We start from the raw sequence: 72,089 nt of genomic DNA, 5'->3' as shown, positions 1-72,089 counted from the left end.
TGTATATTTTAATCGTAGCAGGCGCTCGAGCATTAGATAAAACTTCCTGACAGTTCGCAGGAATATTTAGGTGTGCAAATTCAAGGTGTTCAGGAGCCAGACTGCTAATCTCAAAGATGCCAGGTGACAGATCTGTCCATTCTGGATGGACAGAAGGTTCGGTATTGGTTGAAACTGAATGGGATCGCACTCTGAGAGGAGGAGAAGTTCCGTGAACCAGAACAGGCGAGGCCATCTGGGAGCAATGAGAATCAGGCGACAAGGTTGTTTCTTCATCTTGCAGAGAACTCTGGGAACCAAAGGAATTGGAGGAAAGGCGTAGGCATATATCTGCGACCAATTCATCGAAAACGCATTCCCGCATGAGTCTTTGTTGGAAAGCCAACTTGCAAAGGATGGGCATTTGCGGTTCTGACTGGTTGCAAACAGGTACAGATTGGGATGGCCCCACTCCCGAAAGACTCGATTTAATGTTGGTTGATGCAGCTCCCACCCGTGATTGGATACTGTTGATCTGCTGAGGGAATACGCTAGGACATTGGAGACCCCGGGAACATGAAAAGCTGAAAGGTTGATCTTGTGACGTATCGCCCAGTCCCAGATCTCTTGGGCTTGAGAGAGTAGGGCAGACTTCGTCCCTCCCTGCTTGTTTAAGTAATGCATACTTGTAGTGTTGTCTGTCAGAATTAGCTCTGAAGCTCCCAGAATGACAGTTCGAAAGGACTTCAGGGCCAAGAAAATGGCTCGCAACTCCAGAAGGTTGATATGCCACTTGCCGTTGACAGTCATCCCTTGAAGGTGTGCCCCCCATCCTTCGAGGGAAGCGTCCATGGTGATGGTGAAATTTGGCACTTCTACCAGGAATGCACATCCTTCTTTTACGTTCTTCACCTGAGTCCACCAGAAGAAGGCTTCTCGCATCCGAGGAGTGATGCGAATGACATCGTCGAACGACCCCGAAATCTGCAACCATTGGAGGTTGAGCTCTTCTTGCAAGGGCCTCAATCTGAGACAGCAGTTGGGTATCAAGGGGATGCAGGAAGAAATCATCCTTAGAAAAGACTTGAATAGTCGGACTGAAACACACCTTTTTGATTATAATAGGGGAGCTAGCTTGCAGATCTTGTGTTGCCTTTCTTTTGAGACAAAGGTCTGAGTAAGCAGTGTCCAACTTGGCTCCCAAGAAGGTCTTTCTTTGAGATGGAACCAGATGACATTTGTCGAAGTTGTTGGGGAGATCCAGAAATTGGAATAGTGACAGACATCTCTAAACATGTGCGCTTACAGTTGGGAAAGAATTTGCCTTGATAAGGCAGTCGTCCAAGTATGGGAAGATTTGAATGCCTTCCAGACGAAGGTGTGCGGCCACCGGAGCTAGGACCTTTGTAAACACACGGGGTGCTGACCATAGTCCAAAAGGAAGGACTCTGAATTGGAAGTCCCTGCCAGCCACTCTGAACCGTAAGAATTTTCTGTGTCTGGGTAGGATCGGCACATGAGAGTAAGCGTCTTGGAGGTCGAGGGTGGCCATGTGATCCCCTGCCGAAAGGAGTTGAAGGATTTCTTGAAGTTTTAACATTCGGAAGGATAATTTTTTCAGGTATTTGTTGAGGGCGCGAAGGTTGAGAATGGGGCGCCATTCTCCCGACTTTTTCATTATCAGGAAAAATCTTGAATAAAATCCTGATTCTCTTTGTAAATGAGGGACCTTTTTGATCGCTCCTCTCCAAATCATCAAATTTATTTGGGGAAAAAGCTCCTTGAGATGAGCAGGAGGTGGGCCTTTGGGAGGAGAGTTCGGAGGAATCTTTATGAATTCTAAAACATGGCTCTGGCCACTATGTCCAGAACCCACTTGTTTGATGTAATATCGGACCAGTTCAAGTAAAATTGGGATATTTTTCCTCCAACTTTTAACAGAGAGGATGGCAGAAATAATGACAGGTTGTGTATCTCATTGTTTTTTAGCAGAATACCGTCCAAGGTAAGAGGGCTTTCTTTTTGTTTGTGAGTAGGAGGTATTTCGCTGTCCGAATGACTGCTGCCAGTAGGACTGATATCTTTGATTACCCTGAGAGGATTGGTATGACCTCTGTTGGTTGTAACCTCCTCTATTGGAGAAGGATCCACGTCCTTTAGCACTCTGAAGAAAAAGTTACTTACCTTCGGTAATGCTTTTTCTGGTGGATGCAGTATCTGCCTGTGGATTCCTCACCTTGTGAATATCCCCTGCATCAGCAACATTTGGAAATTCTTTTGTAGCTCCACGCCGACGTGGACGACGTTACAGAAGCAAGGCATCGCGCGCGGCTCCGCTGACATCACTGACTCCATAATAGATCTACGTCAGCGTGATGACATCAGTTCCACCCTTTTTTCCGTGCCTTCAGGGCACACGGACGGACCGACAACAGTAGATATATATACAGTGTACACAGTACAATATAATCAAGTAAACTCACACAGTGTGAAGACTATGTAGCAAATCAAGCAGAATAACATACTTCTTTTGAAAGTAACATATAACATTAAAACATTGCATTATCGTAGGTATAGAAGAGTGGACAACGGGGATGCGGGTGGGCATGTGAGGAATCCACAGGCAGATACTGTATCCACCAGAAAAAGCATTACCAAAGGTAACTTGTTCTTCTGATGGATACATCTGCCAGTGGATTCCTCACCTTGTGAATAGATTCCCACAGCAGTCCCACTGCCGGAGGAGGGTGTCTACCCTTCTATACCAAGAAATCCTGAAGGACAGAGCGCGCAAAGTGACCATCCCTACTCACCTCGGAATCTAAGCAGTAATGCTTCACAAAGGTGTGGAGGGAAGCCCAAGTTGCCACTCTACAAATGTCCTCTACAGTAACACCTCTAGACAAAGCAGATGTAGAAGACTTTGCTCTAGTGGGAATGAGCTCTCAAACCTTCTGGAGGTTCCTTACCGGCCAGAGAGTAGCATATCTTGATACACAAGACAATCCATCTTGAAAGCGTACGCTTGTGCACCACTTTGCCTCTTCTGGCACCAACAAAACCCACAAAGAGCTGGTCATCAACTCTGAACTTTCTGGTTCTGTCAAGGTAGAAGCTCACCGCCCTCTTTGGGTCCAAGCGGTGAAGCCGCTCCTCCTCCTTGTAAGGGTGAGGGGGAGGATAGAAGGTAGGGAGGGTAATGGACTGCCCCAGATAAAAGGGAGTTCCCACCTTAGGCAGAAAAGCAGCCCTGGTCCTGAGTACCATTCTTTCAGCATGAATGGTCAAGAATGGGGGTTTTGAACTTAGAGCTTGAAGCTCACTTACCCTCCTTGCGGAGGTAATCGCAATCAGAAAGACCTTTTAAAAGATAACAAACTCAAGGGACACCTGTGCAAGGGCTCGAAAGGTGAACTGTTAGACCTGTCTGCTTCTGAGAGTCCCCTCACACTATGATTTATTTTGTTCCCCCGTGCCTCCTAAAATTTGTCCCTTTTTCTTTGTCTACCAGGACCTTTTTGTGTGTTGTCCCATGGAGCTAGATGCTCCTTGATGCCCAGTTGCTCACCAAGTTCCTGGCACCTATGTACAAGGTGCCTGACGGAACCAGTGGCATAACAAACTGGGGTTGTCAACCCTAAAATGGTGGACACCATTGTCCCCTATGAGAGTGACTCCCATTGGAGCCCCTCTGACCTCTGACCCTTTGAAGGTTTTGGCGCACTTTGTGTAACCTGCAAACCTGATAGGAATCCCCTCAGGAGTTACAAGTACACAAAATGGCTGCCTTAGGAAGCCCAGTACGGTGGCTCCTAATGACCAAAGAGATACCTTGAAAGGGCCATGTCATTGACATAGCCAGGGAAGGCTCTAGAACCTTCTGGCTCGTGCTGGCATCCTAGGGCACTGGCTATAAAAGGCCCAGTCCCTGGCGGCCATTTTGGAATGATCAAAGAACACCAGAAGAGAGGACTTGACCCCAGATTGACACCTGCCCTGTTAAACCCCTGAGGCAGCTGATAGCGCAGGCAGAAGAGCAGCAGAGGTTGCTGGCGTGGACCCTGACTGGCGTTCCAGTCAGAAGCGTGAGCAGTGACCTCTCGCCTTCAGCGCCTGGTCAGCGAGTGCCCAATTTCCCCTCAGAGACTTTGGCCATAGTTAGAGCCTCCCCGCCCCCCAGTGGTGAGATCGCGACTGCAACTCTTAAGAGTGCCCCCTTCAACTTAAGTGCCTCCTGGCGGGCGTTCAGACGTCTCCGAACCCACCGCCATTGACGCGCTGTTTGTGGATAGAAGGTGAGGTGCTGCGCTGGGGTGGGGAAAGGGTGGCCTTCATTTGGGCGAGATTACTGTCTCTGCCCTGCCCGAGTAACTTGGGAGCTGGTGTGTGGGCGGGACCCCCCCCCCCGTGAGTGAGCTCGGAGGGAGGATCGCGGAGCCCCTGGAACCGCCCTTCACCCTTGGGAGAAGTGCCATACTGACTGGAGCGCTTACCGGCACCGCCGAAGTGAGGTGGGCCGTCTCTACCCCTGAAGTTGCCGCGTTGTTGTGGAACTGTGATGCGGCCTCATTTTGAACTGTGCGCGCAGGTGTTTTGGCCCCTCCGGCAGCCCGTTCGACGGTCCCAAGACTCGTGAACTGGAGCCGCCTTCGGAAACCCCGCCTGCGCTGACAGAAGCGCACAGACCCCTCCGGCAGCAGTAGCATTGAACCGGCTGGCCGCGGAGTATAATTGCCGTAGTCATTTTATGCCTTTATCTTCCAGATATACGCGCAATGAGATGTGAGTGCAACTAAGGGATTATCACGCGTATCTTGTGTCCAGAGAGCCCGAACCCGTGGACACTTCAAAAACTGTAAGAGCGCGCATTCGGCATTGAATGACAAACGTAATGTGTTTACCCTGAAAGGGATTAATTGGTGGCAGCGATACCAGAATGACCCTGTGATATTTATGTGAAACGATCAGTATCTAACCTGCTAGGAAACTGTACTGCATCGCTGATATTTATTCCAGTCATTGCTGATATTTATTCCAGTCATTGCTGATATTTATTCCAGTCATTGCTGATATTTATTCTAATGTATTGAATCCTGATATTTATTCAGTATATTTATTTATTAGAGTCCAACTATTTATTCCTGAGAAACCAGTACACAGCTAATCAAACCCATGTAAGAAATGTGAATGTGATTACCTAAGTGAACTTCCTTCAAACCCAGAGAACTTTTACATAAACGAAACGTATTTTTCTATAACAGTGGTGTGGTGTCCTCCTTTTTGTGTGGTGTGCAGGGAGTTATTATTTGGTCATAGCCGGCTTAACACAACAGCCTTCTACCGCCTTGTCACTCAAGCCAAGCTACCCCCCTTTGTGCTGGGCTTGCCCATCGCAGGTCCAACATGAACCCATTAAGAAAATAAAGACAATATTCAAGTCCCATTAAGGCAACTAGAATGACTAGGTAGTCGAGTGGAGATGTCAAAGGAGGAATAATATAGTGACTAGGTAATCGAATGGACATTTGTCATAGGAGGAATACTGGTGAGGGTAAGAGAGAACATCAGAGATTCATAGGTCTATGTTCCTGTGAATTTAGCCATGAGGATCGATTTTACTTCCTTTTTGAAAGAAACAGTGGAGGGATTGATTCTGGTTTCCGGCGGTAGAGCATTCAAAATCCTGGGTGCCATCCCTGAGAAGGATTGTGTATATGTTTTTTTCTTGTTGAATCTTTGTGGTTTCAGGAGTAGATTTTCTGCGCTTCTTGTGGATCTTATACGACCAGAGATTGTGAGTTTCTGTGAGAGGTATATTGGTGCATTGTGGTATAAAGCCTTTTGCGTCATGCACGCAATTTTCAGGTGGATTCTGGCTTCAAATGGTAGCCAGTTCAGGTCTTGGAGAATCTTCCTCAGTACCCGAGGAATGAAGGGTATGGGAGGAAACGTGTAAAGGAGTTGTGAGCCCCAACTCAACGGAAACGTGTCCCCAAAGCTCCCTGCATCGGATACTGCAGAATGACGGGCAGTGAGCCTTTTCTTGAGTAGCAAATAGGTCCACCCGAGGAGTTCCCCACGTCCGAAAGACGTGACGAACCACCTCCAGATGAAGCCTCCACTCGTGGTCGGCGGAGAACTGCAAATAAACATAATTAGATCACCAATACACAAAACAGGAGTAGGACACCGGAATATAGTGCAGAATACATTAAATTACATATCGTGAAAAAAAGAGGTACCAGCAAGACCCACAATAAGCACTATTAACACGCTACAAGATGGCCGAAATGTATACAGATAAAAAGCCGGCCTCTGAAGATATTAATCAAAGCTAAAAACAATCAACATGGCAATTAATCAATTAACTCTAGTAGAAGTATAGCAGCAAAACTGAGCTCTTTCTCAGTTGCAGCCCGGACACAGAACGGTGTGGAAGCAGGCTTAGAAACTTTACAAGTAAGTGCATCCCTCTCAGCTAGTAAATCTAGACAGAGCTTAACTCATCTTTAAAATAAAAGAAGAAGGAAATAGTATTTTACCAAAGACCTACAGGTTCCCTTTTTCTATCTTTATGTCTTTTAGATACAGACTCCCCTGAAATTATTAAACCAGGTGAAGAGGTAGACCAACCTCACATAGAAGAAACCCACAGCTATATACAATTTAAAGGTATCAGAAATTAAATAGAAATAAGAATGTCAGAAATAAAGTATTTAGCCTATAATAAGTAAAATAAACATTAATAAAAAACCTTTGGTTGTGTCCCCTACAGCTACCAGGAGATCAAACCACACCTAGCCTGTTTATAAGATTCTTAATACCTAGCTAGAGGTAAGAGTGATAATTAAAATATCCTTGAAATCATAAATAGGAACAGCTAGATCTGTGAAGAAATTGAAAATCAACACAGTATGCGCAGGCTGTCCAACAATTAAATATCAGTTAATCCTACTGAAGGTTAGTAATTTCTTTTAGCGCCAACCTACATGAATTGAGCAAGTGAATAAGATTAGTAAAACGAACCCTTTTGTTTTCACTTCAGACTTAGGTCAATGGCCAAAATTGCAAAATGACAAAGGATTTTAGAACATAAAGTAACAAAGAAGATGTAAAAATCCTGCTGAATATAACATTACGTAATTTAACTGAACAAGCGCTGAGCAACCTCTCGACAATTGATAATAGTTTGGGTACCCAATGTAAAGATATTTCTCTCTACATTTTAGTACAAATCACATAAGAAGCGTCCTAAACAAAAGCAACCTTTAGGCACGAAGTCTGCAAAAATCTAACAACGCAGAGTACATTGAGATAAAAGTGAGTATAACGTGATGCTTAAGAGTAGATCAAAAGAATGGGAGGCACCATGGAGTAACAAATGTTAGAAGACTAAAAGATCCTGTTTATTGTAAAAACGATGTATAACAGCACCCTATGACTGCAGCAAGGAAGATGTTTAGATGGTGTATTCTCATTTGATGTTTTAGATAAAGGACGTAGTCATTTGATCAGAGTGATTAAAATTAAAATGTATAACAATACAGAGGTTCATTTTTAATGAGAATGCTTAGTAACACAAAAAATGTTTTGTTTGTTTTTTTAATATAGATTGTTTTTAACCATAGAAAGCATTGTCCTGAAGAAGGTGTTCAACTTGTTCACCGAAACGCCGCGTCGACAGTTATTGTGCTTTTTTCTTTTAAATAATTTCTTTCATGATGTTTTTTTAATAAAATATATGTGATAATTTGTTTTTATAAAATGTTAATGAATGTCAAATATTATCTCTTGTGACAATAAATTTCTCAATTTTAAGTAACAGAACCTCTATTATCTGATCATTACTTCTTGCTTGACTACCTATGTATCTATATATTGTGTCTAAAATTGGGCGGGAGATAAGAATCTTACTTAGACTGATTAGAGCAAATTTGTTACTGTGTGGTGTACCCTATACCTGATCATACTCCCAGCTGTAGCTTATCTTTACGCTTGGATAGTAGGACTGCTTAATTGTAGTCTGACCTATCATTTACAACCAAGAAAAGGGAAGCCTTTGTTTTCTGTCGCCGAGAACTGCCGACAGACTTTCTGCACGTATGTTCAGAACTCCGGGCAGATGATTTGCCATCAGACAAATCTGATGGTCCTGAACCCAGGACCAGAGATGCAGAGCCTCTCTGCAAAGGCAATGCGATCACACTCCTCCCTGCTTGTTGACATACCACATCGCGGTAGAGTTGTCCGTCAGGACTGGCATCGACTGACCGAGAAGGGAAGGGAGAAAGGCCTTGAGGGCCAAATGTATCACCCGTAACTTTAGAAGGTTTATGTGAAGCAACCTTTCCTCTGGAGACCAAAGACCCTTGATCTCCAGATCCCCCAGATGAGCACCCCACCCTAGGGTGGATGCATCCGTTATCACTGTGGCCACCAACGGAGGCAGATGAAAGGGCTTTCCTTGAGACAGATTGCCTTCCACACTCCACCAAGATAGATCAGCAGCAGCTTCTCTGGAGATCCTCACTGACTCCCTGAGATCTCCGTTGTGTTGATACCACTGCCTGCGGAGGCACCACTGAAGTGCCCTCATGTGCCAGCGTGCATGGTTGACCAAAAGAGTGCAGGAAGCCATCAGACCGAGCAGACGAAGGACCTTCAGAACTGGAACGACCGCTCCATTGTAAAATAAAGGAATAATTTTCTGTGTGTCGAGAATCCTTTGTGGAGGAGGGAATGCCCGACACACAGTGGTATACAGACCCGCATCTATGAACAGGTTGCGCTGGGAGGGCACCAGGTGAGATTTAGGCACATTCATCGAAAAGCCCAATCTGTTCAACAACTGAGTTGTGACTTGCAGATGATGGAGCACCGTCTCCGGAGATTCTGCTTTGATCAGCCAATCGTCCAGATAAGGTAATACTGGTATCCCTGACGTTCTGAGATGTGCTGCCACCACAGCCATCACTTTGGTGAAGTCTCGAGGTGCAGTAGTAAGTCCAAACGAAAGGACCGCAAACTGGTAATGTTGCGATCCCACCGTGAAACTGAGATACTTCCTGCGTGACTTCAGGATGGAAATATGAAAATACGCATCCTGCAAGTCGATCAACACCATCCAGTCTTCTTCCAGCAGTGCTTGAAGAACCTGCGCAAGGGTGAGCATCTTGAACTTCTCCTGTTTCAGAAAGAGATTCAAGACCCTGAGGTCCAGGTTTGGACGAAGTCTGCCATCCTTCTTGGGTATCAGGAAATACCGGGAGTAGCATCCCTGACCCCTTTCCTGCTCCGGAACCACCTCTATCGCACCTTTCCTTAGTAACGCCAGGACTTCCTCCTGTAGGAGGAGAAGGTGGTCCTCTGTGCAAAACACTTGGCAAGGAGGGTAATATGCCCGAAAGGGAAGAGCATACCTATCCTCCACGAGATTGAGAACCCAAAGGTCCGATGTGACCGATTCCCAATCCCGTAGAAAATGAGAAAGCCGACCCCCTACAGGACCAGCATGATCCGGAATGGCGGATCTAGGGCTGCTTTGCTGTGGTTGGAGGGGGTGGGAAGAGGAGGAGGAGGGGGAGGAAGCTTGACGACCTCTTGGGTGGCCTCTGTTACGACCCCTGTACGACTTGTACAGAGGATTCTGCTGCTGCTGCTGTGGTTGCTTGTAAGAGCGAAAGGAAGATCTCCCAAACCCTCTGTATCTCTTACCTGATGTACCTCTGGTCTGAAGGCCCAAAGACCTAGCCGTCTCCCAACTGTCCTTGAACCTTTCCAAGGCAGCATCCTCCTTTTTTCCAAACAGACCGGAACCATCAAATGGAAGGTCTATTAAAGTAGCCTGTACATCAGGGGAAAATTCAGAAGACTTCAACCAAGCAGCTCTCCTGGTGGCAACAGATGATCCCATGACCCTTGCCACAGAGTCAGCTGTATCCAAACCGCTCTGGATCACCTGGCGAGCAGCAGCCTGAGTGTCCGCAAGAACCTCATTAAAGTTCTGCCTATCCTCTTCCGGTATCTTTGGTGCCAACTGTTTTCCAGAGTCCATCAAAGCGTGTATATAGCGTCCTAGAAGGCACGTGGCATTTGTGGACTTGAGAGCCCTGCTAGCTGAAGAGAATACCTTGTTAGCTGATTGGTCCAGCTTTTTAGACTCCTTATCAGCAGGTACCTGCGGAAAAGCTCCAGTTGATGTCTTGGAACAGGCTGCCTATATAACTAAACTCTCTGGAGACGGAGGGGTTGAGAGAAAGTCAGGATCTCCAGGAGCCACCCTATATCTCTTAGCAACAGCCCTTGATACAGCAGGTGATGAGAAGGGCTTTTTCCACACTCCCAAGACAGGCTCTGTAATTGCCTCATTAAAAGGCAGCATAGGTTCCACCAGTGAAGAGGGAGATTGGAGTACCTCAGTCAAAATGTTCGACTTAAACTCCGCAGTGGGCAGATTGAGATCCAAAAGTTCAGCTGCCTTTCTGATCACCATGTGATATGGCGCAACATCCTTCGAAGGGACGTCAGGAGTTGAGGAAAGTTCCCACTCTGGAGATAATTCCAGACCACCAGCCTCCTTCAGTTCTTCAAAGAAGTCATCGGAGTCTTGCAGATCACCTTCTTCAATCTCCTGCGCTCTATATCTACTCTCCTCCAAAAGCCTTTGGGCCTCCCGCCTAGACCTCATATTCGGGGTCGACGGAGCCGACGTAGAACTCAGAGCCGGTGGATCAGTATGGAGTGCACAAGGTCGGACCGGAGCCGGTGAAGATGGAATCGGCATCGACAACCTCGGCCCTGGAAAATGCCAAGCCGGAGCCGGCGTCGGCATAAAAGGCGCCGGTGCATATACCTGAGGGACGCCCAGGTAAAAGGCCATTGGACCCATGGGACCTGTCGGTGCTCCAGAGGGGTACGTGGCTCTCGAGAAGACACCATACATAGCATTTAAAAAATGCGTAGGGTCTTGTCCTGGGCTTGGAAAAGGAGGGTATTGACCCTTAGGCTGTTGTCAGCCAAATCCTCTGGCTGATGCTCCGGAGTCGCAGACCTTTCTGACAATGGAGCCTCTTCCTCTTCTCGAGGTGGAGAATGGGGCTGCACCGGATACAGATTCGATGCCAGAGCGGGAGAATGCTACGGAGACTCTACAGGCGAAGTCTCACCTTCCGGATCCGGAACAGGTGACGGAGACACATAATCCTACAGATGTCTTCTACCTGGAGACTTCGACTTTGTGTCCGAATCCTTCTCAGAATGGCGTCCAGACCCATGCTTCCTCTTCTTGTGCTTCTTCTTGGATCGAGAAGCATGCCCCGAAGACTACCTCGAAGGCGACCTCGAGTGGGACCTCGAACGCGACCTCGAGCGCAACTTCGAACTCTTCCTATCATTCTTGCCTTTCATCTTCGCAACAAGACTTCTCTTTCTCTCAGCACCTTGGGGTTAATTTTCTTGCAACAAGGACACCCTTGGACATCATGGTCAGAAGAAAGGCACCATACGCAGTCTTCGTGCGGATCCGTTATGTACATCATCTTCCTGCACTCTCCGCACAGCTTGAACCCAGTCTTCTTTGAAGCCATCTCAACAGGAAAGAAACAAGAAAGCACTAGAAATAATCAACAGTAACAGAGTTACAACGTAGCTACTGAGGATCCCTAGAAAACCGTTAGCGTCGATGACGCAGAAAAAAGGGAACCGATGTAATCACGCTGACATGGGTCTATTATGGTGTCCGTGACATCAGCGGAGCCGCGCGCAATGCCGTGATTCTGTGACATCGTCCACGTTGGGGTGGAGCTACAAAAGAATTTGCGAACGCAGGGGATATTCACAAGGTGAGGAATCCACGGGCAGATGTATCCATCAGAAAGGGTTGTTTACGAAACTGAAGGCTATCAAGAGGCCTTGCTGTCTCAGTGTCGTTTTTAATGGACTGAAGGGCCTCATCAACATGCTGGCCAAATAGTGATCCCCCATCAAACAGCATGTCAATTATTTTCGCTTGAACCGATCAGCGAAAAGATGTTGACTTCAGCCAACCTTGGCTCCTTAGTACTGGCGCACCCGCAATCTGTCTAAATCCTGTGGATCCAACATCCACGCCTGCATCTATTATCTCTGCAGAAGTAAGCCCTCCTTGTAAAATCTTCAAAGGCTCAGACTTGGATGGTTCCGGCAGCATGTTAATGTATGGGGGTGATGTTCGACCACATCTGCCTGTCATAGCTCCCTAATATGGCTAGGGAATTAGCAGCACGGACGGTCGTCGCTGCCATGGTGGAAACCTTCCCAATAGAATCCAGCTGTCAACCGGAGCTGTGATCGGCGAGGAGGGATTCCTGGCACGTCTCTGCGCAGCTTGGGCGATGACAGAGTCCATTTTTGAATGGCCTATAAGGAATGCAGGTGAGTTGTTTGGTGCCTTATATTTTTCTCTAATCAAGGCAAGACCGCAGGAAGAGAAGCGGCGCTGTCATGACCTTCAAACCTTCCTTCTAGATGAAATCTTTAGTGGGAATGGTCCGTATCCGTTTTCGTGGCTGGTCTTTAAAATCATAGAGAAAGCACTCATCCTTCTATGTTTCCATTGGTATGAGATACCTTTGCGTCGCCCACTCCATGAGCTGGAGTTGAAGGCGACTGAGTTTGAATTTGATAACCGTCCCACTCTGTAAGAATAGACCTATCATCCACTTCTTCCCAGTCATCGTCAGTGGTGTTAACATCATGGGAATGATGAGATGGTACTGGAGAAGGTGGTCTAGGAGACCTTAAAGAAGAAGTAGAAGCTTGAGGCATGGGCGTTGATGGAATAGACTGCCGATTCAGAAGGAGGAAAACGGCGATAATAGTCGTCCAACATGTATTGCAGATTATTCAGCAAGGCTACAGGCATCTGTGCTGTGGGAACCGGGTCAGGAGCTGCTGGAGCTACAGACTCAGGGATAGGGTCTTCATCCTGGTCCTCCTCCTGATACTTAATAAGCAATTCCGAAGGGCTTTTGGTAGTGCGGAATCAGTCGTCCTCTTCGGACTCGTCTTCATCCTCCCCAGAGTCCAGCAATTGCTCAGGCAACTTGAGAGGTACCTTATGAGGGGAGATATGTAATGAAGAGAGGGTTTCTAACGAAGAGCCACATCTTTGTAGCAAAGGAGCCGCTGTCGTAGGCGGTGCATAGGATGCAGTGGCCGTTAATGCAGACCAAACTTACAACTCCGTGCAGGATGACAAAAGAGGCGTCGAGGAGTGGGCCGTCGATGGGTCTAGTGTCAAGAAAGTAACCGTCTACGAGGCAGCTGTCTTCGTCGCCGAAGAGTCAGTCTTTGTCGACGAGGCAGTCTTCGACGACGAGGCAACCACCGACGAGGCAGTCTTACTCGACAAAGCGATAGTAGACGATGCAAAAGGCAACGAGATCTTCTTAGCTTTTGTCGTCGACAGAGCACCAGCGATGGATAAAATCTCCTTCATCGACGAGATGGGCGTAACAGAGACTAGCGTTGACGGAGATGAAGCTGCTGACATGATCATCTTGGTCTCTGCGACGAGAAGGTAACAGTCAACGTAGAAGTAGAGTTGACTAGGATCGTCAATGACGACTTAGTCAACTAAGTTTTTCTCTGATGTATATCTTTCTCAGGACGTCTTTTTGAAGCCAGAGACTTTCCAGTCTCTCGGGGACGAAGCAGGCAGAGTTTTAGTCTTTGAAGGTGGAGGAGCCTTTTTTGAGGAAGAAGGAAAGTCAGAACCCTTAGAGGGTTTAGCTTTTCTCTACACCTTAGCCCCAGGAGAAGACAAATCTTCCTCAGCCGTCCTCTTCCTAAAGAACTTAGATGAACCAGAGGCAACACTCCCCACCTCAGATAAGGTGTTATCTTGGTCTTTAATCTTCTATAGCCACAGAAGTAGGCGCCCTTCCCTATCTCTGAGGGAAGGTCCTGCAAATTTTACAATCTCTCACCTCATGATCTAGTTAAAGGCAATAAATGCACTTCTTGTGGGGATCTTTAGAAAACAGTCGGAGTTTCCCACAAGATTCACAAGGTCTAAAGAGAGATTTCTTTGAAGAGAACATTCTGAAGAGAAGGAATTCCAGAAGAATAGTGAAGTACTGAGCAGAGCTCAGAGAGACTCCCTTCACACAACGTGCAGTAGAAAATCTGAGTGCCTGAGCCTCTGAGAACATTCTGGTGGGTGATGTCACTTGATTGGCTGCCGTTTGGACTGTATATAATGACTATGATAGTCATAGGTGTGGAAGTTTTTTCCTTCTAGCTTAGGGCTACATTACTTCCTGGTTTTATGTTACCAAGGTTTTTTGGTTATTATGGGCATAATTATTTCTTTTTAATGTACCGTGGGACTCCCACTCAGACGACAGGGAATGATTCAGGCATGTGAATCTATGACACCCCAGTACTGGAGAACCTAAGAATCGCACACGCGTGTGCTTTTTGTTTTGGCCCACGCTATTGGCCTTTGCATGAGTCTTTTTAACAAAGACAGCACACAATTGGCCAAAGGCGGTGGCATTGCTCCGCCCATGGCCTATTGGTGCCAGTTACCCGAAGGCCCGACATCTGTTTGCAATTATCGTGCACAGAGGAGTGAGCAATAATAGAAAACAGATGTCTTGATGTGGCGCGAGGGCACCACCTGTTTAAAAAGTTATCACCTACTTACTTGGTTTTCTTTTAGCGCGCGCACACACAACTCCCGGGCTTGTGTTTAACTTTCAATTTTTTGTCTTCTCCGGTCACGGAAGTCCATCACTGTGTTTTTCTAACCTTCCGGCACCCTCCACCACCACCACTCCGGTATCACACAACTCTCGCTTCTCCCCCTCCCCACCACAGATCGCGTCTCGCGGCCACTGCTCGTTTGTGAGGGAACATGTTGAAAGTAGTTGACATTTTCCTTGATGTCCGACTCATTTGAGAGTTAATGCTCCATCGAGGGAAGATCAGCATCCCTCAGCAGGACAGCGAATGAGACAGATGTGAATGTGATTCCACTTCTGCTAGCCAGTTCTCCCTGCCTCTGCTGGAGGGGCCCTCCTTCCTTACTTGCTGCTGAGACTCCGAAGAGGTAAGCGCGCATTCCAGCGTTTGCAGTTTGAGGGGAAGCCCCAGCCTCCAAACTTAAGGCCACGAGAATATATACCACGTATTATATATATTTTTTTTAAGTAAAGCGCTTTTTTTCCCTGGAGTATCCTGTTAATGCATCATTTTCAACTTTATATCGTAAGCACCTGGGCAGGTCACGTGACATGTCTCAGCAGTACTATTTTAAAAATGCAACAATTTGAACTTAAGCCAGCAAAACTCACTGAAAGTGCTAAAATATTTCTCCTTTCCTGGCTACGCTTTTGCTTGTTAAACAGCTTCCCTTCGCTTATCACTTGTCCGATAGTTCCAATAATTCTTCACGTCTGAGCTAGTAAAGAGATTTATAATAGCATGTATACAGCTCTTACTACCCCAGACGAGGCGTTGAAGCATTTTGCACCGAATAGCATGCTACTAAAGCCCAAAGTTAGTGGCGGTTGTTTTAACAGCAAAACGGTCTAAACTTTAGTTTGTTAAATGTACTCTTTAATATATTCTGGGCAATGTATTCTTTAGTATGGATGAAGAAATACATCAAACGAGTTGCCACTGTAATCCAATAATACTACAAGTCATTCAAGGAAGATGCTATTAACAGTATTTTGCACGTATATCGATATTTGCTGACAAGGGGAATTGCATGTTCTTTGACTACTTTTCCCATAGATTTCTGGACAACTGAGTGCTTCTTTAGTTTCATAGGATAAAATATTACAGAATCCAGTTTGCATGTACCATTTGCGCCCCACAGTGTGAAAGTTTATTGCACAGCGCTCACGCTTTTCCAGCACATTGTCAGAGTAGGTAATCCGATCCGAGTTTCTCTTTGCATTCTGGTACTTGTAGCTCTGATTTTATAATAAAATATACAAATGCTTGACCAAGTTCTCATGCATTCGCCTCGCAATCCTGGAGAGCTCCGGTATTTACTAAAATGTATTCTGGGCTGTAACTAGTTACCGATTAACAGTAACTCAGATGATGCAGGGTCACCAGCCTCTTAGTTGATTGGTTGAGTCCTGGCTGCAGTGTGCTTTACTTGTTGAGCCTTAGTAGGTTGTCACAGGTGAGTTGGTTTACACAGGTGGCAATATGATTGGTCACGAATAAGTGAGTTTTTACATTGTCAGCAACATTTATTTTGTGAGTTTTTCATTCGTATCCAGTTCATGGAATGTCTTTGTTGAGCTTCAAGAGCTGTCTGTTCAACTTGTAGGTCTTGGCAGTAGGGTTACTTATTTCTAATGATACTGGGCTTTTAATTAACCCACTGAGGAAAACGTGCTTCTCCCCCTCTACCTTTACATTGCTCTCTAGCTCTTTGCTACTGGCCTCCACCCGGTCATCCGTGTTACTTCTTCCGACCCACACCCTTTTTCCGTTGTCCATACCATCTCCACCCCCACTGCCCTGTATATTGCTTTCCATCCAGCTGAATGCTGACCCCCCACCACCATATTACTTTTACAACACTCTGGCCATCCATATTGCTCGCCCCGACCATCCTGCAATTTGCAATGCAATAGGTCTCGCCTTTTAGAAACTTTGACCTATTGGAATTGTACATAAAATGGCCTTTAATAGGCATTGTCATTTACAATGCCAATAGGTTAAAATCCCGCAATTGCGAGACCTAATGCAGTGCAAATGCTTGTTGTACTAGAGTGAACACCACAAAACGCTGACAAATAGCTCAGTGCTCTTAGGTTACAAGCGATCGGAGTCTCTCAGAGGAGGAGTAAAGCAGAGCACAGAACACCGCCAGGGTGATGGTCTGACCAACGTGGAACAGTGTCCCGACTTTTGGCTAGAAGGATGCTTATGTCTACAGAACCAATTTGTCTGGGAAGGTGATGGTGTATAGTGGATTAATACAGAGTCTGAAGTTCACAGCGTCAATGAGATTGCAGCCAGGAACACCGCCTTGAGAGCAAAAAGCCACAAAGCAGACCAAGTTAAGGACCCAATGCAGCATTACAAAGGCGAGTAATGAAACAAACGTTGCAGGCCTTTCAAAAAATTGATCTTGTTTAAATAACGAAGGCAAGCCCAGCAACCGTTAAAAAGGCAAATGATCCGAAAGGTACCCTTTACTTGTGTGCAGAGCCAAGTCTGGTTGAGCAAGGGACAATTCAAACAGTCAGATAACAGCCTAGAAGGGGGTAGGAGGGAAATCTAGCATGTACCACACCAATCCACAACCACCTCCAGAGAAAGAGCAAAGGTTTTCAGCCTTCGCCATTCAATCGCCAAGCATGAACGGAGATATTTCGAAGGCATCTTTGCTTCGACAGCAGGTCCTCTGGGGGCACCCTCATTGGAGGACAGATGTTTAAGATCAGGAGCTATGGATATTCGGTCAGTCCCGATTGTCATAACTCGGTGCAGAAGAGTCATCAGCCGAAAGATGCACAGTAGTTCCAAGTTCCTCTCTATGCAGAGGACTTCCCTGAGCAAGAGATGAATTGGAAACTCCAACACAGAACCATTGACATTGCAGTCTTAGCTGTGGCGAATACATCAAGCCAAGGTTCTCCCAATTTCCAGAAGAGACCATGTGTCACTTCTGGATGCAACTGACACACATAGATATGTATATATGTAAATGTTTTTGTACTTTTATAGAGCACAGCTACCCGCAGTGGGTTTCCCGGCGCTTATACGAATACCGCAAGGGAACCCTTCCTGGCTTTCCCTGTGAAGTGTCTACTTCTGGGCACCCCCATGGTGCAGACCAGGCATTCCTCGCGTTGTGGGGGCCGTTGTGGATACTAAGCAAGCTATTGCCCAGAGTTGCGTGGGACCCATGATCAGAATAGGCGCGAAGCAAGAATATCCGTCAGGGGAATTAATGAGCCAGAGACCCGCCGGGGCAGGAATCTCTCTGGTCCCTGGCCAGAGCTCTGCATCGAGGTCTGCCTGCTCTAACCATTGAGCCACAAGTCTCCACTAGTGATCTGCTAGGCATGGACAGCTGGATTAATCTGCCCTGGCATTAAAGTTCCTACAAGGTGGTTCACCATCAGGAAAACCCTTGACAAATCAAGCCATATGCAGAGGTGTGGTGCCTCTTAGCACTGGGCCGAGGACTACATTCTGCTCGGTTTATTGAAATACCAAATGGATTCAACTGCACTGAAATCCAGGAGCCATAGCCAGTGTCCTGGATTCTCCTTTCCGGGGAAAGGACAAGAAAATGAACTGTGTCCCCAATGGCTCCGATCGAAGTCTGACACATCAGGTGCAACTTCAGCAAATTGATAGCCAACCCTTAAGAGGACAGGAGGTGCACCGTAGTCTGGGGTAGTTTACTCCCTGGGGTAAGCTGCCCTTCAACTGACCTGAAAATGTGCTGCTACCACCACCACTTTTGAGAACACCCAAGATGTATTGGTGAGATCAAAGGGGGAACACAGCAAATTGAAAATGTTCCGATCTCACCACAGATAGTGCTTGTGGGCCTGCGGAAGGTGACAGAAATAAGAGTCCTATAGGTCAAACACCAACCAGTCCCCAGGGTCAGGGGCACAAAAGGTGAGCCAGGGTTAGCATCTTAGTCATTTCATTGGACAATGTTCAGAGAGCAGAGGTTTAGAAGACTAAGGCCTCCAAACCTCTTTCGTATGAGGAGTAACAGCCACTACCCTCTCAATAGCCCCTTTGGTGAAAAGGGCTTGCACTACCGTAAAATGACGATGGTCCTCAGCCAATCATTGTGTGGAAGTTGTGGCAGACCAATCAGGAAAGGGCAGGCATATACTTCTGTACAATGTTAGCCTGCCAACCCCCTAAGGACTATTGAATCCTGCCACCATTTGGGTGGATGTGCTCCACTTAGGGCATGCTACAGAGACTTGGACAGTGGGGCTGCAGGTGGTGCAACAGTGGGCCGATTGGCACGGTGACCACAGGGCCAGTGGGTTCCATGGCCTCAGTGGTGAAAGGTGCGTACCTTGCAGGGGTTGAAGCAATTGTCTGGATGGGTATCTCTGCTAAAGCCACTAAAGGACAATAAAGCTTGATGCGGTTGGTGTGGCAGAGCAGACTGGTTCAAGGAGCATGCTTTGCTTCTGCTTTCTATGAAGCACGCAAGAGCAGAGTATGCTGGCTCTCCAGAAGGTGTCCAGTCAAAAGACAGGTCCATAAGGGACGATTAGACATTACTCTAAATAATCACAGCCAGGCATAGCAAGGCTAGTGCCAATTACTTTAGCCACTTGATAGAGTTGGAGTCCAGCCCACAGTGGATTAAAAAAATCTGTCAGCATTACTCCCATCTTGAATGGCCTAGGTCAATGTAGGATAAAAGTCTTTCAGTATACCTGGAAGGACAGGAGGAACCAAATACGAGTGTTCGTAGGAATATCAACCAAGCAGGCAACTAACATTAACCGACCAGATTGTCAAACCAGTAGAGAAAAAAATGCCCTTTGTAAGATTTCCACTCTTGGACTCCCGTTCTGGGATTAGTAGGGCGTTAGGGCTCATCCAACCAGTGGAAGCTTGCAAAACTAAGCTCTTCTTGTGCATGGGAGCTTTGTTAAATCGTCCAGATTCCGTTTGGTGCCTGGGAATATTTTAAAGGGGAGACATGGAGGTCAAATGTATCCATCAGGACTAGAGTGAATGTACAAAAGCAAACAGAGCTAATGAAGAAATTAGGGAAACTGACTAGACGCCAAGAAAATCAGAAGAAAAGCAGCATGTCTTTCACACTGAAGAGTAAAAAAAGGAGCTGGCCTGGGAGAAAACCTACATGGTGAAATTGGGGGCCGTATTGCAATACCACTGTATTGGCCTAGTATGGTCTTTCAGTGCAGTCTAGTTGCGGTTGCTCTATTCCCAGTAAACCTTAGACCCACAGACCAAGTCATAGTTATGCATGTGGCACAACGCTACAAAAGCAATTTGTGAACCTGTTTGTAGGAGGTCCAATTCCACAGGCTGAGAATGGAGAGCCCTTACAAAGGATTAGCTTTGTAGGCCAACATCTGACATTCCTCCCCTGTGTATTTGACTAAAAACAGACATTCCAAACAAAAACGGATTTGCAAGTTGTTTTTGAAGAAATGTCAGTAAAGAAATTAAGTCAAAATACTATATCAAAATAGCGGAAACGGTAATGAATGGTCATGCAATTAAGTCAGGTCTATGAAATTCAGGGCTGCACACTTAGAACCATCTCAATTCTGGCTAAACAAGGTTTCTTCAACCAGTCAGCAAGCGCAAAGTAGAATGCTTCTTTGCCTGGTAAGGCCAGTTCTACACTGCCACCTAAAACAAGCCACTGAAGCTACTCAAAGGATTTGGGGCCAAAACTATGGCCATAAACACCCTCCCCAACAAAACAAAAAAATGAGTAACAAATGAAGGAAACCAACTTTTATTCAGCCTAGTCACAAAAGAAAAATGCCAAAATGCAGTTTTTAAACATGATTCAAACACAAAAATGAACATTTGGGACAAACACCCAAGAGCAAATTATGTCGCATCAGGTCTGCAATGTAGACTCCACTGGGCAGCAGGCACGAGAATGGTTTCCCCCACAGGCACAACATGGGAAAACCCACAGTGCATTCTCTTCCTTCTTGATTCAAAATAGTAATATGTAAGTGAGACAGCAGTTACAAACCAAATTCATTAAAAAAATTAGGCATGCACCTGCCATGAGCTGTACATAAATATATTAAGATTTGACAGTTAAATACATTGATACACATTTCACATAAACCTTTGAATGACTATTGAATAGACTATTCTCCATAAGTCGATCAATAGGTCTTAAGGATTTTCCTCTTGCCTATTTATGAAACAAGCCACATTAAGACAGTTTGTAACAGTGAAATAACTTCAGCAAAGGTCCTCCAAGTCCAGGTTCTCAAGTTACCCGGTACGCATTTCACATTTGTACCTTTGAGGCCGATACTAAAGAAACAATGGAGCTTGTAGCAATGGCAGTTTGATCTTATTACTGTACATCAATAAAGCAACTTTCATGAGAAAGCAGCGCCAAACAAACCATGATATTACAAATGGTTATTTACAGTGAAACAGATATAACAGTACAGAAGACCGAACTATTGGCAGTTCCAAGTAACATTTACATTGAGTGTGAGTGGAAGGCACCTTGCAAGCTACAAGGAATGATAGGAAATACAATCTGTAAAGATCACTTGCGATTTTCCAGATTTAGTTATAAGTAGACCAAGTGTCCCACACAACAGCCCACTGATGAACTGGTTCACAAAGTACAATATCAGTTAACACTGCTCTTTAAGATCTATTCTATAAACATACAGACAATGTTTCTAGTTGTGTCAAGTTCCAACAAATGTTTGAGTCCATGCCAGCAAAATTTTAAATTGGCGCGGTGTAAGAAAACAGAGGATTCTATTAAGACAATGATTAACACAGTCAGTTTTTTGGGGCATGGGGACTGGTTGTACAATATGGACGGACCAGCAATAAGTGCCAATTCCACAATTTACCCAGGTCGATTAACAAGCCAGCCAATCGCCGGTTACATTGTCCAGGGATTCTACGAAGTTTAAGAAACCCAATTATTAAATCCCTCAACGTAACCACCAGTGCACACAGCTTTTGTGAAATCAAGCATGTTCATGAAATATGTAATTCCTACTTTGAACAAAAAGCAAAAAACAAAGACATTGAGGGAAGATCAGTAGGTTCCACAGTGAGTCTGAAAAAACGCATCTCCCTTTAAGCCAGACAAAACTAACTCCATTTGAAACTTACACATCTGGAAGAAAAAAACTTTGGGTAGTTCAATATGTCAAGCAAATGGGAATTAAAGCAACTTGGTGTAACAAAAATAAAAGCTACCAAAACAAAAATAAAGGCACACCAACATTTGTTTAGCTACTTGCTTTGGTATGTCCAAATAGAGAATGTTAACAAAAGTAAATGGAGTGAAACATTTTATTTCTACCATTGAAAAGGCAATTGTTGAGCATTTACATTGTTTCCTAGTGCAATACAAACCAAAAAAGCAACAACCAAGGGAAAAGAAAACAAAGCTGCCTTCTTCTCAGGCAACATGACGGTCAGTTGACTTTACATACACATTAAATAGTTTACAGTCCATGCAGCTGCACAGCCATTTTACAGGGGTGTCTGGCTTCAGCCATCAGTGCATCTCAGTCCAGGTTTCACTCAGTCCTTGTTGCCTATCCAGACTTGAAGAGAAGAATTGCAACTTGACCCAAATAGAAATAGATGAAGTGCTTGGTCTCGTGTGTTACGTAGCTCCCAAAATTTCTCCCAACTATGCAGTGCCAGGTCGGGTTGTATTTCTTGTCAAATTCCTAAGCGAGACAAAACAAATTTAGCATTAATCAAATGGTGCAAATAGAAACAGCCCTAAACTTTTCACATCATAGCACATACCGACTACTTAAGGGAGTCATTAGTAAGTGCATCACTTACATTTAATGACATGTTGCAGAAAGTTGAAATAGAAATAAGTCTTTGGGTTATCTCCACTCTAAGAGCAAAGCAATAAGGCAAATTAGAAGACAAGAGCCTACTCAATTTATGTGATTTAAGGTAGATTGATCTAAAACGCAATTATGTTTTGATTAGAGTTCGGGGGGCCAATGCCAAAGAATTGTTATTCTACTGCCTTTGAGAATACAAAACTGGCCAACCCCAGCAGAATTGGGGGCAGGAAAGGTGGCGGGGAGGGAGAGGTAGGGGTTCCGGTCGATGAATTGTTAGCAAACTACAAACCAGCAATTAGCTGCATTTTACCATTTTATTCGTGGGAGCTGCAAACAGACCAATTGACTACAACATCATTAAACAATGCAATTTTCCACAAATGCCAGTATGGATCCCATAGCGGCCGCTTTATATTGTTGTACTGGACTTAAAACTTGTAATGTTTACTGCAAGCAAACATTTAAAGTAGAACCAGCACCTAATATTTTTTGCTCGGCTTTCTGCTCATTAACTATGGTCTTAATGCCATTTCGCCATACACATACCTCCCTTCAAACTAAACGAAAGCTCGATTGGACAGCTCATGAGAGATCATGGTCTTAATGTGACAAAAATCCTTACCACTCAGTCGCTAACAGACTCAGTGCAGTCTGGTTTTGCCATATAGTCTAGGGTTAACCCTGTGCGCCCATACCAGGTACGTCTGTTTCAGTGCCAGCTCCTACTGCTCCTCCAACAGCCAGTCGCTCACTACTAACCGCAACAAGGCCCAGTTGTACAACTTTAGGTTGGGAGGGCTATTCAGTAAACCTCTGTGCAATACAAATAGTCTTGCAAGTGTGTTCAGTCTGGGAGAATTTGTGGGTGATCTGAAACAGCACGTTTGCAGCATGCATAAGTGTTTTGGTAACATTATCATTCTATAAAGTGCCACTATCTAGCGGAGACTGGTGGCTAGTCTACGCCAGTGACCCACATCTTGCCTAGATTCTTTGAGGACCCTTCCTAGATTAAGGTATAGATGCAAAGGAAAAACCGGTCGCAAACTGGCAGACTCAGGATATGCCCCTTTGCGTCTAGTATTTTTGCATTTGGGATGCTCTAATTGAGAATCGCAAATTGAGAAAGTCTTCCCATTCATTCCTATGGCCCTCTAGGCCCATAGGAATGAATGGGGAGGTATTCCTTAATTGCGAAATCACTAGTATTTTTGAGATTTCTACATGCATAGCCTTTTGCTATTCCCGATTAGTGATTAGAATTGTTGATGCATCTATACCAAAGTCTTTAAAAAGTCAGCTAGTCTAGTGTCACGTATATACCCAGGTATAGAAACCCCTCCTGCGTCCAGCATGTGGAACACTCCCAGCCCATCGAGGCTCCATAAAGGTTATCGGAAAAACCAGCCGTCTACCTGTTAATGCGTATTCCAGAGACAAGAGAACTTCCAGAACTCAGTCAGTAGACTACACTGGTTTCATTAGGAACAACAACATCACCCGAGTACAGGGAGATCATCTCTTTCAATCAGGGGTTAACTGTATCCTGTAAGGAGTGTCCGCTCACCCAATTAGCGTGATGCTCCAGCGTGAATGCAAACGGGGAGGGCAAATGGGGTGGTCACACCTGCCTGGTCCTTCCCTTAAAAAGGCATTCAACTCCACTTGAGTGATCAGAATTCTAAGTGGCACAAAACATGTGCCAGAGTATCTCTGAGCATGGGTTCAGGATATAATCCAGTCTGGACACTGAACCAGTCATGCCAGACAAAGTAATGGCTGGCAGCAGTTTTCTTATTGTGCCACAAGTCAACCAGCCCCACAAGCTCTATATGTTTGCAGTAGTTTGTATTCCCCACAACCCATCCCCTCCCACCAGCTGACTGCCCGTACAGTGGGTACACATTCAGCATTGATCGATCCAGGAAATTGCCCCCGACGAAGGGAAATTTTCTTTCCTGAAGTGCATTGGGCAGCAGACTCCAAGAAACCCAGCACGACATTTATATGAAGTTATTTCTGCTATGGATGTCTTTTGTAAATAGGCTTATTTGCCGAACAGTTATATATTTGTCATTAAGATGTTAGAAAAATGCATAAAAAATATGCAATGTGCACGATTTAAGGTAGAAAACTACTGTTTATGTTTGAGGACACAAGCATATAATTAAAATTGAACTTCGAAAACTTTTTCATAAAAAGCATATAACTACTGAAAATTCACTGTTTATATATTGTGTTTATATATTGTGGAAAATAGCTGTTTTCCAGGAACAGTGCTCATTACTTGCAGACCTCCGTCTGCATCACATTCTCTAACATTCACTATGTTAGCCAACTTAAGTACGTAATGTAGCACCCCACAGACAAATTTTCTATTTTTAACAAACAATTTAAAATAAGATAATCTAGCGAGTGCACCTTACTACTCATTCATTGAATGTGGTGTCCACCACCATATCAATCTTATGATCCAGCAATATTTTGGTCACTTTAATGGCTAGCAGAAGCTCACCAAGCGTAGGCTCCCTTTCATCTCCTCCAGCTAAGATCTGGGCTAGTGGATGGTACTCTTCCCTCACCTGCTGCCATACTCTTAATAGTATATTTGTCCATCTTTTTTGCCTGTTTGGATACCTCGTCATGGACCATCGTGCCTCCTAGGTGTAAGGGTCTCGCCTCTGTTGCCACATCCGTCAACACTCACTTTATTGACACTACTCACTCCCCAGGTCTCTGCCCTGTGAGAGAGTTAGCCTAGAACATGGGGCCAGTGAGTCCAAATCCATCACCCCCACCAGTCAGTAGGGCTTCAGGTTTGTGGTCATTTGGAGGGTGCCTCTGATTCTCAGTGCTGTGATGTCCTCCAGAGGACATACTCTGCGGAAAACCCCTGGCCAGTCTTGGGAGTCCTCGCAGCACTGCTACCCAATCCGACATCTTGCTGTGCAGGAGGGTTTGAGATATCCGCCTGCCTCAACACCATGAGGACCTACCAACCCCACCACTGCTCCATTCACTGGGCTCAGTCTTCCATCCCAGGGTGCCTCTCGCTTGGTTTACTCAATCAGCGGCCATCTTTGAACTCTGACGCAGTCCGTTTCGGAATCCATTAATGTGGCCTTCCCACAGGAGATTCCCAGCCCAAGCAGTCAGTCTAGTCCGCAGTCCAGGGCTGTGCTCAGAGCCAGTGGGTAACCTGGATACATGAGGATGTAGTCATTCGTGGGAGCTCGTGCTCAGAGTTTCAGCCTGCTATGGTGCCCTAGTCCTGCTCCCAGGTATGCAGGAAGACTTCTACCAGATTGCACATTATACACTTAATTAAACCCTTCTCAGCCACCCCAGCCTATGTCCAAGACAAATGTTTAACTCCCTGTTTGATACTTATTCTTTAGTATTGTTCTGCAAGTAAAATATTACAGTCTGAGCGATGTTGTTTATTCACATCTATATATCTAGCTACATATATATATACACACACATAAAAAACGTATTCGAAGAATAAACACTGTGCCCAGTGAAAAAGAGTGGGGTGGGTAAGTGGTTTGGTGAGTGTTAAAGGTTAGGTGAATGGTTTGTAAAACACAATGTGGTCACAAAAAGTAAATAGTTGACATCACATAAGCATGTTTGAGCCACATACAAAATATTCAGTAATCTATCCCATCGAATAGGATATAGTGATCAATAAGCTGTTGTTCATGGGTAGATAATGGCATAAAAAGTAGACGTTTCGACCCCACAATGATGTAGATAATGTTCCACCTTTCTCTGTGGCCTTCAGGACTAGAACGTGTAGTGTTATTTAAAGCCGCCTATCACTGCCCCTCCCATTCCCAAGTCAAGACACAGGGTGACAAGATAAGGCAGGGAGGGGTTGCAGCCTTTGCAAGAGGGCCTTGAAACTAAACTCATGCTTTGTGCTGCCGGCTCTAAACAGATACAGAGCATACTTAGGCGCCTCGGCACCTGTTTATAGCATTCCTGCAGGAGAGGAGTTTAGGTGCTGAAAGCTTGGCCTTGTGGAAAGAAAGCGGTGCAGCTTGGGTGTGTGCCGTGCCTGTCTGCTACACCATCCACCGGACAACAAGACAAATGGGGTAAGGGGTCTTAACTGGTCTCGTCATGGTCTGGTTCACTTACCCCCATCTCCTTCCTTTCCCTCTCTGTTTTTAGCCAGTCGCTCCATTTTCCCAATATTTATCGCTTTTTCTCTAGTAGCAGCAGCGAATACAAACACTTAATTAGCTCTTCGAACTTTAAAAAAATCTTTAACATATGGATCTTTTACACTAATAAGTCACTTTATTCCACTGAAAAGGCTTGTTAATTGTGATTTTTTTTTTTTAAACATGAACCATTCGTGAACGGAAAAATCATGAAAACCCTGTATGTGACCCAGATTATTAAAGAATATAATAGCCTAATGAATCAAACACAATAGCTTTTTGGAAAACTGGTCCTCCGATATTTGATCGTGCTTTCATAAGTGATCATGAATAAAATTGAGTTTTGGTGAAATAAAATATTTGCTACAGATTACACACTTAAGTGGGGAAGCAGATTCATCCAGAATTTCAGTTTATTATCTACAAATCAGCCACTAAATTGATACCCATTTGTTTTAAACATCTTTGTGGAGTTTTTTTATAGCGCAAGCTAGACCCGAATATACTAAATCCCAAGGAAGGCACAACAAAGAGAAAGATCTATTTCTCCTCTTTCTATTTGTGCTGCATAATCAAAGTTTCCCTTCAGGCACACATACATTCATGCCTCCAGCGTAGGCACCCTTGCACCATGATTCTTGTGTAAGTGCTAGGCAGCCAAAAGTGTGCCAGCATCATAAGAGAAAAAAATTCGCCATACAGATATGGCACATTCCTGCTCTCTCCCTTTCACGCAGTACAGTAAGGTGTGTTGCTGCGTTGCAAGAAAAATTGATGCATCTGGCCTTAAGTGATTTGCCCACAATTACAGCCAATTATGAGAATTTAAACTGGTTCCCCAGTTCCAAAGTCTGTAGCACTGCCTGTACCACCACATGACTCTGGGAAGGCTGCAGGCTGAAGCCAGTATAAGAACTATTTTTGGTCCATTTATCACAGAATTAGTGCTAAAATAACTTTTACAAATATCCTTTGGAGGATGTGTGGGGCGGAGGATGTGTGGGGCGGAACACCACAACCAGTGCCCTCTTCAAAAGTATTGGCTTAGCTCGCACTTTAATGTATTGCGATTAAGGCCCACCACTTTAAAAATTCCACCAGCCACCACTGGTCACACTGAATCCCAAAATACACTAAAGCAGAGTTTGTAAACACTGGACTTAATGCCTATTGGTTCATTCCAGTAGCATTGGTACCCAAGCAAGTAACTGCAGACTTTGGCTTGTGTGGAAAATTGGTCGCACAAGATTGAACTGGTGAATCTGCTGGATGCTTGTTCTGGAGTACTTGATTAACCAGTTATTTACATTGGCATGTAGTGCCAAGACTACTATGCTGGAGGTTTTGTACCAGTTTCTGGTGCTGGCTTTAAGTGTCAAGAACGCTCCTGCCACTTTACAGTGCCTACTGAACTATGCTCTCTGGGATGAACAGATTCTGTGAGGTGTTGACTGACAACATTGCTGTCTTTAGCATTTCAATTGAGGACCACCTAAAAACAGGTGCCAGGATACGGGAGTGAAATTTGCCAGTGCGGTGTATGACCTCTGTAGTCTACCTTGAGCATCAAATTGCCAATGGAAGATTCAGACGTTGGATGTGAAGACCCAGTTTGTGTTGCGTTGGAAGGTTCCCATACCCAAACTCCGTTAACAGCTTATAGGACTCCCTGGATACTAAAAAAATGTTGCCAACTAGGAGCCTATAGTTGCACCCTTAGCCACCCTATCGAAGCAGCAGCCTAACAAAGTGATCTTGACTTGTGAAGCCTTAGAAGACCTGATGGCAGTACTACGCAATGCTCCTGTGATGCAGGCACCAGACTGCGGGCAGTCCTTCATTGTACAGGATGCTTCAGATAAGGAGTTTCAGCAGTTCTGGTTCAAATGACAAGGACAGAGTGCCCATTTAGATTTACCAGTTGCAGAGATTGCTCTCCAGGGAAGAGACCCAGACTGCCATTGAAAATGAAAACTTCGTTTGAGCTCTGCAGATTTTCCAGCTTTACTGATTTGTAGTCTTGGTCAATCACAAGCTACTCAAATGGAAGGCCATTAAGGATGAGAATCCTAACTGGTTTAGATGGTTTCTCTCATTACATGACCTAGATTTCACTGCAGAACACAAAGTAGTAATGCAACACTGGAATGCAGATGGACTTTCCTGGTCTGCTGATGGGAGCACTGGACTTTAACAGTGGAGTAAGGTTTTGGGGAGTTTGATCTGGAGGGATGTCTGTTGGGAAGGAGTTCTCTGTGTGATATATAGGTGTGCATATCTGCCATGACTGACCGAACTTCATGTTAAACTGGTATCCTGACTGTTGGCCCCAACATACTAATCCAATGGGTGCCCTGTGGCCTAGGCCAATCCATAATGGCCAGCAACACAAGCTATTCTGTGATCTGGAGAGGCGCTGAACACTCATACAAATCTTAAGATAAACCCAGTACAACCTTGCACCTATTGTAGCATAAGAAACCCATGTAAAACTACTCCAATCTGTGAAGAGTACCTTTAATTCAGCCAATGAATGCAAGATTTTTTCTTTAACAGAAGTACAAAGCTCCAATAGAAAAATAAGGATTTCACACACCCTCCTGCTTGATGATCTAGCTGTCAAAAACATCAATTTCCAAGATACTCACTTAAATAGTTACGTGAAATCAATCCGGTTAAATGAACATTTAAATGAGGAGCAAGTAGGCTTCCTATATGAATGAACATTTCAAACTACCCTCAAGTCCTTGATTACAGGAATGAAAACTCTGTAAAGTATTTTGTCGCTTTACAGTAAAGGCTGATAAATTAACCCCTTCGATGCTTGTGACAAGGTCAACTCGTCACGGGTGTTACCTGCGCTGTGCGTTTGACCTTGTCACATAACATGGGATTTTGAAAATTGCAGCGCAGCACGGGAATGTACGATAGCAAGGATGCGGTTAGGGCAACCTTGCAAACTGACAGGGAAACTAAATTACATTTTATTTTTAGATTGCAAAAAAAAGAAACACAACGTTTTCCCATGCCACATAACTAAACGGCAGATAACAGTACATGAATCTAGAAACAAAATTCTGATTTAATACTGAAGGTGCTAACTGCAATACAATAGTTCCGGATTAATAAAATATAAATTGAGATAAGAGAAAACGTGCTGTGATGGATGATCAGAGGAAAGTTATCCTACTACTGTTTCAGATATCTGAATTACCAAACAGATTAAACAAATCGTACAGCAATTGTAAATTGAAGTCACACTAGAAAAATGGGGTGTTGGGTGGAGGACGCTGGGTAAACATTGTCCATCAATTCCCATCCAGAAATGTGGATACTAGGAGTTAAAGTCTGTTTAGGAGAAGTTAAACTAGCAGCTGAACGTACCTTTTTGATGTAGGCTGCAATGTCCTTTTCAATGTTATACTTTTCCATGGCCTGTGTGGCACAGTCAACAGCGTCTTGCTGCATGTCCTCAGACATGTCTGCATTCTTGATTACAGCCTTCCTGTCAGACATTTTGATTCTAAAAGAAAAAACACCATTATTAGTGCTGGTCAACTACAGATGTCTATGCAGGCAAAAATGTCAAAGCCATGTCAATTGAAACCTTTATTAGTTTGCTCTTACTTTACTGTAGTAGGTCTGCCTTTAACAAATTGAATGCGAGAGGTAATTTAATTAGAAAAAACATGCTGGGCCCCAGGTCACTAATCAAGACTAGGGAGCATCCCCCTCCCCCCAGCTTGGTTTGTAACGAACTCCAATGCATCACTCAGATAAGTGTACAAAGTAAAATGGTCATATGATTTCATAGTTTACTGGAAATTTGGCACCATGTCCTTTCTTGCAAGGTTGAGTCCTGAATCCGTTATGTATGAAGAGGGAAAGGGAGAGAGGAGCTAGGATAAGTCTTTACTGTATGGAAAATATGGGTCCTTATTTCTAGTCAACATCTGCAGCAGACCAGATAAGTGGTTCTTCAGTGGATCCACAATCAAAAGGTTTGGTTCTTCAGTGGTTCCTCAGCAGGACTGTGTCAAGCATGAGGGCACAGGTGGGCTTTTTTAAAACAATATACCTGATACGCAGGAAGGGCAGCCCACCACAAAAGAAAAGTGGTAGGGGAGTGGGATTATGCTGCTAATGAAGAGTCTGGACTACTCCTCTTTGGGGGCAAACACGGATGTTACCTCATTGCTGCAGGCATTACTTGCCCCATCTCACCACCCTGGTCTACTGAAGAAATCGGACAGCCTTTCCAGAGCTTCTGGATCGGCCAACCCTCACAAGTGAACAAGGCCATCAAAGTGCTACAGAGTAATCCAGATTGGCGTGATGCAAGGTCATGCAAGAACAGCGTTCCTAAGAATTCCAAGTTTGGCAGGAAACAGATTGCATTTTGTGGCAACCCAGGAAAAGAGGAAGCAACTTTTGAAGCTGTGCATATTGCAACTCTGGGCACAGCTTCTTTTGAGTCTGACAAGTGAAAATGGTTATAGTGAGCAATCCTATATGCGAGTCAAGGCTGCTTACGGTTTGAGGGAATGAGAAACATACTGAATTGCGCAGAGGAAGTGGGTGTCCTGATTTATCACTCCCGGTGTTAAGCTTTCTGGACTCAGGCACTGGCAAAAGGATTTGGGGGATCCTAATATTAAACTGTGGTGACTCAGGGCTGATAAGGCAAGTTTTCGGGCTCCTCACTGCCAAACCTTGCCTTTCCTCCATCATTTTGCCCTTCACGGTTTTCGTACCTCAAGAAAATGTTTTGGGGTTATGATGAACTATTTAACAAATGGTCTAGAGTTGCCTACAGCTGTATTTGAGACAGATCAATGTATGCATCACACCAGGTTTGGTTCCTTTTGATAAGAACAATTTATGTTTGGGAGGTCTTGTGTCCTTCAACTGGTCCACAATAAAAATCTGGTTTTAAATTACCTCCAACATTTTCCTTCGCCATTGTGAGGTTACCAGAGAGCGGACTAGAATTCAATCCCATATCTGAACCAGCTGCATAGTGAGGCAAGAGCCATCCACCTCTCGGGATGTACTGGTTTGATAAAGCTATAGTGATGTCTGGGGTAAAATTAACAATTTATCCTGGAGTGGAGAAGAACTGGCTTTGAGTTCCAGGTGAACATGTGCAACTGGTGGAATATCCAGAAGCAGAGTCAGAATCCTTGCAGTGAACCAGTGATCAGAGCTGGTTCAATTAAAGAAGATTCCCTGCTCCTTATTAGGTCAGATTTTAAGATTTTCCAATAGGGAACCCAATTCTCGACTGGAAATGTGATCTTAAAGACTTCAGATGTAGGTCAGAGGTTTTCAGAACTTCAACATTTCAATGCTAGGAGATCCACATATGCATTAAGCTACAAGACTGCGATTAGATTGCTCTTTAACACTGTATTTTGGGGTTGCACTCTATGCTCAAGAAGGGGAAAATAAGTGCAAAGTTTATATCTTTTTTATTAGTACTTGTCAAACATGCGGTAATGATCCACTGGATGAAACTGATGAGCCCTTCACTACAGGTGTGGCATAGGAATCTCAGGACTGTCCCCGGAGGAGGAATTGATGAAAGTGGTATGGACGGACGAAAAAACTGCAAGACAAATTACAAGTGCAGGGGGAGATGATAGATTTATTCCTGGAGAGGCATTCAATATGTTTTGACTGTCCCCAGAGGGTGTTAATATGGTCATATGGAAAGATTAGGATTTACCTTGTTGGCAGAGGCTTGAAGTACCAGACTCCGCATTGTGATGCAGTCAGGGTTGCCAGGTGCCAGAAAACATCTGTCAGGGTTTCCCTAACGGGCAGCAAGGGCTCAGAAGAAGCACACCTAGATGCAGGACACCTCTGTACGGATATTTGGTTTGACTATCACAGAGGAACTTTTACATCCAAGACCCCCTCTATATGTCCAGTGAAGAAAGCACAGCTGTTAATGGTTTTGGGGGAGGAGGGCAAGTACCACTTAGCCTTCTTGTGTTTATGCTACCTATTCTACATAAACTTACCTGAAAGGGGAGGGATCATGGGAGCACCCCACGGCGGGAAGAATCTGTATGGTAATTTAATTTCATAGCACATGGCTATGGAAAGAAAACAGAACAAACAACTCATATTGAAGTTACTTGTAAAGAGCCGAGTACAGCTTGGTGACTTAGGACCATGATTAACAGGAAGGGCAAAAAGGAATAGGATAGAGAGCCAATTTCAGGACTAAGGACAAAAGTGGTTAATTGAAAAAAGTGGATAGGCCTGAGAGTAATCAAACAAGAAACAAGTGTCTTCAGGTGGCTCTGGGTAGTCTTAGATTTTTTTCCCCTGGTTCTCCCTTGTATAGCTAAATTGGTATCATTCCCAGTCTGTCTGAAGGGGTTGAGGTATTTGCTCCAAGCTACAAGGACACAGGCAAAGGTGGTCATATTTATGGATATTCTAAAAAGCATTTAAGGGAGCTCATGGGCTTAACAGTACTAGACAGATTCCCCACTTAGAGGTATTTTTGGGGACACGTTATGGAATAATGAACAGAAGCTTTATGAGGAACAATAAACCATGTGCTTATCAGAGCCCTTTGATTTCTGTACAGTTGCCCTGTGGAAGAAAAGCACAGGTATGGAAGCCCCTGAGGAAATGGAGCTCATTTTCTCCATCCAATAGAAGACACTTGTGCCACCTGTCCACCCAATGTGGTCCTAAGTGCATGACTAAAGCAATGAGGTTTACAATGGAATCTGTGTTAAGATGGGAATAGTGGGTCCAATTCAGACACTTTAATTCAAGACAAAACCAAAGGGGGTGATGGACAGTGTTGAACATTGCAAGCACTCACCCCCAGTCAACTGACTTGGGTTCAATCCATTCTTTAGCGTACTCTGCCACCCCAGTTCAGACATGGCCATATGCAAATCAGTCTGACCCTGTGCCTCATGGAACAGTCCAGCCCGTACTGCCAAGCCACGTCTTCCCTGGATAGAGGGAGCCAGGGAACGGTTTTTCCAAATGAGGAGCACCATGCAGGTTTCCATTGCGTCGGTCCAAAGCATAGTTCAATAGACATACTAATCTCTTCAGATAAATGGGGGAGAATAGCAGTGAGGACCAAGCATAGGATTTTGGGCGGGGCTAGTTAATGGGGGGAGCCAGGCTTGGTTAAAAAGAGGGTGTCTAGTTAATCCAGAGAGGGGATGCCCAAATTGATTATATCGCCAGAATGTTCATCACTGGATAGTCTTCCTTATGTGCTACCAGAGGGAAGGAGACAAATATTAGTGACATTTGCAGAGAAAAAGGAATATTACAATTTTCTGTAGAAGGAGTAGCATTAATTGATACCCGTTCTAAAGAGAATAGATATTTAAGTAAGGTAAATAGTTCTTTAGTAGGTTTGCAGGCTGAGTCGATTTTCAAGGCTTAGCATTCTTTATGTTTAGCTCTAATAAGCTTATGATATTGTTTCAGAGCTTCTTTAAATCGAGTGGCTGATCAGATTATAATATTTCCTCCATTCATGTTAAAGTCGTTTACAATGTTTTTTAGTTGCTGCTAGCTGTTCATTATACTAGGGTGCGGAAGGAGAACATCTAAAGTTGCATCTAGAGGACATGGGTGCTATGCTGTCAATGGCACTAGTTAACCAAGAATCAAAGTTGTGAGCCATGAGGTTAAGATCATTGTTCTCCTCTATGACAGTCAGATGCCATCAAGGCAGTAGTGAAATTCCCAGGATTGATCTTAGCCCATTTCCTCGAAAGCTAGGGTAGGCTGTGAGTTACTGGGGCCGTCAGGGTCATCAGAAAGAAGAAAGGGGCCAAGTAGTGATCAGACCATGATAGTCTAATGTGAAGAGCTACTCGGAAAGAGATCATTAGAAAAAATAGGATTGAGTGTATGTCCCATTAAGTGTGTAGGTTCGGACACTAGTTGGGACAGATGTAGGGTTTCAAGGTCTTTAAGGAAGATGCTGCCCGGCAGTCGGCCGCCTCTAAATGCAAATTAGGGTCCAGAGTATAAACAGTTTCTTGTGGCGCAATGCTAATTGCGAAATTACATCGGCCAAGGTTCATATGAAGCTGGCAGCAGGCCCCTGAGGTCGATAGATCAGAAGTCCTGTTAAGGAGTTTACTAGAAAGTCTTGGAAAATTGGGCTGTCTCACAGTCTGGTAGATCCACCCCTTTCAGAGTGCAATTCCAGGAAAGGTTGATATCTGCAATACTGCCCCCATGCTGAGAAGGACGGTCACATCTCACAATCTCGTAGCCTGGGGTGGAGGGGGGTTAGGGCATAGAGGATATCCAGCATGGAATTCTGAGCGCCAAGTTTCTGTCAAGAAGAAGGCATCAGGATGGATCTCCCACAGCATGTCGAAAATGGCCGGCTTGCGTTTAGGCAGCGAGCGACAGTTGAGCGAGAACATTTTTAAGTGATTGTTATGGGTAGATGGTCATTTTACTAGATTAAGGGCATTATGTGAGAAAAAGTTGCAGCGTGTACATTGTACTACGGCCTTGCCTAGCTGTATAGAACCAATGCATTCTTTAAGGGGGTGCGGGGGCGTTGTCCATGAGCTCCCTGGACAAAAACTGCCTATGCTGGGAATTCAAACAGTCAGGTGGACTAGTCCCGGTGCAGACATGCGCAGACGGGCTTGTCATAGGCATGTCTGCCATATTGAAACAAGCATTTACAATGCAATAGGTCGCGCAGCATTACAGTTTGAGTTATTGGCATTGTGTATGACAATGCCAATAGTTATAACTTTTGCAAATGTGACACCTATAGCATTTGTAATGCAATAGGAGTTGTATTTACGTGACCTAGATGTATTGATATTACAAATAACAATGGCTTTTCATTTTTTTAATAGTTAATACTTAAATAAAAGTTATTGTAATTGAGTCGGTGGAAGAGTGAAGTGGGTGGTGTCCCCTGAGTGATGTGGCGGTGTCCCCCGAGTGATGTGGCGGTGGAGAAATACAATACCTACGCCCAATAGGTGGAGAATACTAAGTGATAATTAAGGAATGTACAAAAACTCATAAATAGAAGATGTTTACTACTCTAAAGACAAGGATCTCCGACCAAAACATTTTCTAATTTGTGTTTGCCAGTGCTGTATTGAATAATATGCTTTGAAATTTCATACAAAGTCCAAGGTTTTATAGACAGTTCATACAAACTAAGATTGTCTTAAAGTCCCTTGTCTAGATTAAACGAGGGTTTATCAGAGGGGCAAACAAAATCCTGACCCTTGGTAACAACAGCAGTGAACAAATGTTACACATTGCCTTTATCAAATGTGCTTCTAGTACTCCTGAACCTGAGCATACTGCCTTTAAAATAAGCTGACCCTCTTTCTGTACTGACTCTCAAAGCTTTTTTATCTGGTGATCATCATACACAGAAGTATTGTCAAACCAGACCTAAAAGGAGAGCTTCACAACACAGAGCGTTAGTATTTGTGAGAAGCCGGCAAGGGGTTAATGCGTGTTAATCACTTGCTTATTTTGACCCTGGACGGTGTGAGTGAGGCTTCAGCAAAAAGAATGCTTACTGGTCATATGTTTTTCTGGTCTTTATATAAATGCGGATACTGCAACCATAGGGAACCCTGGTGGGCGGGAGGGGGGAGAATGTTGCTTTTCTACATATTCAGTTTGCCCAGCTGCTTAGATTACCTCTTGTGCATTAGTTATCAAGCTAGAACTTGTAAAGGAGTGCCTCTGCAAGTTAGTGTATATAGGATATTGCATGAAATGAAGCTGCGAGAAGGTACTATGTGTGTCTAGGAATGTCCTCGTAGCGATCTCTCTCTCTCTCTCTCTCTCTCTCTCTCTCTCATCAGGGGAAGACTGCCCAGGACAGCCTGGGACTGAAACAGGCTGCTGCTAGGCTGCCCTCGTCTGCTCATCATAGCCGTGACCTGGGATGCTGGGCAGCGAGAGGTGGTGGGGGGTGGAATAGAGGCCGGAGGCCCTCTTCTGCCCTGGGCGGTGGCTGGCAGCAGGAATGCGGGACAGGAGACTGGACCACCGAGTGGCTGCTTGCCAAGGACGCTCTGTTCCCGAAGGTCATCTGCGAGCGCTTGCGAGCTCACCTGGCACGGTGGGCGCATGCCCTTTCAGAGGCGGCGGAGTTCTTTCAGTGTGTCCTCGCGGCCGAAAGAACCACAGGCCCTGTGCGGGACAGGTTCTGTCCTCTCCTCAGGCAGACACAAATAAATGCAAGAGGAACCCTTTTATATTACCAGCATTTGACTCAATAACGGAAGAATGCTGCGGAGTACTTCATATTTGAAGTAAACAAAAAAAGACTATTTTATCAGGCGCTTCAAGTCACTTCACATAGTACCCAAAAGCAGTGCTTTTGCACGCACCCAATAATTGCATAGGTTGGCAGGGAAGAGTCTAGCCCGGGATCAGGGTTCAATTCCCCGCCTCGGCAGGTCTTGGGCTCAAAATTCCACGGACCTGATAATTCTCGCCTCGGTGCCTATTCCAATCATGGAGTCCCACTCTGCAACTCTGGGCAATAGATTGCTTAATCTCCACAATGCTAAGGATGCCTGGCCTCCACCTTGGGGGTGCCCAGGAGTGGACGCCTCACAGGGAAAGCCAGGACGAGTTCCACAGCGGTATTCGTACAAGCTCCTTGAGACCCTTGCGGGCGAGTAGTGCGCTATACAAGTATCAATTTACATTTACTGTATGCAACAAATATCTACAAGAATGTGCAATGTGCTAGCTCGACTCCTAAATATATTCAGATCCAGTCTGCAGCTGACGCCAAAGCAAACAAGGAGGACAAGCGGAGGATCGCCGGGCGCAAAACCGAAACCGCGGTGGGAGCGCATGAGACGCCGTCGCCGTGAGCGTGCACATCGGCTGTCCCGGCGCAAGCTGTGGATCGCGGAGAAGACGCGCTGAGCACAGACTCTGAATTGGAGCCTGCTGCCGCCGAGAGTGAGCAATTGCGGAGGGAGAGGGATATGCAAAAAGAGCCCGGTGAGTGAGGGAGGAATGGGGGAGGTTGGAGAGGGAGGGGATATGTGTGCGCGCTGCGGCGGCAGAGGGGGTTCTCTATGTATGTATGTGTGTGCGCGCTGTGGCGGCGGAGGGGGAGGTTCTCTATGTATGTATGTGTGTGTGGCGGCGGGTTATCTATGTGTGTGTGCGTGCGTGTCCGCTTAGAAGGAGCCAAGGGAGACTGGAGAAGGCGTGCGCGACCTGATCCGTTTCCGCGGGTGCCCATCTCTTGTCCCCCTTGGCTCCTTGTAAGCAGAACTGATCACAATAGGCCTCGCAGCAACGAGCAGGTGCAACTAAAAAGCCTCCTCAGGAGAGTGAGTCTGACAATTGATAGGAGAGGGTGGGGCAGTCAGCAGAGGTTGGGGCATACCAGTCCCACACGCCAGGAGTGCTACTCCCCTGCACGTCACTAAAAGAAGAAAGCTCAAATAAAAGCATGCAATACCAATAGTAGTTAAAAGAGCTAGGCACCTCCCTGCACTACAAGTGCTACAAGAAAAGGAATTGTGATAATTTCTCAAAACACGGAAGCCAGGCACCTCCCACACCCGAGGGCATTACAAGGTAAGGAAATTGATAAACATGGTAACCAGCGAGTACACAACGAGTGGCGAGGCCCACTCAGATGGGAGTGGATCACAAGAACCAAAAACTGTTCTCTCCCCAGAGGTTAGGTCGAGATCGGCAAACCCTCGAAGACGGTGTGAAACCAGACAATGAGATTGGCTGGCAGCAGATGAAAAATGTTTGCAGCAGACATTACAGGAAAACAGCCAACCAAGTTTGTAGTATTAGGGGGAGCAGATTTGCTAAACTGGTGATTGCAGCAGACATTACAGGAAAACACTACAAACAGCTGAAACATGTCGACCAATCTATGCCTCTGATTTAGGATTCCGGTTCCGTAACTAAGAACCTGGGGAGTCCGCTCACTTTGTTTTTAATTAATGCGGGGGGCCATTATTAAAAATGTTCTAAAGGTACAACCCTTGCATTTTTTAATTTTTTTGACACTTTGCACAATCACATCTAGTCACTCCCTAATTTGGCACTGTTGCACTCACCACATCCTGCTCCGCTGTAACCAGGCGTCGTAGCACGCTGGGGAGACATTCGGTCACCCCAGCGGGGACCCGATGATGAAGCATGTCACCAACTAGTGGTGAGTGAGGGTCCTTCAAAGAAGTAGGGTTTTCTCCCTCTCCACCCACGGCTGGGTGACCAACAAGCCCCTAGACTCTTCTCTAGCTGAGGTTAGTCTTTTGGGGATAACTAGGGATTTCGAGACTACCCCAGCTGTGTTTACTACACGCGTGTGAGCATTGATCACGCGTGCGGTGCACAGCGGAGCTTGGCTCCAACAAACCTTCAAATTATCACATTCTTTATTTTTTGGTATCACAGCCACTCCTTTGTTGTTTATTATATTACAGGAAAACAGCCAACCAAGTTTGTAGTATTAGGGGGAGCAGATTTGCTAAACTGGTCCATTAAAGTGGGGGCTAGTGTACACAGCTTAAGGCCTTGTGCTACTGGGTAAGGCCTATAAATATCCTAGTGCAACATACTCTTATCACAAGGGCCTGCTGACAAAGGGAGCCAAGGCCAGGTCCTGTGCCCAGACTGTACTGGGCATCTTGTTCAGTGTAATGGGGCTGGCGCACACCATGGGACCATAGCCTACTCCACATGGTATTTTAATACGGTAGCTGGATGAAATAATAAAGCCTTATTAAAATCAAAGTTCAAAGTTTGGAATGTCTGGAAAGATGCTTTGAGTGAGTGTAGGACAGTAGGTTTCTGTTGCAGTAACCCCCCACCCAACACATACACTTTTTGCCAGACTGCATATGCACTTTTACTTGGTGTGCCCTGGGTCCCTGCCAATCAGGTTCCAAGGGCCTGTGTTCTTTCCCCAAAACTAACCCAATTGGCATCTCTGGCCACAGGTCAGTCCCTGGTAAATTGTACCACAGGTACCCAGGGCACTGAGACCAGAGAAGGCCTTTAAGGGATGCAGTACGTATTGTGCCACACTTCGAGGTCCTGTACCACTGCACACACTGCCTTTGCAGGCTGCGTGTTTAGGTGCAAAACAAAGTGAAGAGTCGACATGCCAGTGTGCGATTTAATGAAAAATGCACTTATAGGGCATCTTTGGGAAGCCCCCTAAAAACTAACCCACCACTAGTGTCCAGGCTAAGTGGTGCCACCACCAGACATGTTTCTGTACCCCTGGGTCGAGAGCCTGCTGCTCTCTGGGGCCAGAAACATTGTACATCTTGGGACGAGGTGCCAAGCCTTCTGACCCAGGATGGGCTGGGTTCATGAAGGGGAAGCTTCAAAGGCTTACCGCCTTTGTGAGCTTCCCCAGGCCAATTGCTGTTTTCAGCAACTGGTCCCCACTTGTTCTGACCCCCACCCGGTGGGAAAAACAGTGAGGTGTGCCCATCTCTGCCAACTCCACCCTCAGGTGGGGGGAGGTGAGGTGAAGCACAACTCCAAGTCCACGCCATCTTTAAGATAATGGGCGGCGGGGGTGGGGAGACTCAGCCAACAGGCACATGCCTTCCTCCCACTGGAGCGTGACATAATAGAGGGGTGCACCCACCCCAGCGACGGGGGCCATTGGCCCTTGCCTTTTACCGACCTGCAACGCCCCTAAAGCTAGTATTTAGGGCACCCCTGAACCTTGTTTGCTCAGATCCAGACAAGAAATAAGAAGAAAAGAAGGACCGAACAGCCGTGCAGCAGCTAACAAGAGGAAGACTGCCATTGACTTGGCCCCAGCCCAACCGGCCTGTCTCCCCCCGAACCTGCAAAATCCTAGTGTCCTGCAGCCAGCAACCTCAAAATCCTCGGAGGACCTGCCCGACTTCACTTCCAAAGACTGCTTCTCCCTTGAACACCAGATTTGTTCAACTGCAACCTCTGGTAGCAGCCGGAGACCACAAATCCACACCACTCTGCACTCACGTCCAGGCCCAAGCACTAGTGGACAAACACCACGTGGAGGTGACCCCGGCGATCCTGAACCAAGATCCGCCAACCCCTGACCTGCCTCAAGCAGACACCTTCAGCCTAAATCCAGAAGGAAGGCTGGTAAGAAAATGCAACCCCAAAAGGCACCCCAACGCCCCTAGGCCTTGTGTGCCCAAAAAGACGTTGCCTAGCCAATCCCTAACGTTCCAACTTACCTCTAGAAGTGGTGGTCGCACCCAGAAGTCATGTCTTCCTGCTTGCAGCGCTTTTGCAAACCAGAGGTTCTCCATTGGAAACAGAACATCCGACCTCGAAACAGCACCCTGCACCCAGCCGCCCTAGTGCCTCTGAGGGTGCACCTTTGGTGCCAATTTATTTCACCATTTTCCCTGAGCTAAAGTCCAGGAGCTTAGACCCCACAACCCAGTGGCCTGCTGCCAGCAGCCACCAACCTGAGGCCCTCTATCCCCCCATTGGATAACATAGGGCCTAACCCCAGAACCTCAACTCTAAAGACCAATTACTTACCTAAAAACCAATAACCATATTTTCCTCAATAGGATAACATTGACAGTTTTTCTGTGAAAAAGTTTCCAAGTGTGGGGTTTTGAAACTTAAAGAAATTCTTTAAAATTGTACGATTTAACAAAAACGCTTTTACTCACCTGTTTACAGGAAATGTCTTTGTGCTGCATCCAGGCATACAGCACCGAGTAAGAAAAGTAATCCAAAAGTAACTTACCTGCTATTTTACTTTAAATGCCATTCAAGTCTATGTACTTTATTTACAAGTGATTGCATTTCTCAGAAACAATACTGCAAGTCAAACCATAGTACATTTACAATTGCAATTGAACGGTTTTACAACCAGCATTTATTACTGTAAAGTATTTATTGCTTACCAGTGCCAGGCTTGCTTGGTTCTAGAAATAAAATAACTAAAAGAATATTTTTTATACAAAAACAATTTGTCTGAAGTTTAGTCTTTGAGTGAGTGAATTCAGTTGCTGAAAGTGTATACAACAAATTTATACCACTGCCCTCTGAGACTGCCTTACTGCTCGACCACAATACCACAAATCGAGAGTAAGGTACTATCTAACTTTACCTCTGCCGACCTTTGGGGTTCCACTGGACTCTGCACATTATACCTCACGTTGATATAGTATATAAAACAGAGCCAGCTCCCTACAGGGAGGCATCAATAAAGATTAGCAAGTGTGAGCTTCTCCAGAGAGAACTTTGGTGAAGGACAAGGGTATTCATTAGATCTTCATGATAAGTGGCTTGGAGGGAGTTTAGTATGTCGGTGCAGTCTTGTGCCGAATCCAAGTCAAATTCAGCTCAAGTGAAAGACCTGCCAGATCCCCAGTCGTAGTTTAAGTCACCTTGATACTGCAGCTTGGGAACAGGCATCTAATGTAGCATACAACTTCAGGAACATAAGCAGCAAGTTATCCCTACTGACCATTACTCCAGCACCAATAGGTGACCCATCCAAAACCGCTCCATTTTGATTTTTGGGAGATTCTCCCCCTTAATTAAGTCAAGTTTACCAAACACTTTTACAAAAGCATTGCAACGAAATTAAGTAGAGATGATACACAAGGCTGGTCAAGTTAAAGTTGTTGCATACTAGAAGAGTAGGGTGTTCAGCACAGAAAACGTTCCTTTGGTGGGAGTTGAGACCATTCCACGGTTTAGGAATTTAGCCTCCGATTAGAGAAGCAAGGAAGAAATCTGACAGGCCAGGAGCATAGACAGTAACAAGGGAAGACAGCAGCCGTGAGTACACTGAGCCAACAGATTATATGACTTGGAAAAGAGACTATTTTCCAAACACTGTAAAACCTGCATAGGTTGAACACTGCATACAACAGTGGAAATGTGTTAGAAGGGAAGCCGGGAGATTAGGCCAACACTAAAATTGTTAACAGTGGAGAGGGGAAAAGGACAAAATAGGTGAGACCGGCATGAGTGGAAAATGTACCAAAGACTACTTTTCAATATTTGAGTTGGGGTGGATATACACGCACCCAAGACCTGGTGGTGAAAAGGGAATGGGGACACCACGTGCAGCTATGGAGATGGACTGTCTACCAACTAAAAAATACACAAGAAGATTTAGGACAAAAGCTTTGAGAAACACCAAAGCTAAGAGCTAGATAACTTTGCCTACGACAAAAAGTAAACATAACATTAGAGATGAGAAAAACAAAGCTGAAGTGTCTAGTGGAGACAAGATGGCAAAAAGAATGAAGAGTTCACCTTATCAAAATCAGCCATTTATAAAATAGAATTGTTTACAGTGATATGCAAAGGGTAAAGCTACTAACTGACGAAGGCATTAATAGTGTCGTGTGCATGAACGTATTCTACTTCTTAAACATCAGCATCCGAAACGGTCCAGCAACCCTATTCAGCATTATCGTGGCACAGATCAACCTCATTTCTTCCCACTTGGATACTAGTACCCCCACCCACCCCCAACAACATCCTTAAGTGGTACTTGCCGTTCCATTGGATGCCCACCAATTCCCCCTCCAACGCCACACAACTTCGAGGACAACCCTTGGGCGACTTTGACCCGGCTACGGCGAATGACACGTTCTCTCGTTTCGACATGCTCCTCGCAGCCTGCTCCCACAGCATCTTTTGCTGACGCACTGCTTCTATCCCGGCCACCTCTGGTCGCCACCCGCTAAACATTTCATTTTTATACTCCTCCTCTTGAAAGCTTTGGGTAACCGACAGCACCACGCTTGGTTGATACGTCGGTACCGCCGTATCCCAACTCTGCTCCAACAGCACCCTTAGGTGACTTATAATCACACAGCCTTTTCAGTGTAACTTTGTCCCCTTTAAAGCCCCCATCCCCGTAGAATCGGAGATAACCTTGAATGACAGACCAGCTCCATCTCTCCTTTCAACACCCTATGATGACAGCCGGCCCTGTAGTAAAGTACACCCCCACCAGCTTTCTGATTAAGCACTAGTCGACAGCTAGCATGCCCCAACATCCATGTAGGGCACACCATACCTTCACAGCACCCGTAGGTAACAGAAGCTCTACCAAACTGGTTCATCACTACTCGACCTCAAGTGTAAGTGCCATACCACACAGCTGCGCCAGTGGCTCTTTTCAGCAAGCACATGGGTGACACCGCCCTTCACTCTAACGCACGAGGTAACAACCCCTTCACAACAGTCGGAGTATGCCTTACAACCTCTCCTCGAAACCCCAACCCCCGTAGAATCCAAACCTCAAAGGATAAGCGGCCGCGTTCCCATTCCCGGTATCTCTGAACGACAAGTAAAGCTCCTCGTGAATGACATATCGCCCTTCCCATAACATCCATGTAGGACCACCCCCAAATTTCTTGGGTCATCTGGCCGTCTTTCAAAACCCATTCGGGAACAGCCACTCCCCTGGGGGTAAAACACCCCAGCATTACACAGAGACCAGCAAGCCCAACACCCACCTGTGGCAGAGCCCGGGCCTTGCGGTGCAATGTTTCCCTCCCAAGCAACGCTGGTCTCAGCTCTTCCCTACCCGGCAGCAGCAGCGCTGAGCCCGGCCGCCTTGAACCCCCTGAAATAGCACAGCCCCGCCCCTACAACGCCCGCAACGGACTGCGCTCCCATTGGATGAGTGGTCGCAGCCCCCGCCCGTCCTTTGCTCCCCATTGGCTGAACTAGCTCATCGAGGGCATTCTCCCTCAGCTCGATTCTGCCCACATTTTATTTCATCCCACAATGCATAGCGGCTGCACTGCAGACAGCCTTGTTACCCCTTAAAGCGCCAGTGCTACCAACGTAGAAACAGAAGGTAACGAGGAATAAACAGAGAGTTGCTACCAGACCTCGCTAGTAGCGAGTCGCTACACCGTATAGTGGTTGGACACGGATAACTATGCTGAGCCTTCAATCCGTTTATGACGCTACCTGCGGACCTTGGCTGGCCTACATGATTAGATCCTGGACCTTTAACTTAAGCCCCAGGAGTCTTGGCGTTTCACCTCTGGACATTCTTTGCCCTTTAGACTTCGTAGTGCATAGACTTAATGTGAGTTGTTACTCACGCTCCTTCCCGCTGTAAAGAACAATCGGATATGTATCGGGCACTGACGCATTAAAGAACTTCTGTCTTTTGTATATTCATATTTTTATTTCTGCGTTGCCCCTTGTCTTGACTCCTCAAATAACATTGAAATTGATTGAGTATCACAGTTTGGAGACAGTCTTCGCTGTCAAGACAGTTTCACTGGACACATAGAGTATAATCAAGGCTGCTGGAAGGCGCGATTGTGCAGTTTTCTGCGTAATTGTATGCCACATTTGACAAATATTCCATCCTCCTAATTCACAATGTTGTCACCTTAACATTTTGTTAATGGCTCAAATGGAGCAACATTTTGTTTAAGATTAAAATGGAAGTTAGGTAGACGATAGGTTGGCCAGATTTTGAAAAACAAAAACTGGGCCATTTCGCCGAAAATAAGGACTACAATTTTTCATTAACCAAGTGGCACAGAATGACAGAGTACATCAACATAAAAAACAGAAAAGCAACTAAGAAAACAAATAAAAAGCTATTTTTAAACCTAGTGTAGCGTCTTCCTCACCCTGGGAGAATGCAAATGAACACTCCTCATTTGGAGCTCTGTAATAGATGTCTTCATTCTTCAGCATACAATCACACACTGCACGTCGTCTGTCTTGTTTTTGACTGTCAGATTCCTTCTGACAGTGGTGAGGTTTTGGATACTGAGGCAGTAGCCTCATTACTCCACATTCATTTAAGAATTTTTTAGTCGCTGTTTAGGTTGCCTTATTGATGTGTGACACTTTGTCACAGTTGAGGTTGTATCACAAGGTCAGCTCAGTGATGGGCCGCGGGTAGCGGTCAATTGAGTTTGCAGAATTGTCAGCATGTTTCCTCAAAGAGTCTCGTCTTTGCCTATCTGGTACCTTCTGTTAGTGTTGAGTTTTTGGGTGCCTGCCGAGGCGATTATGCCGTCAGACAGTGAAAGGGTTTTGGTTGTCTGCCGAGGCGATTATGCCTTCAGGCAGTGATGAGTTTTTGGATGCTGCGTTGCTGTTTCAGTTTCACAAGGTTAGCGCTTCGATGGGCGCGGGTAGCGGTCAAATGGGTTTGTAGAGATGTCTGCGAGGTTCCTGATCAGTGGGTTTTCTTTTTGATCCAATCCTTTGTAGAATGTCCTGTTGAGTTTGAGGAGATGGTCGTCCAACATCTCAATGCCTAGGTCTCTGTGGAGGTCTGCTGTTCGTGTGAACACAGGAGCACCTGCTGCAATCCGTAGGGCCTTGCTCTGTAGTCTCTGTAGGTCTTTCCGAAGCTGCGGGCGGCAGCCACTCCAAACTGGTGAGGCGTATGTCATAGTTGGTCGAATTATTGCGGTGATTGCTCGCACCTTGCTCTGCATGGGCATCGACTTGGTCTTCAGGAGTGGGTATAATGCTGCCAGTTTGGCTGCTGCTTTCTGGCAGGTCTTCTCTATGTGGTTTCTCCAGCTCAGCCAGAACCCACCTGCCAGCACAACGGACCCCAACGAAGCAGCCCGCAACTTCACGCAGTGGCCGACGACCTCGCACCGCTGAAGAACCCTCCCAACAGACCCAGAAGCAAGAAGGCCCCCTGGTTCACCGACGAACTCAAGGACTCCAAGAAGACCTGCCGCACCCTCGAGAAAGCCTGGCTCCTCGATCAGACCGCTGACAACATGACCGCCCTCAAACACGCCACCCGCAAGCACCACCAGGTCACCCGCACCACCAAGAAGAAATCACTGAAGGAACGACTGGACAACAACGCCCACGACAGGAAGGAACTCTTCAACATCGTCAAGGAGTTCTCCAACCCCAGCACCGGCAACAACGACATCATCCCTTCACAGGATCTCTGCGACTCCCTCGCCTCGTACTTCCACCGCAAGATTGCCGACATCCACAACAGCTTCGGCGCACCATCCACGCACCCAACCGTCGAACCAACGCACCCCACCGCCACCCTCCGCACCTGGACCACGGTAACCACCGAAGACACAGCCCGCACGATGAACACCATCCACTCCGGATCTCTAACCGACCCATGCCCCCACCACGTCTTCAACAAGGCCGACTCCACCATCGCACCCCAACTCCGAGACGTCATCAACACCTCCTTCAACACCGCCACCTTCCCGGAGAGCTGGAAGCATGCCAAGCTCAGCGCACTACTGAAGAAACCTACTGCGGACCCCACCGACCTCAAAAACTTCCGCCCCATCTCGTTCCTTCCTTTTCCTGCCAAAGTCATCGAGAAGATCGTCAACAGACAGCTTGCCGCCTTCCTTGAGACGAACGTCTCCCTCGACCCCTCGCAGTCCGGTTTCAGAGCCAACCACAGCACTGAGACCGCCCTCATCGCAGCCACCAACGACATCCGAGCCCTGCTCGACAACGGAGAAACAGCGGCACTCATACTCCTGGACCTCTCTGCAGCATTCAACACTGTCTGCCACCACACCCTAATCCAACGCCTCAGCAACACCGGCATCCAAGAGAAGGCACTGGAGTGGATCATCTCGTTCCTTGCCGGAAGAACACAGAGAGTCCGCCTCCCCCCGTTTCGTTCCGAGGCCGCCGAAGTCATCTGCGGCGTCCTGCAAGGATCGTCACTCAGCCCCACCCTCTTCAACGTCTACATGAGACCCCTTGCTGCCATCGCACGCCAACACAACCTCAACATCATCTCCTACGCCGACGACACCCAGCTGATCCTCTCCCTCACCAGAGACCCCAACACCGCCAGAACCAGCCTACACGAAGGGATGAAAGACGTCGCCGAATGGATGAAGAACAGCCGCCTGAAACTGAACTCAGACAAGACGGAAGTCCTCATCCTGGGACCATCGCCCTCCGCATGGGACGACTCCTGGTGGCCCCCAGCCCTGGGCACCGCTCCCAAGCCAACAGACCATGCACGCAACCTGGGCTTCATCCTGGACTCCTCCCTCTCGATGACCAGACAAGTCAACGCCGTCTCCTCATCATGCTTTCACACCCTTCGCATGCTTCGCAAGATCTTCCGATGGATCCCGACCGAAACCAGGAAGACGGTCACCCAGGCCCTCGTCACCAGCCGTCTGGACTACGGAAACACCCTCTACGCCGGGACCACAGCCAAGCTACAGAAAAGACTCCAACGAATCCAGAACGCCTCCGCCCGACTCATCCTGGACATCCCCCGACGCAGCCACATCTCCAGCCACCTGAGGGACCTGCACTGGCTCCCCGTCAACAAGAGGATCACGTTCAGGCTCCTCACCCACGCACACAAGTCTATCCATGACCTGGGCCCTGAGTACCTCAACGATCGCCTGACCTTCTACACGCCCACCCGCCAGCTACGATCTACTAGCCTTGCCCCCGCCGCCGTACCACGCATCCGAAGAGCCACCGCCGGAGGCCGGTCCTTCTCCTACCTGGCGGCCAAGACATGGAACTCCCTGCCCATCCACCTTCGGCTGACCCAGGACCACCTCGCCTTCAGGAGACAACTCAAGACCTGGCTGTTTGAGCAGTAGCGGACCCCCTCCCCCAAGCGCCTTGAGACCCTTCCGGGTGAGTAGCGCGCTATACAAGTATTATGATTGATTGATTGATTGATCCAGCTGAGATTAGAGTACAGAGTCACCCCCAGGTAGGAGCTGCTCTTTTCCCATTTGGTCTCATCCCCATTGAGGAGGATCTGTGGATGTTTCCTGTTCAGCTTCCTGGTGAATAATGTTGCTATGGTTTTGCTTGTGTTCAGGGTGATCTGCCAGTCGCTGTACCATTCGGAGAGTCTACAGAGTGATGTGTTCTTAGCCACTTCTTTGTCGGTGAAGGATTGGGAGATGACTGCAACATCATCTGCGTAAAGGGCAAGATCAGTCATCTTTAGGTCCGTGTGGATGTCATTTTGTGAATATGTTGAAGAGGAATGGTCCTAGGATTGAACCCTGAGGCACTCCAGCAAGAATTGGCCGTGGCGATGAGCATTCTTCTCGCACCGCCACGTGAAAGGTCCGTTTTGTCAAGTAGCTAGACAACAGCTTGACCAGGTAGCTTGGAAAATTGAGCTTGGTAAGTTTGTAAAGCAGTCCCTCATGCCATACTGGGTCGAATGCTTTGGCTACATCCAGAAAGACTACTCCAGTAGACTTGTTGATGTTGAATCCATGGCTGATGATTTCCACAACTCTGAGGCGTTGGTGATTAGTTGAGTGGTCTTTCCTGAACTCAAACTGTTCTTTGGCAAGGAGGTTTTCGCTTGTCACAAAGTCCATGAGGCGGGCGAGGATAACTTTTTCGAAGAGTTTTGATAGGCCAGATAGCAGACTTATGGGGCGGTAGTTTGCAGGATCTCGCAGTGATTTCCCATCCTTGGGAAATACGACGACTCTTGCTTCTTTCCAGGCGTTTGGGAAATACTGGTGCTGCATACACGCGTTGAATATCTCCGCAAGATAATCCACTGCGGTATCTGGGAGCATCTTGATGGCTTGGTTGGCTATTTTGTTCTTTCCTGGTGCCTTGCCGTTTTTTTGTGTCTTTGCCAGGGCCAATAATTTGCCCATTGAGCATTCCTCAATAAGTGCAGTTTCTGGTGGGTGGTCTCGGTGATGCTTGGCAACCTCTTGCTCAACTTCTGTTGCCAATTTGCTTGCCTGGTTAGGCTTGAAGGATGCCTCCAGTGTGTCAGCGAAGACCTCGGCCTTGTCCCTGTTGCTGCATGCCAAGTGAGTCTTCCCTTGTATCAGTGGGTTTGGTTCCATCTTCCCAGTCAAGCGTCGGGTCATTCTCCAGAGAGAGTTGTCCGAGTCCTTCAGGTTAGCTGTAGCTGCTTGCCATTTTTCACCTCTGTGCTGGCTTATTTGCATCTTCAGCTGTCTTGTCAGTTCATTATACTTCTTCAGCAAGTCAGGGGTGCGATTCCTTTGCCACTCTATGCGGGCTCTGTTTTTGTCAGCTATTGACTGCTTGATGCCCTTCGAGAGGTCGTAGTTAGAGCATCGTTGAAGTTTCTGCTCAGGAATGCTGCGCTCAATAGCAGTGTGGATTGAAGCTGTGAAGTGGTGGACCGCCTGGTCGATATCTTCAATGCAGCGTAGGGGTCCAGGGATCAGTGTCTCCTCCAGGCATCTCCTGTATAGGCACCAGTCTGCCTTCTTGAAGTTGTGTCTGGTGCCCTGTTGCTGGTCTTCAAGTACGTCTCCAACTGTGATCAACACTGTGTTGTGGTCGGACGTCAGCGCTGTTAGGGTTTCAAGCTCCATAGACTGGGAGAGATTCTTCATGACAACGATGTCCAGAACATCCGGTTTATGCAGTGCAGAGCCTGGATAGTGTGTTGGTTGAGTCGGGCCGGCCACTACAAAGTCCTCCTTCTTTGAGTGGGCAAGTAGGGCATGTCCTTTGCTGTTTCCCGTGCGAGAGTTCCAGCACTGGTGCTTGGCATTAAGGTCACCTCCAATTAGTGTTGGGATGCTGGGGTCCAATAAAGCATTCAAGTCCTTCGGGCTTAGCTTGCCTGCGGGTGAGTAGGCGGTGATCAGCCGTAATGGGCCTGCAGATATCTGGATCTGTATGCCAGTTGCTTCAATTCTCCCCACTGGTGGCAGAGAGATCTTGTGGTGCTTCACTTTTGTGCTGACAATCACCGCTGTTCCTCCGCCCTTGGCTCCAGTGGTGCGATCTGTGCGGTACACCCTGTGGTTTGCTATGTTGAGCTTCTGGCTGCCTTGGAGGTGGGTCTCGGAGATAAGCGCTATTCACACATCCATGGTTTCCATCAGGTGCAGGAGTTCTGCAGTTTTCCTCTGAATGCTATGAGCATTCCACATCAAGAAGAGGGAGTTTCTTTTAGATTTTGCTGCCATTGCGGGTGTTTTCTTCACCGTGGAAGAGTCTGGCGATAAGATTCGCCACCATTGTCACCACAGGGTGGATGTTCATGTCTGCAACTGTTTTCGCAATCTTCGTGATGAGTTCCTGCCAGTTTATGGCTGAGCCTATTTCACAGGATGGTGCTGGGGCAGTTGTTGGTGGTGGGCTGTCCTGTTTGGGTTTTGTTGCTTTTGCGTATGTTCTTCCATCCACGCGTGCATTTCTATTGCTTTGGCTGTTTTTTTGATTGCCAGTTGGGATCCTGTGTGCCAATGCGGGTTTGTAAGTCTTCCTTTGTCCATGGTCCGTTGTTGTCGAGTGTAGGAAAGTCTTTGGTGGTTGGGGGGGTTCACACACTGCACGCATTACGTCATGACTTTTATAACCACACCTTAACACCTCTCAGCAGGTTACGCAATTCTTGTTTTAGAGTCCACCCAGGACCGCAAAGCTGCGCACATAATCTCAAAACACTACATCTCCCCTTTTGTTAAATAAAAAGTAAAAACATTAACATTTCAATAAGTCGTGGAAGCGCTTGGACTGGTCGGCCAGCAGGTGCGATGAGGTAGTTGGGGTGCACTTTGATTCTGCACTGATGACATAGGGTCAGAAGCTTGATCTGAACATTCAGGCAGGGTTGTCTCGCTCATGATCTCAAGAGCTGACGAATACAGATGTTTAAAATGTGACAAGTCCTGTGTGATGGATTTTTCGGGACAATGCGCTGTCACCATATGTCCTTTGCATGTCACAACCCTCAACGGGCTCACCTAACACAGATGTTCTGATGCTTTGCCCTGTCAAAACAAGGTGGTGGCTTCAGAAATGTAGCCGCATCATACCTTGTGCTCCCTTCCGTTGCTATTGTGAGCACATGATGTTCAGGCAGCGTTCTTCATGCACAGCCAGACTGGCAACCTCTCCACGCAACACTCCTGTTGTTTGGACTTGCTTGTCTCCTCCGATTTTGAGGTCATGTCACACTTCAATCCCTTGTGCCGGTGAGTACACTTCTCCTTTCGTACCTGGTTGTCACCGCCTTCGGCATTTGTTTCATACTGACGATGGCTGTGTGTTACGGCGCAACACAGTATCTATTCTTTCAGCCTTACCAGCTGGTTCTGGCGGGCTTTTTGAATGTGCTCCTCTGCACAGCCTTCAGCTTCTTCGATGGCTGTGTATGGGCTGGAGCAGGGCTTTGACTCCTCATATGCCAACTGCAGACTGCTTTGCCTCGACTGGGGCGCAAGTGGCACACACAAGCAATTTTCTGTACCTTTGCCAACACTCAGGGAGAGCAACCTTTTTCCTTTATAGCATGTTTCCCCTACTCGTTGCCAGTTGTAGCATCTTTGCCAGCCAGGGAGCATGTGAATTAACACGCAACACATGGAGCTTTGTAGCAGACGTCTTTATTCTTCAGCATGCAATCATACCATGCACACATTGCATCATAACTTCTTATAACCACATCTTAACACCTCCCAGCAGTTTAGGTAATTTCTATATTAGGGTTGGACCAGAACCGCAAGGGTCCTAGTGCACATAATCTCAAGACACTACACCTCAGATCATGTTCTCTAGACAAGGCGCCCATTTTCATATTCAAGTCCAGCCGGGAGTTTTTTTCTGGGTAACCCTGTAGTAGGAGAATGTAAAGTGAGCAAGGTAAAGGTTTCCTTAAAATATCTCTTACACTCACAGCCCACTACAACTCTCCATTTAAAAGCCATTTTATACAAAAGGATGCAATTTTGTCCTCCCAGTACTGTAATAACCTGTTCCAATATCATATCCACAGCTTCATTGAGATAAAACACCAGGACGCAGGTTTGAGTTCTGTTCTTATCACTTGGACCATAGACAATTAGGGAATACTTAAAAGTCTTTTAAGACACGTCCAACTTGTTCCAGTCTTGATAGCCACTCACAAAAAAGTTCTGTACCATAAATAAATTTTATTTGCACCATGGAATTAAAATATTGTAAAACCAGGAGCATATCACATCCTTCATAGATCCTGTAAAATTTGCGTAACCCCAGGACAGAAGTAATTGCTCCTGCTTTTTCGGAATTCAGATGTAATTTTCAATCTAAATTTGGCCCAAAATTCAATCCAAGGTACCTATATAATGTAACTTCCTCCACCCATACTCTATTACACAACCACTGATATTTTTTTGTATGGCGTTCAAAAACCATAGTGTGATCAGGAATCCCTCACGGGCGACACCGACCTGCCCAACATGGCCGCCGCCGCAGCTGAAACAGAAACTGGAAGTGGGGTTGGCGCTCTAGCGTCCGCCCGGAATCCGCGGCTGGGACAGCTGATAAGGACAGTAGGCGGGCGGAATGGCGTTCGGTGTTTTCGGAGCGAGAGGAAGAAGAGGACGCCATCGAAGCCGGACTGGAGGACATGCAGCGGAGCACGACCACGAGAGGAGCAGAGGAGGACGAAGGAGGTGTGCACCAGTGAAGCAGAGCAGGAGCCCCACAGCAACAAGGAGGAAATGACGAGGGAAAACAGCTCCAGGAGCACTACGCCCGGGACCAGTGCACTCCCCGACGGCGAGAAGGCTTAGTCTACCAACACCACGGCCCAGGAGGGTCGTGGCAGCAGGCAAGTACCCGCGGCATGCTCGGGGCTTGTCGGGGGCTGTGGGCTCGGATACTGGGACGGCACTGAAGTCACCAATTGTTTACCCCCACCTAAGCACGACACAGTAGGGACTGGTGATGGTACACTTCCCCTCCCTCTTATGTTTAGTACTTAACAGAAGCCTGAGCCCGTGTTCTTTTCTTTTCCTTTCTTTTGGGTCCATTCTCGCCTACCTTGACAAGAAGCTAGGTGGGAAGAGACAAGGAGTCTACAGTGGAGGGCCCCACATCTGCGTTGTGTTTATCCCCTATTGACTGCTTATTTGCTACCTGCAGGAATGTACCGATGTTTAAGAAGTAAAACCCTGAGCCTCTACTAATAAACCACAAGTACCAACCTATATAGTCTGGGACTACTTTAGTGTGGGACTGCTTTGAGACTACTTTTAGCACCAGATGAGGTGTGGGAGACCGATTCCTAAGAACTTCCCTACCACAGTGGTGTCAGAAGTGGGATAGACGTCTGGGAAATGACAGAACCCCGTCATGGAAGCTATCATCACTCAGCTAGCTGAAGGGCAGCGCCACTTACAGCTAGTATTTGAGGAGCAAACTAAACAAGCACAAAAAGAGAGGGAAGCGTTGCAGACAGCATTAAAGGACCAAGCAGCTCTCCTGACCTCAAACCAAAAAGTGCAGGACACCGCAGTTCTTCCCCTGACCGAAGCCAAAACGAGCACGAGCGTTCACCCTAATGTACCTGGGTCGGTCCTTCAAAAATTCCAACCGGGGGATGACCCAGATTATTTCTTTGTTCATTTTGAAAGAGTGGCGTCCACAGCCACCTGGCCTCCAGAAACATGGGGACAGTACACTGCACCCCTTCTGTCTGGCGAATTACAGGCAGCGTATCAGGCCGCCAATCCGGCAGGGGGTCACCAGTTATGCAGACATAAAAAAGTCCATCCTAGAACGTTTGGGTTGCGACCAGGAAGGAGTACTATAGAATACGATTTAGAAAGGAAAAATGGACAACCGGCGACAATCCTAGGGCCTTGTACTATCGCATAAAGGACTTGGGTAATCAATGGTTACAACCTACCATCTCTTCTGTGGATGAACTCACCGAAAAAGTATTCCTTGAGCAGTACTTGGAGGCCCTACCATTCAGTACCAGAGCATGGATCAAGCAACCTCCCAACCTGACTGTTACCCTTGCATTAGACCTAGCCTGTGCATTCCACCGTTCCCCGGATTTGAAAGCTCCATCTCACAAAACTCCAACTGGACTCCCAAGGATACCATCTAGGTCTATTCCACTCCCTGTAGAACAAAAGTGTCAAACCTTTCCATGGCCCAACCTCGACCACCCGTTCCAAACGCCCCCCTAACAGGGCCACAGTGTTTCCACTGTGCCGAGTGGGGACACATAGCTCGGAATTGTCCCTCACGCCTTCCGCCACAAGAGCACATGAAAGTGGGGTATACCTGAGGGAGGGTGCTGGTGACTAGAAAACCCCATGAAAGGTATAGAAAACAGATATACTTGAACGGAAAGCTGTTGTTAGCTTTTCTAGACACAGGGTGCCATCACACAGTAGTTGACAGGTCTCTGGTACGGGAGTCCCAGTTATTAAATGAGGAATGTATACAAGTAACATGCGTCCATGGAGACATAAAATTGTATCCATCGGTGGAGGTGTTATTGGATATAGAGGTAGAATCCCAACTAAGGAAGGTAGGGGTGCTACCAAACCTCCCTGAGGCAGTCCCGTTAGGAACAGACCTTCCCAGGTTCCATGACTATCTGCAGGCATATACTGCATCTCCTCCCTCTGCCCTTTGGTTAGATAGTGCCCCTTTGTATGCAGAAGAAATAGAGGAAATGTTCCCTAAAACTCAAAAAAACCTGCAGCGAAAAAAGGAGAGCACAAGCTAGCTATCTTCAGTCGGAACTCCTCTCACCTGCTCCTATCTTTACCTCTCCAGAGACACCGCGAGAGACAGGACTAAGCTTCCGGGCCGCCCAAAGAGATGATGCTACTTTGCTCAATGCCTGGAATCAGGTGCAGGAAGACCAGCCAGACTAGGTAGGCCCTTTTTTCTGTGTGAGTTTCTCATGAGGGAGACACAAGAAAAGAACAGTTGTTGGTGCCTCGACCCTACAGGGAACAGGTATTATCCTTGGCCATAGCCAGACAGGGGCTGGGCATTATGACAAAGAGCATACCTTGAAATACTTGTTGCCAAAATTCTATTGGCCGGGAAGTAGCCAGGTACTGTACTAACTGTCCCCCTTGCCAATTAATCACCACTCCAGTTATTCCCAAAGCCCGCTTCAACCCCTCCCCATTATAGATGTTCCCTTTAAGAGAGTAGGGATGGTCCTGGTAGGTCCCTTGATTCCCTCTGCTCGAGGGCACCAGTACATCCTTGTTCTGGTAGATTACGCTGCCATATACCCAGAAGTCATATCCCTTTCCTCCGCGACCACCTCCGCTGTAGCCATGCCATGGTTACGTTCTTTTCTTTGATGGGATTACCTCAGGAATTATTAACAGATCAGGAAACCCCGTTTATGTCTCGTTTAATGAAACAAATATTTGCCATCCTCAAAGTAAAGCAGATACGCACATCAGTCTACCACCCTCAAACGGATGGGTTGGTAGAAAGATACAACCGCATGATTAAGACCATCCTAAGAAAGAACATAGACAAGGCAGGGAGGGATTGCCACCGGCAACTCCCCCTTGTCTTATTCGCTATTAGGACACACGAGCAAAAATTAACAGGGTTTTCTCCCTTTGAAGTCTTGTTCGGCCGACAACGCCGGACACTCCTAGACATGGCCATAGAGAAGTGGACGGAGGAAGAAGACAAGGGCAAACCTCTACCTCAACATTCAGCCAGTCTGAATGAAACATTGTCTTCCCTATGGGAGGAGGTCCATATAAATATGGAGAGTGCTCAAACTAGACAAAAACAGCAATATGACCATCAAACAAGGCTTAGGGAGTTCAAACCCGGAGATCAGGTACTCATTCTATTACCTAGCTCAGAGAAAAAACTATTAGCCACCTGGCAGGGCCCCTACATAGTATTGAGTAAAGTAACCCCGTGACCTACAGAGTTGATGTCCCCCATAAGAAGAACGAGGGACAGATATATCATGTAAATCCTCTTAAAGCCTTGGAGGGACCCCTTTCTGTTACTCCAAATACAGACACATCCATAAGCCACATAACCGTAGAAAAACCCATGGATGTGTCCTACGTTCCCCAGGGACATAAGGAAGATAACCCCATCCAATTAGGACCACAAGTAACAGCAAAACAAAAACAACAGATGTTGGATCTCTGCACAAAATATGCCACTGTCCTATCAGGGAATCTGGGGAGAACTACTTTTGTAGAGCACAATATTGTCACAAAAACAACCCAACCAGTTAAGCTAAAACCGTATTGAATACATGAAGCAAGGAGGAAAGCAGTCGATCTGGAGATACAAGGAATGCTGTAAGCCGATATAATCGAACCTTCCCACAGTGCCTGGTCCTCTCCGGTTGTGCTCGTTCCTAAACCTGATGGGAGCTTCAGGTTTTGCATAGACTTTTGTCAGGTGAACCCGGTATCAAAGTTTGAAACCAATGCCCAGGGTGGACGAGTTAATCGAACGACTGGGGGAAGCTCGGGTAATAACAACCATAGACTTAACCAAAGGCTATTGGCATATACCATTAACCTCGTCGGCCAAAGAAAAAACAGCCTTCTCAACACCAATGGGTCTATTTCACTTTAAAGTCTTACCTTTCGGCCTTCATGGGGTCCGCTACTTTTCAGCGGTTAATGGACACGCAACTAGCCCCACACCTTCAATTTGCGGGTGCCTATCTGGACGACATTGTCGTCTATAGTCCAGACTGGGAAACACACATAACACACTTGGAAGCAGTACTTCGGTCTTTAAAACAGGCAGGTCTCACACTCAATCCCCCAAAAACACTTTTGGGAATGACCTCATTGAATACTTAGGATATACTATCAGTAAAGGTTGTATAAAGCCACAAATCAACAAGATAGAAGCCATATCCCAGATACCCCAGCTCTCTTGTAAGAAAGATGTTCGTTCATTTCTGGGGTTGGTGGGGTATTACAGAAGGTTTATCCCTCATTTCTCTGAAATAGCTAGTCCCCTCACCGATCTGCTCACAAAAGCACACACTGGGAAACAGCTTCTTTGGGTAGCCTCCCAAGAAGAAAGCTTCCAGAGACTAAAAAGGATTATATGCACGTCCTCAGTGCTTACCTGTCTGGATTTCAAAAAGACATTTGTCCTTCAAACAGATGCCTCAGGAAGGGGTCTTAGGGCTGTTCTCTCCCAACCAGATGACTTCAGAGACCTACACCCCGTCCTCTATCTCAGTAGGAAATTGTTTCCCATAGAAACTAGGTATGCAACAATTGAGAAAAAGAGCCTAGCACTCAAATGGGCCATGGAGGCGCTCCAATATTATCTCTTAGGGCGTTCCTTTCTAGTTCTGACTGATCATGCCACGCTCACTTGGCTCTCTTTACATAAAGACTCTAATCCTAAAGTCTTACAGTGGTTCCTTGCATTGCAGCCCTTCACCTTTGAGGCCATACACGTTCCAGGAAAACTCCAAACGAATGTGGACTATCTCTCCACGGTTCCCTGTCTTGGCATGGCCTGATCGTCCATTCAGAAGGGGAAGGCAATGTGATCAGGAATCCCTCACGGGCGACGCCGACTTGCCCAACATAGCCGCCGCTGCCGAAACCGAAACCGGAAGTGGGGTTGGCGCTCTTGCGTCCGACCCGGAATCGGCGGCTGGGGCAGCTGATAAGGACAGTAGGCGGGCGGAATGGCGTTTGACGTTTTTGAAGCTAGAGGAAGAGGAGGACGCCACCGAAGCCAGACTGGAGGACAAGCAGCGGAGCACGACCACAAGAGGGGCAGAGGAGGACGTGAAGGAGGTGTGCACCGGTGAAGCAGAGCAGGAGCACCACGGCAGCAAGCAGGAGACAACGAGGGAAAACAGCCCCAGGAGCACTATGTCCGGGACCAGTGCACTCCCCAACAGCGGGGAGACTTGGTCTCCCAACACGACAGCCCAGGAGGGTCGTGGCAGCAGGAAAGTACCTGCTGCATGCTCTGGGCTTGTAGGGGGGCTGTGAGCTCGGATACTGGGACGGCACTGAAGTCACCAATTGTTTACCCCCACCTAGGCACGACACAGTAGGGACTGGTGACGGTACACTTCCCCTCCCTCTTATGTTTAGTACTTAACAGAAACCTGAGCCCGTGTTCTATTCTTTTCTTTTGGGTCCACCCTCGCCTACCTTGACAAGAAGCTAGGAGTAGAGAGACAAGGAGTCTACAGTGGAGCGCCCCACATCTGCGTTGTGTTTATCCCCTATTGACTGCATATTTGCTACCTGCAGGAATGTACCGATGTTTAAGAAGTAAAACCATGAGCCTCTACTAATAAACCACAAGTACCAACCTATATAGTCTGGGACTACTTTAGTGTGGGACTGTTTCGAGACTACTTTTAGCACCAGATAAGGAGGGGGCGACCGATTCCTAAGAACATCTCGACCACACATAGTCTTTGTTTTATCCATGTTAATTACCAATGTTTTCTTATCGGAATACTTAGTGAAAGCATCCAATTTCCTTTGCAATCCTATCTGTGTTACATCTATAATGACCAAATTGTCAGCATATAACAAACAAGGTATATGTCGTCTATTTCGTCCTCCCGTTTTTCGAAAAAATGCCTGCACTTCGGATAAAATGAGGGTAGTTCCATTAAATAAAGGGCGAACAAGATGGGTGTCAATACACAACCCTGTCATAGGCTATTTCTAATCTGTGGGGTTTTATTTGGGCTGAAGAAAGTCGTGTGGCACACTATGGTATATAAAAGAATTATCAATGTAAACTTTAAACTGATTTCTCTTGTTTATTTGGGTGCTGGTGGGTGTCTCCCTCTGACCCCGGGTAGTTGAACTGAACAAATGGTAATAGCGCTGTTAAATTAATAACAGTGTCCCCAACCGGCACTCCTTTGGGACAATGTCCCCAAGTTTTTTCTCCTTTCTTTTCTTTGATAAATTAAATGAACTGTATAAACTTTTCAGTTCAAATATCTTGTAGCCTTGACATACAGTCAGCATGGACATTGGATTTCCCCGGAACATACTCCAAAGAATATTGGAAATTTTGTAGTCTTGAAGATAGTCTAGCCAGTCTTGATGACAGAGTACGCCTACCAACAGGTGATAATATGTGAACTAAGGGCTTGTGGTCAGACTTGATGGTGAATTTTGTACCCCATAAAAATGGTCTAAAATGTTCGGCACCCCATACACATGCTAATAACTCTCTTTCAATCACAGAGTAATGATGCTCAGATTCCCTCAAAGTTCTTGATGCATGCCACAATCCATTCCTTACCCCACTGTTCTTGAATTAGTACACCACCTAATCCACAGTTACTTGCATCTACCATTACAATACAGTGTTTGCCAATTACAAATGGGTTGAGACACAGAGCTTTAGTAATCATCTCCTTAACAGTGGTAAATGTTGTAGTCATAGCATCAGTCCAAATATATTTAGCATTTTTCTTAAGTTCCTAAAAGGTTCAATTACAGTTGCATAATTCGGAATGAATTTAGCGTAAAATTCTACTAAGCCTAAAAAAGCAACTAATTGTTCCTTGTTCTCAGGAATGGGAGCTTTACTAATGTTCTCCAAATGTGATGTTTTAGGTTTAATTCCATTTCCACTGATACAGTGTCCCAGGTATTCAACCTCTCTATGCTTGAATTTGCACTTGTCTGCACGAAGTGTTAAACCTTTGTTTGATAAGGCATTGAGAACTTCCATTAAATTGTGATCATGTTCCTCGTCATTTTTTCCAAAAACCAAGATGTCATCCTGGAATGCTATAGCTTCAGTGAGACCATTTAATGTTTCTTTCATCAACCTCTGAAATACAGCAGCAGCACTAGCTAAGCCAAAAGGCATCCTGCAAAATCTATACAATCCTTCTGTTGTTATAAACGCAGTGAAGTCTTTTCAATCCTCATGTAGGAGAACTTGATGGTATGCACTAGCAAGATCCAAACATGAAAACACTTGTGCATTTGCCAATGTAGAAACCATCTCATGCAAATTGGGAAGAGGATGAGAGTCCACACAAATTACATTGTTTAAACTGCGCAGGTCTATGCATAGACGAAGGTCCCCACCAGATTTAACTGAAATAACTACTGGTGAAACCCAAGGAGATGACTCTATAGGTTCAATTATTTTCTTGCTACACATATTATTAAGCACATCTTTAAGCTTGTTTCTGTAAGATAGAAGAACATTTCTGACTCTATGACGTACAGGTATAGCATTGGCATGTACTTTTATACGGTGTTGAAAACCTTGTTACTCACCCAGCTTATCACTGAATAATGTAGGATACTCTTTTTTAATACTAGAAATCATTGAAAACTCAACATCATTATTTGAAATTGGTACAGTAGAAATTGTATCAAAAGAATATACTGGAGGGCCAGCATTAGGATCTAGTTTCATACTCAACCCAACCTAATAATGATTCTCCAAATTTTTTTGTAACATACATTTTTCCACATGTATTTCGCCCTTGAAAAGCCAAATCTGCTATAAAATACCCAATGAGTTCTAGTTTGTGACCTGTATAACCACTTGGTGAGATGTCAGGTTTTATGAGTTCAATGTCAGGCCAATTTTAGCAAACAAGGTTCTTAGGCACAATGGTATACCATGAGCAAGAGTCTACTAATACTTTTGTAGAAATTCCATTAATAGGTATGTTACATGAAGGAAATTTTGTATTGGTTATCTCCTTGGTTACACAGAGTATAGTATTAACATCAAAGTCAAAATCACATGGTTCTTCATCCTCTTGAATGACATTAACTCTCCTCGGAGCTGATCTACAAACTCTAGGAAAATGTCCTCTCTTGTTGCATCTGGCACACACTTTCTCTAATGCAGGACAAGCTTTTGAATTCCCTAAATGATAGCTACTGCCAGATCGAAAACAATACGTGCTGTTCCTCTTTGGGTCAGGATTTTGCCATCTATTTTTGTTTTCCGTTTGTAATAATTGTCACTTCCTTGGTTTGGAATTTTTTTTTGTTTATCAAAATATTTTTGCTTGTCATATTCCTTGTTAACAATATGCACATCGGGTTGGTCACATGACCTGATTTCATCCACAAACTTTTCTAAATGGTTAATGGATTTAGCTATGGATTTAGCTATTTCAATAGCTGCATTGAGTGACATGTCTGAAGTAGTCCACAACCTTTGTTGTATTTTCTTATCTCTTAAAACTTGGTCATAGCTAATATGCTCAAAGTCACAAGTGACTGCTAAAGCTCTTATTGCAGATACATAGTTGTCACATAACTAATAGAAAGTTGTTTAGAAGCAATTTGGTACATGTTTAAATCAGATGCATTAGTCAAAGAAGCTAGATTTGTATAATCTTTAAGAGCAATACCTCCTAAATAATGCTTGAGTAAAGCTAATTTCCTGTCTGGTTCACACTCTTCCCCTTCAAGAACATCTACATACACAAAAAAACATTGCCTCCCATATTTCCCATTCAATTTGTGGCTCACCTGGTAGTGAGAGAAAAGATGGAGGGGGTTGAATTCCAGACATTTTGTTATGTGTACTTTTAAATCTTTGTACCTAAACAAAAATTAATACAGTCAATCAGTTAATAATATGCGCTCTATACTTTAAGTTTGTTTAAGTACATGTAGATTGTTAAAGATGTGTGCGTGTCACAGATGATAAAATATAGCAATAATAGATGTGAACACGAAAGGTTGTATGTGTGCGTGTCACAGATGTATTACTCATGCTTATTGAAAGCTTGCCGTCTAACGCCATGTGAATTCCTCAGCTGATTTTTGAAAACTGGCTTACCAACTTGCCTTCCTTTAAATAAAAAATATACTTGAACACAGCAAGTTAACTGTGTCGATGTCAAATTAGTTTGTCGATGTTAATTTTGTTCCTGTTCGTTCGTTCGTTTAGACAGCCAATAGAAATGGAGATTACTTAAAAAATCACAATCGTGTGGTCATAAGCAGGCATTGTGGCAGCCAATATGATCATAGGATTCCTCGATGGGGGAGTGTCTAAACTTCCGTCAGCCAGTAATATTCTTGTGTAAAGAAGGCTCTTTTCGCCGAAACTCTCTTAAATTGCTGGTAGATGGGAATCTTAAATGAGGATATGTTCCCATCCTCGTCTCCAGTGTAGAAAAAGATATATTCTTTTACAATTGATGAATACCAGAAATAAGAATGAAGAAACGGGTACGATGCAGAGTCGTTTATTCCATGTCTGCTACATGTCCAGTACCAAGTAAGAATGCTCAACTGTTGTTTTCCCAATGCCTATATCTCCACACTCTCATTCAAACATCCACATACCACGCGGCCAACATACACTATTTCAAACATCCACATACCACGCGGCAAACATACACATCCCACGCACGCCTCTTCGAGTCAAAACACCTTGTGAGTAGTTACTTGAAACCGACACGCTCGCAGAGCACTCGTGTCTGTTTCAAGTAACAACATACAACACATTTACCATTTTTGGGGGGACAGCAGACCTTCTTGATTTAGTTCTACCTTGCCCAGTTGCCCTTATGAATTCCTTCTGAATATTAATGATCCCTCCATCACTTTTTATATTCCGCAATATTCCCACAGTATATCCCAATTTACCAAGTCAAAAGCGGCCTTAAAATTGACGAAGCAACAATACAGGTTGCTTTCCATCTCTATTGATTTCTTGGCTATTGACTATAGACTAAACAGTGCTCAATGGTTGAGTGACCTTTCTTGAAGTCACCTTGCTCCTCAGTATTAAATCCATAATACCTAATTGCTCCTCTAGGTGGCTGAGTGTACTACCCTTATGGTGATTTTAGTGGTCTTAGACAACCCTAGAAAGCTCTCTAAGTGGTAGCTATGGAGAGCATCACAACAAACAGAGAGAGAAGGGTCATAGGGAAAAAGAGATTAAAGACCTACTACTGGTTCACTTTCCCAGCTACATAATATGAATAACAAACAAGAACCTAGGAGGTCAATGGGCCAAGTATATAGGCCAAACTGGCATGTATTTCACTATGTCAGTGGGTACTATAGTCACCATGAAACAAATACTAAGGGGCGAAGAAAAAGAGCAAGAAACACGTGTGCAGGAAACACAAGCTCTGATATCTAGAGCTCACTCAAAAACTGGTCAGCAAAATCCAGAACATCTTATTTGTGGATAACCATCAAACAAACCAAGTGATCAGTCCTATCATTTGGCCGTCCACACTGTGACCAGGCAGGTCCTTAGATCATTTAGACCCCATGCCATACAGTAAGTTGTTGGTACTGGATCAGGTCCACAGTGAGCTATGAACCACCAATTGTTGGCCAGTTTATGATGGTTGAAGAGAAGTGATGAAAACACAGTGCAACATACCAAAAAGTGGTGAATATAAAATAGGGTGATATGTCTAAACAGACTCTTTAATAGGAACAAGGCACATCCCCTAATTAAAAAACAGGAACAGCACAAACGACAGTATGGAACAAATGACTGTCGCAATTTGGGCCAACATGTTTCTGCCTACCGGGCAAAACATCCCTTGGCTTTCATCAGGGCCACTGCTCTTAAATAGTTGCTACTGTTCTAAAAGTGTAAAACAAATAATACACCAACCTAATAAGTGAAAAGAGTATATAGAATAATTGTGAGAACGATACATCCTGTACCTACAGTTATGTACTCATCCTCCTTGTCAATGGATACTCAACGTGATCTAAGGAAAATGTATATATGTTACTCATATTAGTGCCAAAATCTTGCATAATTCACAAACACAGGTGCTCTCATCATCTCTTATTTGTATTAAAATAATTATAATTATTGCTCACCCAGAATCACAGGGTCACCTCACCTGGACCGTGCTCAGGTATACGAGGCCCGCACTGTAGATCAAATATATGCAAACAGGGGAAGGCATCAAAACTCCACACTTTATGTAGAATCTAACGGTGCCTATCTACATTCCCTGCTGGATTCATCATATTTGTCCACAACTAAACTCAATGACAGAGTAAACCCCCAGTAACTGGTTGATACCCCATAGACTAGCATTACAAAAACGCCTGTCTTTCATCTCAACATCACATACTACATCTTAAATCAACAAAATTGTCTCACTTATAGGTAGTGAAAGATACTGTTATATTCACTCCTTTAATCTAAAGTTAGTTCTTCAGTCCAAATCATCCATTACAATAATCAAAGTCAATTGACCACTTCATGTAACAGCTATAATGACTAGCCATCTAGCCTGCTCTCTCAACTCTCCGTCGGTGCCACCAAACTGTCCTGAGGCTTGGGGGAGGCACCGATCCGGAGGAGGTGTGCGTATAAATGCTATTGCATCAAAGGGGACTACTTTTCTTTCATGTTTCTATGTCCCGTAATGGCTCGTTTATTCAGCTTCTGTTTTCTGTGGTGCAGTAACCCCAACAAAACCCAACACCGGGTATCATTGTTAATTAGATAACCTCGTTGGGCTCCAAACCTTTATATACTCAAAAAACGGGCGCGCAGAACCTTCCGCGGAACTACGGAATGACGTCATCGCAGCCATATCTGTAGTTCCGGAGGCGCGCGTGCTCTGAAGAGTGCCGATTTTTACAAAGTCGGGAGGAACAGTTTCTATTGCCGTGTTCAGTTGTTCTTCATTAGAAACCATATTTTTTGTTTCTGCTCATACCATACAGCTCGAAGTGAAAGAAAATTAAAAGTAGAACTAAAACTACAGGATGACCCCATATCGGCCATTTTGGTAGTTCCAGTGATATACGGTAATACTTAATAGATGTTATCTCTAATGAAAAAATATTATCAAATCCCCTGATGCCTAGCAACCTCATTTCAGTCATTGTTTACTATAGCAACAGGTACTCAGGTAGAGTCTCGATATGTTTGTGGGTGTCGTGACGGAGGGGAGTACCTGAGTAGAGGCAACTTGGATATCTCAGGTAAATGTCTGCATTATAAACACTACTGAGGCAACCACCATGAGATGTCTAAAGGAGTGTAATCTCAGAATAAGGTGTACTCAGGTCTGTTCATGTACTGTCTACAGTAATGTGGTGGGGAAACTATAGAGCATTCCACGGTATCTGATCGTTGAGTCCAGCTGTATCAGAAGAAAGCTTATAAATCAATTTTTGCTCTCTCCAGAAGAGGTATCTAGAAACATTGTTCACATGGGAAAGTATGAAGGGCTTCTCCAAAACCGTCCATTCAAAATCTGATTCCCCATGTTGTTTCTCCAGGAAATGTCTGGTTAATCGCGTCATAGATTTCTTACAGCGAAACGAGCTTTTATGCTCTAGCATGCGCATTCGCACCTTAAGGGTGGTCATTCCTACATACTGAGGAGAACGGGCAGGCCAACAAGTAAATAAGGTGTCACTTTTACAGTTGGTAATGTCAGTTTGTGACCAAGGCCTGCCCGTGCCTATATCTATCTCAGTAGAGTGTTTCGTTTGTGGGCAGACTGAACAGTTACCACAAGGGTTGTGCCCAACTACAGCTGGTAAATCCCACAGGGTACCCAAAGTTCTCCTCGGTGTCTCTTTAGGGCGCGTGTGTACTAAACGATCCCTAATGCAATTTGATCTTTTAAAAGCAAATAGAGGCAGTGCAATCTTATCATTACCATGGTTGAGGATACACCAGTGCTTCCTGATGTTTTTCTGCAGACTATTACTTCTTGTGTTGAAGGTACTCACCAAAGTTAGTCTTTCGGTGGGAGTTTTGGGAACTGGCGGTTCTAGGAGCGCCTCCCGATTGTTGTTGTACGCTCGCTTGAGAGACCGCTTGGTCGTGAATAATGTCGCTCCACTAATTGTGAAGACAAATTCCTGGCATGAGTCTTGAAGTCCTCTACCCTAGAACAATTCCTCCGAACCCGGAGGAACTGGCCGTATGGTAAATTGTCCCTAAGGGATTTAGGGTGGTGACTATCTTACAGAAGTAACAAGTTTCTTGCCATCGGCTTCCTATATGGCTCGCTCTGCAAGCCTGTTGGTGTCACATAGATCATGAGATCCAAGAAGGACAATCTCTCTCTGTGAGCCGCAAAAGTGAATCTGAGGAATTGATTCCTAGTATTCAACCAGAGATGGAATTCACTCACGGATTCAAGACTCCCTCTCCACACTACCAACACATCGTCGATATAGCGTTTCCACCATTTTATCGATGATCGAAATGGGTTGGTAGGAGCGAGTACGTGCTGTTGCTCGAATTGGTGCACGTACAAATTAGCTAGGCTCGGCGCGAAAATGCTGCCCATGCTCGTTCCAGAGGTCTGTAGATATATAGTGTCCTCGAAACTAAAGTAGTTATCTTTCATGGCCAGTGTAGCCAAAGCCATTATGAAGGCTATCTGTGTAATGGTTTCGCAGATATTATCCCCCGGGATGGATGTAACAACTTCAAGAGTTTCATCCTGGGGGATGGAGGTATATAAAGACTCAACATCGAAAGAGACCAATAGGTCTCTTTCAGGGTCAAAATCGATTTCCGGGAGTACCCTCAACACATCCTTTGTGTCTTCGAGGTATGTTGGCATCTTCTGCACAATGGGCCTTAGAAAAAAGTCCACAAAGTGGAGAGAGGTTCCAGGGCTGAGCCTAACCCGGAAATGATAGGTCTCCCTTGGGGGGGGGGGGGGTGTCTCTGTGGCTTATGTACCTTTGAGAGAAGGTAGAAATAAGGCATAACGGGAAACTCTGTTATCAAGAATGACTCCTCATTGGGAGTGATCCATCCTTCCGCTAGTGCTTCTTCTACCAAACATTTAATCAGTTTCATTAAACCCTCGGTAGGATCTTCCTGTAGGGGCAAATACGCATGCCTATCACCCAATTGTCTTAAACATTCCGATCGATAATCGGCAGTGTTTAAAATGACAATCGAACCGCCTTTGTCGGCAGGCTTTATTGTTATTAGCTGGTGATCCGACAAACTTTTCAAAGCCTTCTGCTCTTGTCCGGACAAGTTCTTAAAGGACCTTTCTTGTGTCTTCCATAGTTTCGAGACTTCATCGCCTACAGCTGTCTCAAAAGCTAAAACCTGTGGGGGAGCTGTATGTGCGGGTGGTTGAAATTTAGATTTCACCTTCAGCCCTGTGTTCACTTCATGAGCGCCCTCTAGGTCATCCGATTAGTTCTTGAAAAAATAGTGGAGTTTCAATTTCCTGTAGAATTGGCTCAATTCACATTGAAGCGTGAACGGGTCTCCGTAGTTAGTCATTACAAAGCCCAGCCACTTATTAAGCTATGGAGAGCAGCCTGCAGGCTTAGTCCAGAAGGAGTGTAAAGCAACTTGTTTTGTCAGTACTAATCATATAGTGTAGGTTAAGTGAAAAAGAACCATACAGTGTAGTTATAAAAATATGTATTTATAGACACTCACTAACACATTGCAATATCTCAGCCCTGTATATATGATCAGAATACACACCATACTTCAGTAATAGAACACGTAAGTAGCACAAATACACAGTGGTCTCCAGGGGGGGACCAAACCATACACTAAGAAAGTGGAATGCGACTCATGACCTAAGTCGAGACTGGACTCAGAAGACGTGGAAGTGTTGGGGACCCAAGGAACCACCCAAGGTAAAGTACCCAGGAACCCCACGGAGGCCATGTGCAGAGTGGAAACATGACCACGTGATCAACACAAGTCAATGGGGAAGTTGTGGTTGCAGTTTTTAAAAAGAAGGACTCTTTCCAGGACCCTGAAGAAACTCTGGGGAAGATGGAAGGTTGGAGAGTCACCCGACCTGTGGATACCCCGGGAACCAGGATACCTACACCAGGGAAGCCGGGTGCAAAGGTGGGAAGTGACGTCGGAAACCGCCTTAGACAACAATGGAGGACTTCATAAAAATGCAGCTGGCGAAGAAGCTGAAAAAGTCTGATGGAAACCAAGGGTGGATTCAGGAGGAGAGGTACCTACAAGCAGAGGGGTCAGAGTCTATGCCACTCAGGAGCGACCAGGAGGCACGGAAGACGAATGCCCACCGGTGTCAGAAGATGCAGCGGAGTTGACGGTGAACTTGGCTCTGCAGCTGTGTGGACTAGATGATGCTGTGGCAGATGAAAAAGGTGCAGTGTCGGGTCCAAAGAACTCACCAAGTGAAGGTAGGTGAGAGTAGACCTCGATCTGTAGTGTAGTTCCTATATTCCCAATAGGCTCTGCGCATTGGAATAATATATACTGTAGTTTAGACGAAGGACTGAGGTCTACTAGGTCTCTATCTAATATATTAAACTTAATAGAGAGTGCCAGCTAGCTCAGAGGTCACTAGAAACGTTCTTGAATTCACAAGAAGTGATTCGTTTCTGACAACCGCATAATCATGACAACTTTGTTTCCCAAGAGTAAAAAATCAAATCTCTAGAGTCGCGGAAACAATAGATAACTATTTTACTCAGTCAATCGTGCATGCTTCATTTCACCAGAGATGTAGAGAAATAGAGAGACGGGCGTTTTCAATAAAAGTATTTATTGAACAGTCCTCTTTCTCAAGCATTGGAAATGAACTGCTACAATTGTAATACTGGTTATAAAGTACAAGGCATATAATACAAACAGTATTATAAAGTAGTACCGCAAAAGCATGATATGGTTTTTAAGCCATAAAGTGCATAAAACGTATAAAAATACATACAGTAATAATTAATGACTAAAAGTACTCAACTGGTGCTTCTAAAATACGCCTACCCCGGTGTACCTAACCTAAGTCTAGTACAAGGGAGGAATTAAGTGAGGAGTAGCCTAAGTTTAGTAGTTCTCTGCCAGGAATCTATTCCAAGAATTCTCTAAGAGGTCTAATCAGCTCCGTACCTTGGTGTTAGAATGAAGGAGGTCTTGTATCTCTCTCTCAGGACTCGATTTCCCAGATACCCGCAACGGAAAGCCGGAAACACTGGAGCTGGATTTCTCGGCAAGAGAAAAAACAGTGTCTCTCTCAGTGCGTCAGCTGGAGGGTTGGCTTCCTTTGGCACTTGCTGCTGCAGGGCGTCGGGCAAGTAGTTAGTCGATCTGCTCCAAACCACCGTGTGTTTGACTGGGCACTTTGAAGGTGCCGAGTTTGACGCCTGTTTGGACTTAATATCGTCACTCAAAGGCTAAATTCTTGGAAAACGCAAGGAGTTCTTGGAGAACTTAATATTCAAGCAGGGGGAAGTTCCTAGCTGCTGAAGGTAGGTTTTTCCAAGAAATCGTTGTTAATCCTTGGAACCTAGTGGAAGTAGCCATGCCGTATTTGGGCTGTATGGTTTAGACCAAATACGGTAGTGATTTCTATGCCTATATAAGGATATGATAAAGTATACCTATAAAAGGGCATGAATCAGGAAAATTACACTAGGGGCCTAGATTCGATTACAACAGAGCCAACAGGGGAGCCCACAGGGGAGACAAAGAAGACCCTATAGAGGACCCACGAGCTGAAGGCGCAGGAGTGGCAAGAGGACGTTTAGTAGCTCACCAATGATGCAGGCCCACGATGCAGAGGATGTGGTGAGAACGAAGATCTTAGTAGCAAGAGAAGCCGGAGTCTGGAACTTCTTAGAGCCCGAAGATCTCTGGAAAAGAGAGTCAACAAGCCATGGCAACGACAAGGCGACTCGGAACACAGGGGTACTGCATCAGGGGTTCCGACGAGGGATACTGGCTTTAAACTTGCTGTAAAGATAGTGCAGGCTTTGAGGGAAATGCAGAACCATGCCCTGTGTTCTTGAACATTTCGGAGTCCGTGGGTGCCGGGAACAGCAGACCAGTCAGCTTCGCTGCGGTGCCGGCAGGTGCAGGGGAGTGACTCCTTCACACCAAGGGAGATTCCTTCAGGTGTCTTGGATGTCAACAGGCCTGGTGAAGAACCTGTATTGAGCAAAGGCACAGATGGCGCAGAAGACTGGCAGAAAAACAAGACCAGGAGCAGCAAGAGTCTATTCTGGGGTCACTCCCATAGGAGGGGCTGGACAGTGGGGAGGATAATCCAATGTCCTCTGTCCAGTTTCACACCAGAGCAGGAGCCAACAGCTCCCAGAACTGGTTCCAACAGGAGTATTCAAGGAGGGGTCCAAATGTGTCCTTCAAAGCAGTCTAGTGGCACTGCACCCTGGTGCAATACACTAAGTCCTGTCAGGGAGGTGTGACCACCTCCCTGTGACAGGAAACGTATTGTACTACCTTCCCCTGCTTGAGCTTGGCTCAGCAGCAGGAGCGCAGAATCGTGTCTGTGGTCGGTAACAGCCATAGCTTGCTGTCAGACTCTGGAAGACTGGTACCAGGAGCACTGAGGGCTTCCCAGGGGGGCCTCACAATGCATAGAATCGTATGATTCAAACATGTTCGATACCAAACATGCCAGGGTTCATTACAGCTAATTTAGAGTTACCCATCGCGTAATGATGCATGGTCACTCTATGTATCGTAATGGCTGATGCACTTACAACCCTGGAGAATGGACTCTTAGTGTTGTAGGGGTGTCCTGCTCATGCAGAGGAACCCTCACACTTATAACCAAGCACCCTGCCTTAGGGGTGACTTACAGGTTTTAAGTGTAGTGACCTCAGATATAAGAAAATGTATATCTGTTGTAAGTGGTGCTAGCACCAGCTTACATAGGCTGCAGTGGCAGGCCTGTAGTCACAATGTGAGTGGTCTCCCATGGGTAGCATAATACAAGCTTCAGCCCATGGGGGTCTCCTGGTGTTTCTATGCCCTCGGTACCTTAGTGCCATATACTAGGGACTTACAAGGGTACACCATTAGCCAATCTGGGGGTGGGTACCTAAGTACTCACCATGGTCCAATTTAGGGAGGAAGTACAGAGACTGGTGTCCGATTAGCAGGACCCCAGTCAGACTAGTCAGAAAAACTGAGTGACACCAGTAAAAAGTGGGGATAATCATGCAAGCAGATCCTACTTTCCTACACTGAGTAAAAGTTTAGAGAACACTTTTAAATTCACGTCTGAAAGGCTAATGAGTGTAAAACCCATAGGGTCGTGGGAATCACACAGTTTAAAATGGGTTTTCTTCTCGTCTCCTTCAAACTTTAAGGCATAACTCCAGGAGTTACTATTTTTTTAAATTCTAAATAAAAAAGTAAAGCTCACCAGTCGCTATTTACCTTGGCCTTCTGCTCTAGTAAGCCTGAGTGCAGTGATCGCCTCTTCTATCTTTTTAATTGTTACACTATTCAGGAAATCCTCATCACATTTGTACTGCACTACAGGTTTTTCGTTATACCCCTTACTATATCTCTGGTCAACAAATTCTATGCACTGGTCTTCAGGGACCATACATTGTATTTTTATCTGGTCCCTGTTTGTAACATATTGCACTAACTTCTAAAACTTCCTAATGTTTTTGCATTGAATCACCTTTAGCATCTTTCCCCATTTTTCAGTACAAAATTCTCTTTTTTTCTGCTTAATTCATGACCTATAATCCTGTTTGACCTAGCTAACTCTTCCTTATGATCTCTATCTATCGGCCCAGCTCTCCCCGGTCTAATGCTTCACAGTTTGCTCCTTAATCTTTTTCTGGTTTGGATTTATATTATACATACATTTAGCATTCTTATACTCTACCTT

The 72,089-nt window shown here is 45.7% G+C and overlaps 1 protein-coding gene across 1 annotated transcript; it reads right to left on the bottom strand.

Moving 5' to 3' along the window:
• Positions 1 to 20,463: 20,463 nt before the first annotated feature.
• Positions 20,464 to 44,450, bottom strand: DYNLL2 (dynein light chain LC8-type 2). Its single transcript, XM_086954867.1, has 3 exons — positions 44,236 to 44,450; positions 30,113 to 30,251; positions 20,464 to 22,421 (listed from the first exon to the last, which is right to left on the bottom strand). Exons 2-3 carry the CDS (start codon positions 30,242 to 30,244, stop codon positions 22,284 to 22,286), a joined length of 270 nt encoding a protein of 89 aa, XP_086810993.1. The 5' UTR covers positions 30,245 to 30,251; positions 44,236 to 44,450; the 3' UTR covers positions 20,464 to 22,283.
• Between the last annotated feature and the right edge of the window lie 27,639 nt (positions 44,451 to 72,089).

This window comes from Lissotriton vulgaris, chromosome 2_1 (genome assembly GCF_964263255.1).
Source record: "Lissotriton vulgaris chromosome 2_1, aLisVul1.2, whole genome shotgun sequence".
Classification (NCBI taxonomy): domain Eukaryota; kingdom Metazoa; phylum Chordata; class Amphibia; order Caudata; family Salamandridae; genus Lissotriton; species Lissotriton vulgaris.
Note: the sequence above shows the minus strand (reverse complement) of the source record. Positions and strands in the feature narration are given on the sequence as shown.

Coding starts and splice junctions, on each gene's coding strand:
- DYNLL2 (XM_086954867.1), bottom strand. CDS start 30,244: ATGTCTGACAGGAAGGCTGTAATCAAGAATGCAGACATGTCTGAGGAC. Junction 22,422..30,112: donor TTGCAGCCTACATCAAAAAG/GTACGTTCAGCT, acceptor TGTCTCGCTTAG/GAATTTGACAAGAAATACAA.